Consider the following 72,089-nt stretch of genomic DNA (forward strand, 5'->3'; position numbering starts at 1 on the left):
AGGCTAGTTGGCTTTGATCCAATTAAGACACAAGCATGCACCATAGACACAGACATTACTACAAGTCCAATTTAAAACTAATTTCCAATCACATTATATACATTAATATCTTCATGACACAGTTAACATTCACATCACATAAGTGGCAGGCAATTACCATCCCCAACAGGAGAGAATCTAACCATCGCCCCTTGACATTCAATGGCCTTACCATCACTGATTTCCCCCACCATCAACATCCTGGGAGTTACCATTGACCTGAAACTGAACTGGACTAGCCATATAAAGGCTGTGGTTACAAAAGCAGGTCAGAGGCTAGAAATCCTGCAGTGAGTAACTCACCTCCAGACTTCCCAAAGCCTGAACAACACCTACAAGGCACAAGTCAGGAGTATAATGGAATACTTTCCACTTGCCTGAATGAGTGTATCTCCAACTACACTCAAGAAGCTTGACACCGTCCAGGACAAAGCAGCCCGCTTGACTGACACCCCATCCACAAACATTCATGACCACCTTCTCAAGGACGATTAGGGATGGGCAGTAAATCCTGGCTTAGCCAGCGACGCTCACATCCCATGAAATGAATATGAAAAAAAAAAAATGACGGCAATGGCTACACGTCAAAAAGCACTTCATTGGCTTTGATGTGACTTGGAACATGCTGGGGTCACGAACGGTGCTATAGAAATGCATTTTATTACTTTTCTTTTCAAGGAAACTTGCACATTGGTAGCCCATATGAAAGAATTGTGGGTGCATTGCCCACAATTTTCTGAGAAGTGTAGATCTTCTCCATCTAATGAAAGCTCATCCCCTCCCACACGCTCCCGCAGTCTAATAGTGATTTAAATTGCCAAATGATTTCTCACCTCTGACAGTGCAGCACTCCTTCAGTACTGCAGTGAAGACTCAATAATGGGCTTAAATCCATAACTTTCTGACTCAGAGATGAACTGGGAGAATCACCTTCAACATCTACAGCATGCTCTCTGTTTCCTGTTTTATTAGCAAAGGTTGTTTTTGTACAATTTTGTACAGAGCTTGTTGTTAACTGTAGCATGATAATAATTAAAGTGTCGCTTCAGTGTGATATTTAGTTAGCAATGTCAGTCGGTAAGGAAGGAGTCAGCAGAATGGGGTAAGGTTCAACCTCTGCCCTGGCCTATCTGTATATAATTCAGTATTCAGTGATAAGACAGTGTAATTAAGACATCGCCGAGTTCTTGTTCATATGCATAGAAATCTATTCCTGCGCTATTAAGGTTTGTGACACTGGTGAACAAATGCTTTCGGAGACAGAAATTTTGTTTGCAATTGTCTAATTTGTCACCTCCTTTTACATCCTCTCTATCTATCTAAGGCTTTCTTTATTTCCTGAAAAGTTCGAAGTTGATTTGCCTTTTTGGAGAGAGTAAACTCTATTTATAATGTGGTGAATCGTTACCTTCACAGGCTGGGTGAGTATCTGGGGAGGGCGAGCCTCTCTCTCAAGCCCCCACTGTGGCGTTTTATGACAATTTGCTCAAGGAGCCTGAGTGGCTGTGGCAACATGCACTTTTTACATGCATGTTGTAGCCTGGGGCGATGGATAGAATTGGCAGAGGCTCCAGCTTGCTTTACATTACATGGCTGACCAAGGATCCGTCTCATTCTTACTGCCTAACATTGGCATATGTTGTAAGGATTTACAGGTTGACACTCAACCTTTCTGGCTGTGTTATGAACCTACTTGACCATCAAGTCCTGGAGTGGCACTTGAAGCCATGGCTTCTGGCTTAGAAACAGGGACGCTACCTACTGCATCACAAGGCCTCCTTGGTGTTGTGGTACTCTCCCCTTGTTACCCCCACTTACAAAGAGTGGGCAATCCACTTCACAGATTGCAGCACTGAATGAGGATAGAAATTTGCCCCAGTGTCTCCGTTGGGAAGTGTAGACATTGAATCTCACTTATCCTGGGTGGATCAGATGGATTTTTCTAGAACTTGTCACCTTCAGAGCCGCCCAAAAAGAAAAAGGAGAAAAGTTGCAAAACTTTAAAAAAAAGTTTACGACAACAGCCCAGGTCTTCTGTTCCCCAGAAGCCCCCAGTCAAGGACTGCAAGGGAATTGCCGGGAAACTTCCATTGGATAATTCCCCTGGGCAGAATGGGAAGTTCAGGAGTGGGCGCTTGGAGGAGCGCCACCATTTTACGTGGGCGGGCCAATGAATGCCCGCCCAGCGTGACGTCCGCAAGGAAGGGCTATGCGCGAGTGGGGCGGGGGGGGGGGGGATCCCCTGAGCTGAGAGTGCGCTCTTTTGTGCATGCGCATGAAAGAGCGACTCATCTCCCTGAGTCTAAGTGCTGCCTGAAGGAGATCGGCTCCACATTAAAGAATGTTAAAAACCAAAAATAAAAAATTCCCTGACATGTCCATCATTTTCAGTGACACTTTTATTAAATTTTAAAAAACCTACATGAAACCCCATCTCGCCCGTGGATGAGGTTTCTTGCTACTTCTAACACCCGCTAAAACTCCCGGCCTGCCCCCCAACCTTAAGGTTGGACGGGAGTTTCCACTAATTACATCAATTACTTTGTCCATGGCCTCAACTGGCCATTGACAGATCAGCGGGTGCACAGATGATTCTGCTGAGCCCCCGCCTTCCTGAAAATTGGAATGAGGCGGGGTGACTTTGGGAGTTCTGCCCAATGTTATCCCGCGTCATTTTATGCGTTGGTGAGCGGGCCCCGCTCCTCGCTCGCCGACCAGGAAATCCTGTGTCTGGAACCCTCCAAAATTCCGATTTAAAGTTGGAGACTTCAGATGGTTCCAACTCCCTTGGCAGAATAGTTACCTAGGAAATGTTAGAAAGATTAAAACCAGTTTTAACTCCTGGCTAACTATATTACTGGATCCCCCAACTCCCCACTGTACTACCCACCTCCCACTCCACCCCATCCCTTGACCCACCCAACTTATCTGTCCCCCGGCTAAACCCTTGACCCCGCCTATCATCTGACTACCCCCACCCACAAGAACACTCGATTGCCCCCCGTCTGACCACTCGGCTACCACCTTAATCCTGATTATTCACCCATCCCTCCTGACCAACCGAACCCCCACCCCCCTACTACCCCTCATTCCCCGGCTAACCCCCATTCCCCACCCAGACCAACCGACCACACCCCCCCAACCTAAACTACACCCCCATCCCACTCACATCCCCTGTTGACCCAAACACCCTACCCCTTGACCTCTTGACCCCCTGGTTACCCCTACCCACCGACTACCCGAATGCCCAATCCCCACACAACTACCACAACCCCAGACCACCCGACACCCCCCAAGCCCCTGACTACCCCCCAAACTCCCCCCGACCACCAACCCTCCCTCTGACCCATTCTACCCACTTACCTTACACATCTGACTTCTCCCCTATCAAAGTGGTTGCATCTTTAAACTCATCAGTTTATGACAGCTATTGCTGTAAAAATGGGAGCCTGGCTTTACTACCCTCGACGATCCTGCATTGCACTGAAGGGACCCCAGGAGCAGCTTTGCTGCCCATTTCTCAGCTTGCTCGTGTTGTTAATTGCCACTCTACAAAAGATTCGGCCCCACAATTCATAGGCGGAAGGGATGAGACTTCACATTTTAATTGCTCTCTTTCAGAGACAAAGAAGCTGATTGGCATTGCATTAGCAATTACCACATTGCAAAAAGGATACTTATGCTATTAATTACTGGAGTTTAATGAGCAATTAATGGCAAATTGCAGTCGATCCACAAATCTGAGGGAAAAGTTGAGAATGAGTTGCTGGTTTTGTGAAGCAAACGACACAAAGTGGAATGGCACAAATCATCAGCAGCATTCGGGGAGTCAGCGGGGGTGGGGTGTGCTGGACAAACTGTGAGACTCGGGGGTGGGGGGAGGGGTGTTCCGAGTGCTGACAAATCTCAGCAGATGTCATCTGCTGCTGAAATCCTCATTCATACCTTTTTCACCTCTAGACTTGACTATTTCAATGCCTTCCTCACTGCCCTCCCATACTCTTCTCTGCAGTAAACTCGAGGTCATCCACAGCTCTGCTGCCCATGTCTTTTCCTGTAACAACCCATGTTCACCGACCACGTCCGCACTCGCTGAACCGCACTCGCTCCCAGTCAATGTTCACCTCAATTTTAAAATCCCCACCTTTTGCCTTCAAATCTCTCTGTGGCAGGGGGAATAAAATAAGGGACACTTTGGCATCCGAGCAGTGGTGAGCCAGCGACTGTGAGAGTCGGTGGGTGTGGTGTGCTGGTGAAACTGTGAAAGTGGGGTGGGGGTGGCGGGTGGGGGGTTCTGAGTGCAGGCAAACCTGTGGTGGGGAGTGGGGGCGGCGCTGGCAGAGCTGTGTGAAAGTGAAGTATTCTGGTTTAACTATGAGAGAGGCTGGTGGTACTGGCAAACCTCTGAGAGCAGGCATGGCTGCAGCGCCACTGGCTTAACTGTACAGGCAGGGGTGCTGAAAACCAACTCTGCATACGCCGATTTCCAAAATCGCAAATACAGGGCATGGAGGCTGAATAATACAGTCACGGGCTGAGGGCAGGCTCTATACCTGGAATTTGGCAGCATTCCAGCTTCCAGGCTTGCCATTGGTGCAGTAATACTGTGTTATTGCTATAATGCAGTAATTGCTGTGAATTAGAGGTAAGGGTGACTTACAGGCCGTCATCCCACCCAATGAATCCTAGAGGGCGGGATGTCCGATCTCTGATGCTGCAGGCCGAGATCTGGAACAAGATAACGCCAGCTCTGTAAAGGGCCCCCTGGCATGCGAAGGTGTCAAGTGACCCATCAGATGATCAATCAAGTACATCCACAAATAGGTAGTGAATGATCTAGATCTTGGTACGCAGGGCACAATTTCAAAGTTTGCGGATGACATGGAGATTGAGAGTGTTGTGAACTGCGAGGAGGTCGGTGTGGGACTTCAAGCGGACATTAGCAAATTGGTGGCATGGGCAGATAGGCGGCAGATGAAATTCAATGTGGAGAAGTGCTGGGTGATGCATTTTGGTAGGAAGGACATGGACAGGCAATATAAAATAAGGGGTGAAATTCTGAGGGGGCTGCAGGAGCAGAAATATTTGGGTGTATGTGTGCATAGATCATTGAAGATGGCAGGACAGGTGGAGAGAGCAGTTAATAAAGTATATTAACTGGGCTTTATTCATAGGGGCAGAGCACAAGAGCAGGGAGGTTATGCTGAATTTATATACGACATTTGTTAGACCTCAGCTGAAATATTCTGTACAGTTCTGGTGTACACACTATAGGAAGAATGTGAACACATTGGAGACAGTGCAGAAGAGGTTTACAAGAATGGTCCAGGGATGAGAAACTTCAGCTATGAGGGTAGATCGGAGAGGTTGGGACTGTTCTCCTTGGAGAGAAGAAGGCTAAGAGGAGATTTGGTAGAGATGTTCAAAATCATGAGGGGGCTGGACAGAGTAGATAGGGAGAAACTGTTCCCACTTGTAAAAGGATCAAGAACAAGAGGGCACAGATTTAAAGTGATTTGCAAAAGAAGCAAATGTGACATGAGAAAAAACTTTTTCACACAACGACTGGTTCAGGCCTGGAAGGTGCTGCCTGGAAGTCTGGTGGAGGCAGGTTCATTCGAGGCATTCAAGAGGGCATTGGATGATTATTTGAATAGAAACAATGTGCGGGGGTATGGAGAAAAGGCAGGGCAATGGCACGAGGTCATAATGTTCATTTGGAGATCCGGTGCAGGTAAGCTGAGCCGAATGACCTCCTTCTGTGCCGGTAAAATTCTGCGATTCTGTGATTTTTGCATTTTCCATTCTGGCCAGGTAGGTCAATTTAAATTTTAGCTAATCTCTGTCAACCATGTCAATCTTCATAGATGGCAGAAATTTTAAAATTCTGCAAGTCTCCTGCCTTTTGGCATTGAGGAGTTTGTACATTTATTATATATTTCCATGCATAGACGTCTGTATCATCAGAGCAAGGGGAGAGACGTTCTAGAAGGGGAAAAGCTGCTCCCATAATTCAGTGAAGCCGCCCTTAGCACCCACCCTCGTGCAGCATCTGATCTACGTGACTAGCTCATGCCGAGTGCTGGCAAAGGGAGGACCAAGAGTTCACCAAATCGCCTCTGTAGCAGTGGTAAGACATATTGTAGAAACCTTTGCCATATTAAGGCACCCCTGATGTCATAGCCAGCCACTTAACTATGGCCAGGGCCATCAGCAGGAGCAATGCCGTGGCCCCCTCAACTCAGCATCACCTTGCCTCTAGATAATTGGCTGGCATCTGGCATGTCATCATCCTCCAGGACATCTCCTCTTTGGATGGCGATGTTATGGAGAGCACTGTAAACCACGACCATCAGGGACACAGGTGAGGGGGAGATTCAGTCCAGGCACAGGAATCATATTTTTAGAAGACCGATGGTCTGCTCCGCTATGGCCCTGGTGCTGGTGTGCCTCTTGTTGTTTCTCCTCTCTGCATCAGGTCTGGGTACCCCCACAGATGTCACTTGCCATCTTTTCAGTGGATAACCCTTATCATCTAGTAGCCAAGGAATGTGTGCCAGTGAAAAGGTCTGGAACGTGTGAACTCCTAAGGATGTATGAGTTGTGGTGTTTGTTGCCTATGTATCTGGCACACACTCGCATGACCCTCCGTTAATGGCCACACACCAGCTACACCTTGATCGAGTGGAAACCCTTTCTGTTTATGAATGTCCATGGCTGTCCAGCAGGAGCTCTAGTGGTTACGTGTGTGCAGTCAATGGCTCCTCCTTCCCGGGAAAATGTGCAAAGCTGCAAATCTTGGGCTCTATTTATTCAACTGTGGACATGCTGCAGGAAGTATATCCAATTCCCAGCCCTTCAGAACATTGCATGTGTGAACCCTTTGATGCAATGGTGTACAGCAGGCTGTGTTCTCCTGCTGCGGACTCCAGAGGCTGCCTGGAATGAGCCTGTAACAAAGGAGTAAAGCACCACTGTCACCTTCAATGTGACAGGCACTGGGTGACTCCCAAGGCAGCTGGAAGAGATCTCTCCTGTGAACATCTCACATAGTGACATCACAGTCACTCTCGAAAGCCCGAGTCTTCTTCTGCACTGAGTCTACTCATTTACAGGTAGCTGAATCGCTGCCCGTACACCCTTGGGGTGGCATAAGCTCGTTTACTTGATCCGATGCAGGTTCCTGGACTCCTCCTGACCATTGGGGTCTGGTGCGGCTTTGTCTCCTTCCTGAGGAACAACTGCCTCCTGAGCCTCTCTGTGTTCCCTTCTTCCTCTCACCCTTCTCCTCTTCCTCCTCCTAATCCTTCTCTCCTCCTGACTGGAGGTTGTGTCTCCAACTGAGACCACAATCCCCAATCTGTCTCAGACACATTTCGCCCTTCACCCCTGGAAAATATTCCACCAGAAGGGCCCTCTGCGCAGGAGGAGAGTCCTCCTCATGAAAAGATATCCAAAAGGATCCTCTGTCCATCCAAATGAGCAGACCCTGCAGTTTATAGAGTTTGACCAGCAAAGCTGAGGCTCTGGTCTCAGCTGCAGTTTGAAAACCTGCCCAAACAAGTTTGCCCTTAAAAAAATTGGTTTCCCCACCTGTTGTAACTCTCACCTTTAAGGTGTATCCTTGCTTTCTGACCGGATTATTGCAGTGAGCTGGGTAGTTAATTAGCCAAACTGCTTTTCAAATTGATATTTAAATAACGTGGGCGTGTTCCTGACTTTTTGACTCGCCACGTGCCGTATTATTGGAAACCAGTGTGATGACATCATAAACGGCGCCTGATGTCATCACGTCCCATAATACGCGTCACAAAGCAAGAAACTTTCCTGATCTTGGAGTGTAAAATTCAGCCCAAATGCAGGATGGTCCCAGAAAATCTGGGATGGTTAGTCACCCTCCCCTATGGCCTCACAGCCCCTTGTCTCTGTAATACCTTCCAGCCCCACCACCCTCCAAGATATATTTTCCTCATCTAGTTCTAACCTCTTGAGCATCTCTCATTTTAATCGCTCCACCATTGGTGGCCGTGCTTTCAACTGCCTAAGCCCTAAGCTCTGCAATACACTACCTACACATCTGTGACTCTCACCTTCTCCTTCTTCCTTTGAGATGCTCCTTAAGACCTACCTCTTTGATCAAGCGTTCAGCTATCTGTCCTAACAGCTCCTCATGTGGTTCAGTATCAAATTTTGTTTCATCATTCTACTGTGAGGCATCTTCAGATGTTTCCTTGTGTTGAAGTCACTATATAAATACAAGTTGTTGCTGTTGTTGCCAAAGCTTGTTTGCTGATTTGTACACTAATTCAGACACCTTTTTTTTCATGAAAATTCCAACCCGTTGCAGCTTGTGGTGTTAATTTTCAAGTGTTTACAGTGTGCATACAAAATCCTGCCAACTGCTATGATAACACAGGGCTTCAACTGTTTAATTTGAGCTGGACGATCCTGGATTTTCTGACATGATTTTACAGATTTTGTATCAGGCAATCTTAATACTGTGCAAATGAATTCCATTTACTTTAGCAGGAAGATATGGAAATATGATTCTGACGTTCTGTACAGAGTGTGGACTGTCACAGATTCAGCTGGGTGCATGGTTTACTATTGAGTAACTCTCAATGTGCCTTGCTGTCATGCCATGCTCTAGCCAGTGAATGTTAACATGTTCCACATCCCTTATACTTTTATCAATAAGCCAGGGAAGGTGAAGACAATTCAGTCTGCCACCAGTCTTCTGCATCATTCAGTTTCATCTGTTTACCACTGGTGCAGAATGGGAAGAAAGGTATTTTTCATTTGCTCAAGTAGCTCAGTTTCTGGTGGTTAGGACAGTAATTTACAGAGAGGAATTCTAATCCTGCAGGTTTCTGCAGGTTGGGTATCTTTCCTACTAACAGAGATTCTACGTTGTCACGTTGGATAAGTTGCATAAGCTTGCATTGTAGTCCCTTGAGTTGAGAAGGTTGAGGGGTGATCTCATCTCCATATTTGAAATGATTATGGGATTCAACACTCGGAATCTATTTCCCCTGGTGGAGAAACCTGGAAATTAAAGGTAAATGCTAAAATTATAGCTAGGTCATTTAGGACTGAAATCAGAAAGCAGGTATGTTTTCTTACAAAAAGTGGTGGAAATTTGAAACTCACTATCATGGGATGCTGTGTTTAATTGAACCTTTTGAGACTGAGAGCTATAGTTTTTTGGAGCAGGCTTGGGGGTGGGAGGCGGTGTTGGAGAGTGGGGAGGCAGTGCAGGGGTGTGGTGAATGGTCCACTCCTGCTCTGACTTCTTACCTCTATATTTGCACGTTTTTAACAAATAATCATATCGGGGATATGGAGCAAAATGGGTCGCTGAGGCTAAAACACAGATCAGCCATGGTCGAATTGAATGATGGAAAAGTCTCAAAGGGTTCAATAACCCACTTTGGCCACTATGTTCCAATGGGTGTGGGGCAGGTCAAATATTTTCTCGAACGTTTAAGATATCTGCTGAGAGTGCCTAACTGACTGCAACCTGGATAATAACTATTTTAGGACTCTGCGGCAAGTTCCGGCTTGGGAGCCTTGGAGGGATTTAACCTGGGTTTATGAAATACCAAGAGATTAACAATAGTGCACTTTGAATGCTCATGGCATCAGCTTATTGTATTGCTATTACAGTCTAATTGAAATGACTCTAGCACTGGAAAAAACCCATTTGATGAAAATGCAATGAACTATAATTTGGAAGCTCATCATCAATCTATCAATAAAAGCCAGCAGAGGAAATTATGCAGTGTTATGCTACATTGTCAATTATGTCTGGTTGCAACAATAGGAACAAAAACAAAAGTAATAATTCATTAATCATTCAGTTGCCAGGTAGATAATGAATCAAACCTTAGTTTTGTTGAAATACGCTTGACAAAAAGTAACCTTCTGTGAAATATTAATAACTGTAATTTTGCACTCACTGTCTTAATCAGATGTAGCACAGTGTTATGCACAGTGGCTATATCTGTAATTTAAGTGACCAATTTTAGTGTTTTAATTATGGTGTAACTAAAGAAGTGTCATTAAGCTCACATTGTACCCAATGATTAGTGTCGCTGGTGAGGCTGTTATGGCCCCTTTTCAACTGTGGAATATTAAGATTTATTTGCTTATGGTCATGTTGCTTTCTGTTTAAATGAGCTACTTCACACCTATCACATTCACCAACCTCCTTTAAAAGGGGGGCTTGTCTATCTGAATTTTATGCATTACAGCCTTATCCTTGTCTCTTTATATCAATGGAACTGAAATGATTCTATAGCATCTTTATGCTTTATTTTCATTTCACCTGCCTTGACATTACTGTAACCCAGGATTTAATATTTGCTACTGGTTCACTGTCATTGATGTCAGTGTACACACTGTATTTAAAAATAGACACAACAATAAATTAATTATATTAATTCATGCTCAATGCAATTTGATTCTATGGACGTTTTCATAGTAGCCCCTGGCACATGAATTGATAGCGGGGGTACATGCAGGCAGAAGGTCAATGACAGAGTGGATTGGTAGCTTGACAGACATTGCATTGTACAAGTTCCATCCTCACTGTCAAAGATGATTCCAGTTCTAGATCCTGAGAGTTACCCACATGGTACGTTCAGGAGATTCTCAAAGCATTTCAGCAAAAATATATTACACGAGGCACCATTATATTAGTTTACTTTAATTATGCCCCACAGCCTTTCATTGTGTGTCAAATAATGCATACATTTTCCAAAAGATTAAGAGGGAAAGCATCTGACCCCTGAGATGTCATCGGAGATGCTTCAAACGATCCTGAGGGATCAAGATTGAGGACAGCGTTAACCTTCATGGCCACTGGTATTTGCTTAGTAGATGATTGATTTTACCGACAGGTCGTTAAGGATGAGATGGCAGATCTCAGTCACAGCCTCCCTGCTTTTATTCAACAAAAATCATTCATGGAATGTGTACATTGTTGGCTGGGCCAGCATTTGGTGCCCATCCCTAATGGGTGGTAGTGAGCTGCCTTCTTGAACCGTTACAGTCCATGTGGTGTTGTGAAGGGAGTTCCAGGACTTTGACTCAGTAACAGTTTTAAGGAACATATCTTTTTATTTCTGTTGGACTGTTGAAAAGAACATTTATTTTTGTTTTCTGGTGGACCGTGGATTGGGATTGTAGTGGCTGCAGCTTGAAAGACATGTCCACTAGAACAGGATGAGAGATACATACAATGTTGCAGTCTTGGAAGATCAGTCTTGCCACAAAAGACAGGATGGTGCCGGAAAGGAATCCTGGGCCAAGGGAACTGCCTGGCACTTCTGAAGAAGAGTCATACGGATTTGAAACGTTAACTCTGTCTTTCTCTCCGCAGATGCTCAGCTCAGACCCACTGAGTTTTTCCAGCAATTTTTGTTTTTGTGCCTGGCAGAAGTGTTTTAATTGGCTCCTGACCAGGTGACCAAGATTTGTGTGAGAAGCAATGCAGTGGAATAGCTTCTAGCCTGAAAGGAACAAGACCTAAAACCTCTTTCTCCTACGTGTGGAAGATTCCAGTAATTCCACAAAAAGAGCTGGCTGGCTGAAGGCAAAATACTGCGGATGCTGGAAATCTGGAACTAAAACTCTTTGTCTTTGACTCTTCTTCAGTGCTAAACGGAAGTAAAAATGTGCTGAAATATATACTGTTTAAAGGGAGGTAGGACAGGTGAAGCTGGATAGAAGGCAGCGAGGGTGGAGGCAAAGGAGAGATTGCAAAAGATGTCATAAACAAAAGGTCAGAGTGTTGTTAATAGTGGCGGTACTGGCTAAAGGAGGTGCTAATGTTGACATTAGAAAGCAGAATGTACAATGGCAGGACCAAGGTACGCACTCTGGAAAGTGACAGATGGCCATAGTGGGGGTGGGGTGGGGGGAGGGGATAGTGGGAAAAAAGATCGAAGAGGCTAAAAGCTGGGGATAAATCAATGAACAAAAATAGAAATGCATTTTAAAAATAATAATAATGAAAGTAAGTGGGAAAAATAAATAAATGTTTAAAAATAAAAATGAATAGAGAAAAAAAGGGGGGGATCAAAAAGTGGTGAGGATGGAGGAGAGAGTTCATGGTCTGAAGTTGTTGAACTCGTTGTTAAGTCCGGAAGGCTGTAAAGTGCCTAGTCGGAAGATGAGATGCTGTTCCTCCAGTTTGCGTTGAGCTTCACTGGAACAATGCAGCAGGCCAAGGACGGACATGTGGGAATGAGATCAGGGTGGTGTGTTGAAATGGCAAGCAACAGGAAGGCCTGGGCCATGCTTGTGGACAGACCAAATGTGTTCCAGTCTGTGTTTGGTCTCTCCAATGTAGAGGAGACCACATTGGGAGCAGCGAATGCAGTAGACCAAATTGAGGGAAGTGCAAGTGAAGTGCTGCTTTACTTAAAAGGAGTATTTGAGCCCTTGGATGGTGAGGAGGGGGGAAGTAAAGCTAGCTGTTTTTTTCTTCTCATATCTCTATGCTTTCTCTCTCTGGAAACCCCTGTCAAGAGGCAAAGAGGAAAATCACTGTTAGAGACATTGAAAGCCAAGCACTCAACCAGTGAACTATAGATTGAAAATGCTGGAAGTCTACCTCGTGTCATCAAATTGGAACTAGAGGCAGCAGGAAAGGAAAGAGAAAGAGCATTCCAAAGGAGTTAGAAATGGTGAAGTTAGAAAAGGAAGAAAGAGAAAAAGAGAGATAACTCCAGCTTAAAATGCTGACAGATAAAAAAGACACATAGTAGGTGAGGGTGAACTTATTTCCAGATCAGAACCCATGGGGCAGATGTTTAAATTTGCACAAGCTCTTCCAAAATTTGAGGAAAGGGATGTTGAAGCATTCTTTATTTCATTTGAGAACTTATCACATTTGTTGCGACTCGGGGAGCCGTGGTTTGTTATTGCTTCGCACTATCCCCAGTGGGTCGTGACACAGTGAAGGAATGGCGATATAGTTCCAAGTCAGAGAGGTTGCTTGGAGGGGAAGTTGCAGGTGGTGATGATGTTCCCATATTATTCTAGGTGGTAGAGATTGCGTGGTTGGAAGATGCTGTCAAAGGAGTCTTAGGAAGTTGCTGCAGTGCATCTTGTAGATTTTCTACAGTGCTGCCACTGTGAGTTGGTGGTGAAGGGAGTGAATATTGAAGGTGGTGGATGAGGTGCTAAGCATCCCTTTGCTTTGTTCAGGATGGTATCAAACTTCTTGAGCATTGTTGGAGCTGCACTCATCCAGACAAGTGAAGGGTATTGCATCACACGCTTAACTTGTGCCTTGTCTGTGATGGAAAGGCTCTTGGAAGTGAGCAGGTGAGTTACTCACCTTAGAATTCCCAGCCTCTGACCTGCTTTTGAAGCATAGCATTTATGTATCAGACCCGGTTAAATTTCTGGTCAATGTACCCCTACAAACGCACCCCCCACCACCCCAACTTCCCAGGATGTTGGATAAATGTTTAGGATATTTCTTTTTGGAGATGGTCATTGCCTGGCACTTCTATGACATTAATGCTGCTTGCTACTTGTAAGCCCGAGACTGAACATTACCCATTGCTGTAGGAGAGCACAGATTGCTTCATTTTCTGAAGAACTGCAAATGGAACTGAACACCCCCACTTCTGACCTTATAATAGAGGGAAGATCATTGATGAAGCAGCTGAGATGGTTGGCCCTAGGACACTACCCTGAGGAGCTCCTGCAGTGATGTCCTGGAGCTGAACTGATTGACCTCCAACAACCACAACCATCTTCCTTTGTGCTGGGTATGACTTAAACCAGCAGAGAGTTTTACTCCTAATCCCTACTGAGTTCAGTTTTGCCAGGGCTCCTTGATGCCATGTTCAGTCAAAAGCTGCCTGGATGCCAAGAACAGAGACTCTTAACTTATCTTTGGAATCAAGCTCTTTTTTCCATGTTTAGATCAGGGCTCTAATAAAGTTTGGAGCCAAGTAATTCTGGTAAAACCCAAACAGAGCATTGGTGAGCAGGTTATTGCTGACTGAGTGCTGCTTCACAGCACTGTCAGCAACACCTTCCATCACTTTGTCGATGATTAAGAGTAGACTGATGGGGCTGTAATTGGCCAAATTAGATTAATCCTGCTTTTTGGGGTAGGAAATACCTGGAAAAGTTTCCATTTTTTGGATTGATGCCCATGTTGTAGCTGCGCTAGAACAACTTGGCTAAGGGTGCAGCTAGTTCTGGAGCATAAGCCTTCAGTATTACAGCTGGGATGTCATCAGGGCCCATAGCCTTTGTTATATCCAATGTGTTTTGCCATTTCTTGGTGTCATGTAGGGTGAATCAAACTGGCTGAAGACTGTGGTGGTGGAGATCTCAGGAGGATGCCGAGCTGGATTGTGTACTCGGCAATTCTGGCTGAAGATGGTTGTAAGTGCTTCAGGCTTGCTCTTTGCACTGATATACTGGTCTTGCCATTATTAAGGGTGGGGATGTTTTTTGGAGTTGCCTCCTTCAGTTAGATCTTTTTAATTGACCACCACCATTTATGATTTGATGCGGCAAGATTGCAGATCGTTGATGTGATCCTTTGGTTGTGGGATTGCTTAGCTCTGCCTATCGCATGCTGCTTCCGCTGGTCAGCATGCACACAGTCCTGTGTTGTAGTTTCACCAGGTTGGCACCTCATTTTTAGATATACCTGATGCTGTCCTTGCACTTCTCATTGAACCAGAGATGATCCCCTGGCTTTACAGTAATGGTAGAGTGGGGGATATGCTGGGCCAACAGGTTACAGATCGTGATGGAATACAGTTCTGTTGTTACCGATGGCCCACACAGCCTCATGGGTGCCCGGTTTGGAGTTGCTAGATAAAAAAAGGAAAGACTTGCATTCATATCACTCATTTCATGATCTTAGGATATCCAAAAACACTTTAAAGCCAATGAAGTACTTCAGAAGTGTAGACACTGTAGAAATGTTGGAAATTGTTCTGATTATTTAACATGGTGTTAGCGCCAGGCAACATGCTGGACAGGGTTCTCAGTGTGAAGATGGGTCCTCAAGGAGCATGCGCTGAACAATACTGTCATGGACAGATGTATCTGCAGCAGGCAGATTGGTGAAAGTAAGGTCATGTAAGTTTCTTGTATTCCTGCCCCTCAGTACTCACAGCTCGGTCAGCGGTGGCGCTACCGAGCCGCTCTTGGTGATGGGCAGAAAAGTTCCTACCTGAGTACCTTCTGTGTCCTTGCTCTTGCTCGGTGCTTCTTTGAAGCAGTGTTCAACATGGAGTAGCACTGGAAGAGTTGCCTCCGTTCCAGTTGTCTAGCTCTATGCCACCACCTCTGATGGGTCTACCCTGTCAGTGAATCCAATCACCCTCAAAACATGATGATGGAGGAGTCTGAGGCATTGGCTGAAAGGCATGATTCTTTGTGCATGACTATGTCAGTTTGTTGTTTGAATTGTCTGTGACACAGCTGTCCCAGTTCTGGCATAAATACCCAGATGTTAATGAGGAGGACTTTACAGGGTTGATTGGGCAGTGTGTGTCTTTATCAATCTGTATCTAATGCTGGGTGATCTGTCCGGTTTTATCCTTATTATACTTCTTTGTGTCAGCTTTATACAGCTGAGTGGCATCTTAGACCATTTCAAAGGACTGTTCACAGTCAACCACATTACTGTGGTTTGGAGTTGCATATAGGCCAGACCAGATAAGAATGACTGACGATTTTACTGAAAGGACATCACTGAATTAATTGAGCTTTTAACTACAATCTTAAAGCTTCATGGTCACTTTTGCTGTTATCAGCTTTTAGGTGTCATGCCAACCAGCGTGACTAAACCAGATGATCTGGCCGTTGTTACATTGCTGTTTGTGGGATCTTGCTGTGCACAAATTTTCCTTCATTACAGCAGTGGCTACATTTCAAAAGTCTTCCTTTGATTTTTCTGTGATTTTCTTTGCCTGAACCAACATTCTCCTGACTCAAGGTGAGAGTATCACTAATGAAGCAGAGTTAATGGTTTGACGAGGATTCAAAGAGCGAGAAAGATGATTTGGAAATTTGAAATGATGAAAATAAATTATGTGAATTTATTTGCATTGGAGAAAAAGTCACGTGGATAAATAATCCATATTTTAGTTACAAGCAGATCATTTAATTTTGATGGCCAGCATAATACTAGATTCTAAAATTAACACTCAAACAGGATTTGAGATTAGGAGGAACATTTCTCTCACAGACTACATCAGACCAGCAGATTCCCAGATAAATTGATAGACCCATGTCAACCAGCACATTTAAAAAGAGATGGATAGATAGCTGGATACGGCCAGGATGGAGGGTTATAAGGATAGAGGATTATGAAAATAGCTGTAACTAATTCCGTACAGAAGAAAATGATTTCTGAGTTGTTGTAACCATGGAGATTTCAAGGAAAGGAGAACAAATGGTTTAAAGGAGCAATCACTCTGCAAGTGGAGCTTGTACAAAGTGGTTTCACTCCCAGTCATGGTGTAAATTCAGCCAGTCAGGACTCCATTTGTAGAGAGAGTCTCTCTGCAGGTCACTTCATAGTCAATTTGGGTATGAGCACCTGATTTATACTATAGAAACTGGAGGAGAAACTGTTTTGCACTAATGCTTAAGCTGTAACCTAAATGCACTTCAAAAATGCTGATTTAGCAATACAAGGTTATCTCAACTCTGTCCTAGTTTGGGAATTCCAAAGCCTCTTCCTTAGAAAGATGAAAGCTCTCTGTTACCGTTGTAAGGTTGTTTGGTGTCTCACTATGAGGTCTGAAGGCTTGTATGGTTGAACATAGGCTGTTTATTGGTAACCCATAAATATGTACATATCCAAAGTGCAGCCCTGCATGGGTGCTGTCTCCATTCTGGCTCCTTCCAGACTCTAACTACACAGGTCTACTGTCATGTGACTCTCTACATCACTATGTGGGTGGTACTGTTCCCCAGTCCCACATTACCCTTGCTCTGCCTGAACACCCTTATACCATAATTACATCCCTGATGTTAAAACAACAAGAGCATAGGTTGACTTGGTCATCCTTCTGTTTGGTCCTAACAAAGATTTCTCTTTCTGCTCCTTCTTCCTCAGTCATTAAGAATGTGATTGCATTGGAGGGGCTGCAGAGGAGATTCACCAAGATGTTGCCTGGGATGAAACATTTAAGTTATGAAGAGAGGTTGGATAGACTTGGGTTCTTTTCGTTGGAGCAGAAAAGACTGAGGGGCGACCTGATTGAGGTGTACAAGATTATGAGGGGCATGGACTGGGTGGATAGAGAGCAGCTGTTCCCTTTAGTTGAAGGGTCAGTCACGAGGGGGCATAAGTTCAAGGTGAGGGGTAGGAGGTTTAGGGGGGGATTTGAGGAAAAACTTTTTTACCCAGAGGGTGGTGATGGTCTGGAATGTGCTGCCTGGGAGGGTGGTGGAGGCGGGTTGCCTCACATCCTTTAAAAAGTACCTAGGTGAGCACTTGGCACATCATAACATTCAAGGCTATGGGCCAAGTGCTGGTAAATGGGATTAGGTCGGTAGGTCAGGTGTTTCTCACGTGTCGGTGCAGACTCGATGGGCTGAAGGGCCTCTTCTGCATTGTGAATCTGATTCTGATTCTGCTGTGCACTTTGAATATTACCAAATGATAACTCATTGTGCTGCACTTTACAGACGGGTGTACTGCACATTGCCCTCCCCCACTCTGAAGGAAACCCAACCAACTTTACAAAAGGCTGCCCTGCAGTGATAACACCGTCTTAACAAGGAGGGGGTTGAACTTCTGCCCCTCAGTGGAAGAGAGTCATGCCCTTGACTGCTGCCAGCCAATCAGGTTGGCTGGCAGCTCTTGCACTTCCAGCAATGCCAGAATTCAGTAGTGGGTGTTGCTGGGGCTGCAAGGAGGCCCATGAAGAAATGTCATGGATGCCTGAGACAGGTAAGCCCTGGATCTTTTGGACTGGGAGGGATTGGGCGCCCTAGACAGCATGGCGAGGGGGTGAGTTTGGGTTTTGAAGGTCATGGGGGGGGGAGGCATAAACTGGGAGGTGGGGGGGGGGGATGATCTTTTATTTTGGAGGGGGGGGGGGTGCCCTGTGAACACAGAACACCCCACAAAGGATGGATTCCTCCTTCCTTCCTGCCTTTACGCCAACTTGGGTGAAAATCTGCCTTCCAACTCTCTCCTACCTCCGCTGCCCAGCGTAGTATGACAATGGAGGTGGATTGAAGGCCTTAAAATATACAATAATTGTCCTATTAGAGGGTTCCTTAGGCCTAAGGGCAGGTGGGCTAGTGGGCTAGAGAGCAGAAGGCTAGTAGCCCAACATATTTTACGTGCCCCCTACCCCCACTCCCCCCAACAGCCTCGCTGAAAACATGCCTGGCGGGGGTCCACAAGATTCAGCCCATTGTCACCCTGAGGCTTCATCTTTAGACCTGAGTTTAATGGTACATATGTGGACTTTCAAATGGTGTTTGACAAAATACCAAATAATAATAGGCTCGTTAAGCAAAGCTGAAACCAATGTCATTAAAAGGACAGCGGCACTATGGGAACAAAATTTACTAAGGGGCAGAAAACAGAGAGCAGTCATGAATTATTGTTTTTTCGGACTGGATTGGGGTATACAGTGGTATTCTCAGGGACAGTTTTGGGACCAGTGCTTTTTTCGAGATATATTAATAACCTGAACTTGGATGCATAGAGCATAGTTTCCATAGTTTGCAGATGATACAAAACTCAGGAATGTAATAAACATTGAGGAGGGTAGTAACAGACTTCAGGAATTCATAGATTGATGATGCGGACAGGCATGTGGCTGATAACATTTATTACAGAGAAGTATGAAATGATTCACTTTGGCGAGAAGAACGAGAGGCAATATGTGCATGAACAAAGGTCTGCAATTTATGTAAACCTTTGAAGGTAGGAAGACAGGTTGAGAATGCTATTAAAAAGAAATACGGGACACTTGGATTTATAGAAGTGTTGAACACAAAAGCAAAAAAGTTACAAACCTGTATAGACTAGTGGTTCCACAATTGCAAGATATTGTAATCGATTCTGGTCACCACACTTTGGAAAGAATGTGAAGTCCTTGGAGAGGAGATTTGCTGGAATGGTAGCAGGGATATGAGACTTCATTTATATGGAGAGATGAGAAAAACTGGGTTTGGCCTCCTTTGAACATGTTCAAAATCACGAAGGGTCTTGATAGAATAAATAAGGAGAAGCTGCTTCCAGTGGCAGAAGGGTCAGTAAGCAGATGGCCATCAGGGCAATTAGAAATGGGCAACAATTGCTGACCTAGCTAGAAAAGCCCACATCCTAATAAAGGATATATGTAAAAAAACACAGATTTAAGGTAATATGGAAAAGAACCAGACGCAAGATAAGGAAACATTTTTTTGATGTAGCAAGTTGTTATGATCTGCAATACATTGTCTGAATGGATGGTAGAAGCAAAATCAGTAGCAACTTTCAAAAAGGAATTGGATAAATACTTGTGAAGGAAAACTTTGCAGGGCTATGGGGAAAGATGAGGGGAGTAGAGGAACTGAGATGAATTAGATAGTGCTTTCAAAGTACTGGCATAGACACATTGGGCCAAATGGCCTCCTTCTATACTAGAAAAAAACAGAAATGACATGAGGTAAATGTTTTTACCCATTAAGTTGTTGTCATCTGAGGTTTGCTGCATGAAAGGATAGTGGGAGCAAAGTCAATTTATCTTATGTGTATTGACATTTGGTGAGTATTATGTAACAATTTGTGAGTTTCTTTATGTAGAGAGGCACCTAATACCCTTTGTTCGCTGTCACCATAGCCTTAGTGGGACTGTTGGTATAATCTTTCTTTTTCTATATCTTTCTTCAAGCCTCCCTCAGTTCACATCTCCATGTTATCCACCAATCGGATTTTTCTTTCTGTTTTTACCCTCAATTTCTCCTTCAATTATTGCTAGGACATGACTATTGGGTCTTCATTTCCAAACTCCAGACTTGGCTAGCCTTCTCTCTCTGTTTAATATACAGCTGTATGAAACATGAAGTAAAGCATTGAGTAGAGTTTTATATGTTTATATCAGCACCTCAACTCTTACAGCTTTCTAGCCTCAGATCATAGCCACTTCTACTTTCTTAGACTGCAGTTGCTGGTCATGGTTCTTCTGTAATAACTTACATCTCTTCTAGACCTAGCTTTTTACTTAACTGCCCAATTATGATCCTTTTTGTCTTGCATCAACATCCCTTTTGACATTTATTTTCTCCTGCTGTCCATTTTATCCCAGACCTTTCCTTTTATTCCACACTTGCCCTCCACCACCCACCATCCCCCTTTCACGGACTCTGCTCTTGCTTAAAAGCTATTAAATCTCTAACTTTTTTCCATTTCTAGTGAAAGGTCATTGACCTGAAATGTTAACTCTGTTTCTTTCTCCAGAGATCTTTCCAGATCTACAGCATCAGCATTAGTTGCTTTGTCTTAGTGCAAGCTTGGACTTTGCCAGATCCAGACTTTGCCACTATCATTACAGCTAATACAGCAATTGTACATCTCTATGCAGTTACTGACTCACTCACTTTTCCAGAACCGTTTCATCCAGTTCAGGGTCATGGGGAGTTGGCGCCTATCCCAACAGGCGATGGGCACTAGGCAGGGAACACCCAGGGCAGGGCACCAGTCCATCACAGGGCACACACTAACAGGCACATGCACTGGGAGACAATTTACTGTAGCTAACTTGGATGGTGGGAGGAAACCGGAGCACCTGACAGAAAGGGGAGGTGATGACGTAGCAGTATTGTCATTGGTAATCCAGAGACCCATGGTGATGCTTTAGGGAACCTGGGTTCGAATCCCATCATAGCAGGTGGTGGAATTTGAATTCAATAAAAAAAATCTTCAATTAAAAAAGTCTAATGATGACTATGAAACCATTGCCGATAGTCATAAAAAACCCATCTGGTTCACTAATGTCCTTTAGGGAAGGAAATCTGCTAACCTTACCTGGTCTGGCCTACATGTGACTCTAGACTCACATCAATGTGGTTGATTCTTAGAATGTCCTCTGAATAAGGGCAATTAGAGATGGACGTAATAAATGCCAGCCTAGCCAGTGACGCCCACATCCCATGGTCAAATAAAAAAAACACGCAGACAGGGGGACAATGTGTAACCTCCACATAGACAGATACCCAATATAAGGATCAAACCCAGGTCCCTGGAGCTTTGAGGCACTAATCAGTTACTGTTTTCAAAAAAAATTGAAGATAAATTTCAACAGCTCTTTTTTCAGGTAATGCTTTGTGTTTATTTCAAGGATAGGCACGTGTTTGTGTGAGAGATAAAAAGCAGAACACAAACTGTTTACACTGTTGTAGACTTTGTTTTGTGCTTTGTAAACTTCCAAAATTGTGGTAAGCTGAGGGAGGAACAAAGAGAAATGTTGGGTTCAAAGAGAAATGTGTTGGTTGGGTGAGAGAGAAAGAGAGTATCTTTCCTCATGCTAAAACGAGAATCAAAATTTGCAGTCAGCTATTTATTTAACCTTTCTTTCATTGACAGGAAAGGTATTGCTAACTGCTAATACTTGTAAAATAGAAATTTTAATTTGCAGTACATGAAATAGAGAAAGAAAGCATGAGAGTGAGTCAGGTAGAGAAAGAGGTAAGGAGGCTGACAGCAGACTAAAGATGCCTTTATTCATTTTAATCTGATTTCTTAAGAAAAATGTAAGTTGAACTTTGAAATCACATGCTGGGCCAACAGGTTACAGATCGTGATGGAATACAGTTCTGTTGTTACCGATGGCCCACACAGCCTCATGGGTGCCCAGTTTGGAGTTGCTAGATAAAAAAAGGAAAGACTTGCATTCATATCACACATTTCATGATCTTAGGATATCCAAAAACACCTTAAAGCCAATGGAGTACTTCTGAAGTGTAGACACTGTAGAAATGTTGGAAATTGTTCTGATTATTTAACATGGTGTTAGCGCCAGGCAACATGCTGGACAGGGTTCTCAGTGTGAAGATGGGGCCTCAAGGACCATGCGCTGAACAATACTGTCATGGATAGATGTATCTGCAGCAGGCAGATTGGTAAAAACAAGGTCATGTAAGTTTCTTGTATTCCTGCCCCTCAGTACTCACAGCTCGGACAGCAGTGGTACTCCCGAGTCACTCTTGGTGATGGGCAGAGAAGTTCCCACCTGAGTACCTTCTGTGTCCTTGCTCTTGCTCAGTACTTCTTTAAAGTGGTGTTCAACATGGAGTTGTGACAAAGAACAACAGATGGATGAGAGAAAGAAACAGTTTGCATTTCTATAGTGTCTTTCATGACCTCCAGACATCCAAAACTACTTTTCAACCAATAAGGTGCTTTCTGAAGTGTAATCACTGCCATAATTGTAAGCAAAAGAATGGACTGCAGGAAGGGAAGAGTGAAGTAGTTTATGGGTGAATAGGCTTTTGGCCTGATCCCTCTTGGGGGAAACAGGTAAGTGAGGAAATAGACAAAGAGATGGAGAGTTAAGGATGAGGTCTGTAACAACATGGCCATGGGGGGAGAGAGGCGTTAGGATTAAGAGGAAGAGGTATGGCTATTGATAAAAGAAAGGGCATGGTATAAATGGGAACAGATAATAGAAAAGTGAAGTGTTAAATGATAGGATCGTTGACAAAGGCAATGCATGAGGGTTTGAGAAGGGGCAAGGAAAAATAGCCAATGGAAGCTGCACATTCCCCTTAACTGCAGCCATTGGTAGCCAGGCACCACTCAATAGCATCCAGTACCTCTCAATTACAACAAAGAAGGAAAGACTGACAAAGGAGAACATGGAGAAAAACAATCAAAAAAGAATGAAGACACCCCTTAAGGGAAGAGAGCTAGAGAACTTGAAAAGAGGAATCATTGGGAAACAGTGACAGGAAGTCAGCCAAACAGGTGAAGGAGAGAATTGTTATTTAATTTATCATTTGCAATGTCACACAAAATTGTCTGAAACGTATCAATCTTTTCCAACCTTATGTTTCCATCATGGATCTTTGTACACTGGAGCATGAAGTTGTAAACCTAGCTCTTAACATGAGATCAATGGGTACCTTTTTAGGCACAAGTTAATGTGTACAACAAGTGCAATGACGGCTTACAATTAATCTTGTACAAAATTGCTGATTGAAAACTCTGAATGGGTGGAAAATATTTGGCTAAAGGTGGTCAGTTTCCTGAGATGAATTTCTCAGGACAGCCAAACTGTGGAAATCCCCTCCATTGACACTCAGCTGCCAAATCTTCACATAACAAGATAAAAAATTAACCAATATTTTATATTTTTGATAAGGATTCTCTATTGGTTTTGTTTAAAATTTCTGCTGAATAATCTAATGGCATATTTATATTTTGGAATTTTTTTGTCTGTGATTTTATGAATATTCTAATCTGATTGATCTCCCCTCCCACCAAAGGCAACACCAGTGGGGATTTTTGCTGATGACTGTACAACATTCAGTTCCTTTTGCAACCCCTCAGATACTGAAATGGTCTGTGCCCATATGCAGCATGATCTGGACAATACTTGGGCTTAGGCTGACAATTAACAAGTAACAATTGTGCCATAAAAGTGGCAGGTGATGACCATGTCGAACAAGAGAGAACCCAACCATCTCCCCATTGACATTAAATGGCATTTTCATCACTGAATCCTCCACCAGCTACATCCTGGGGGTAACTGTTGACAGTATTTTAACTGGATCAACCATATAAATATTATGGTTATAAGAGCCGCTTAAATACTTGGAATTCAATGCATGTAACTCACCTCCTGACCTTTGCTGTTTATAGTATACATAAATGATTTGGAGGAAAATGTGACTGGGCTAATTAGTAAGTTTGCAGACGACACTAAGGTTGGAGGAGTTGCAGATAGTGAAGAGGATTGTCAAACGATACAACGGGATATAGATCGGTTGGAGACTTGGGCAGAGAAATGGCAGATGGAGTTTAATCCAGACAAATGTGAGGTAATGCATTTTGGAAGGTCTAATACAAACAAGAATTATACAGTAAATGGCAGAACCCTTAAGTGCATCGACGAGCAGAGGGATCTGGGTATACAGGTCCACAGGTCACTGAAAGTGGCAACGCAGGTGGATAAGGTAGTCAGGAAGGCATATGGCATGCTTGCCTTCATTGGCAGGGGTATTGAGTATAAAAGCTGGGAAGTCATGCTGCAGTTGTATAGAACCTTGGTTAGGCCACACTTGGAATATTGCGCTCAATTCTGGTCGCCACATTACCAGAAGGCTATGGAAGCACTGGAGAGGGTGCAGAGGAGGTTTACCAGGATGCTGCCTGGTCTGGAGTTTATTAGCTATGAGGAGAGGTTGGAGAAACTTGGATTGTTCTCACTAGAGCGACAAAGATTGAGGGACTTGATAGAAGTTTACAGAATTATGAGTGGCATGGACAGAGTAGATAGTCAGAAGCTTTATCCCAGGGTGGAAGAGTCAATTACTAGGGGACATATATTTAAGGTGAGAGGAGAAAACTATAGAGGAGATGTGCGGGGCAAGTTTTTTACACAGAAGGTAGTGAGTGTCTGAAATTCGCTGCCAGAGGAGGTGGTGGAAGCAGGTACGATAGTGGTGTTTAAGAGGCAGCTTGACAAATACATGAAGAGGATGGGAATAGAAGGATACGGACCCCGGAAGTGCAAAATGTTTAGTTGATGGGTAATATGATCGGCGCAGGCTTGGAGGGCCGAAGGGCCTGTTCCTGTGCTGTACTTTTCTTTGTTCTTTGTTTTTTGTTCAAAGCCAGTCCACCATCTACAAGACACAAGTCAGGAGTGCAATGGAATACTCTCTACCTGCCTGACTGAGTGCAGCTGCAACAAGTTTCACAAGGCTCAACACCATCCAGGACAAAGCAGCCCACTTCACAGGCACCCCATCCACCAACTTAACATTAACTCCACCACTGGGTGCACAGTGGCTGAAGTGTGTACCACGTACAAGATGTACTGCAATAACTCACCAAGGCTTTTTCAACAGCACCTTACAAACCTAAGCCTCCACTACCTAGAAGAACAAGGGGTGCATGGGAACATCACCTGCAAGTTCCCAGGAGCGGCTGAAAAATCACGGTCATGTGATCGGGAAGGAATGGAAATTGGTTTGCTGTTTCCATCGTCAAATGTTGAAGAGAACTCTAGCGTTGGTGCCTAGATGTGACCGCTGGTCATTGCTAACATTCATCATGGAGGGCCTTCTGGGGCCTGTGTGAAGATTCTCTATTTTGTGTCCTAACACCTAGCCCTTGCTGAGGCATTGATTGCCTTTACACTGACTGCCAGATTCACTCTTTCCCCACCAGAAAGGAGGTGCTCTGGTTGTAAAAGCAAAATACCGCAGATGCTGGAAATCCGAAATAAAAACAGAAAGTGTTGGAAAAACACAGCAGCTCTGGCAGCATCTGCGGAGAGAGAAACAGAGTTAACGTTTCAAGTCCAATCTGACTCCTTTCAGGAGCCAGTTTCCATTTCAGGTGAACCAGAGTTGACGTTTCGAGTCCTCATGACCCTTCATGAGGACTCGAAACGTCAACTCTTTTCTTCTCCGCCGATGCTGCCAGACCTGCTGAGTTTTTCCAGGTAATTCTGTTTTTGTTTTGGATTTCCAGCATCCGCAGTTTTTTTGTTTTTATCCATTTCAGGTGGTCTTGTTGTCTTTCCTTTTATCCCTTAACTTACCAATCACGCAGGTAAACCATATCGTAAGTTCTTTATTCAAAGATTTGAGTCGTATATATGTGTTGCTGGATGGCTCTTATTAATATGTTTTGCTTGGTCAACTAGTTGGAGTATTGTCACTGGACTAATAATCTTGAGACCCAGGGTGTTGCTCTGGGGACCCAGGTTCGAATCCCACCATGGCAGATGGTGAAATTTGAATCCAATAAAAATATGGAATTAAAAATCTGATAATGACCACAAGGTCATTGCCAATTGTCGTAAAAATCTACTTGGTTCATTAATGCTGTCCTTACCTGATCTGGCCTACACGTGACTCCAAGGGCAATTAGAGATGGACAATAAATGCTGGCCTAGCCAGTGATGCCCACATCCCATGAATGAATAAATTAAAAAATAACATTCCAACCCGTTGGCATGCCGACACCATCACCTCAGTCTGAAGGCAGACGGACTCCTCCATCGTGCCTTGCAATCTGAGGAGTGCAGCGGACATCCCTTCCTAAGTTTCCCGAGCTTGCATTTGCAGCTCCAGCAACTGTGACGTGACCGAGTCCAGAGGCTCGTCTTCTGACTTGGACTCAGCAAATTTCTGGCCTCCAGCAGTCGCCCGAGTGCCAGGGACCTGGGAAATCCCTGCTGCCGTCTGCTGCAGATCGGACAGTGTGACGTGCTCACCAGATTGTGATCCCGAGGCTACTCTATAGCTAGGTCTCCCCTGAGGTGTGTGTCTCTGTGCTGGTGGAGGATGTGGTTGAGCGCTGTGACGGGACTTAAAGGAAGTTTCTTTGGGCTTGATTGGAGGCTCTGGGTCGTGGACTCCATCGGCTATTTTCCAGATGTGTCTGCGGAAGCAAGGGGAGATAATTAATGCACGGCAGTGGCCTGTGAAAGAGGACACATCACTCACAACATGGTTGTCTGATGGATGTTGCATTGTTGGATCCTCACTTGGTAGAGCAGCGCTGACCTCACCGTCAGCACAGGACCAGTCCAAATCCTCACCGGCTCTGATTTCAAAGTCCGTGAGGACTTTGATTTGATGCATTCCTCCACCAGTCTGTGACCTCTCTCTCTTGTTGTGTGCCAGCTTGTCCTGCATGAATAGAGATGGAGAGAGTGTGAGCAGATGGTAAGTATGCCTGGCATGTGTGGATGGTGAGTGGTCCCATGGAAAGGATGAGGTCAATGAAGGTGTGTGTGAGAGAGTGAATGGTGATGTGCCTTGAACTGGCAGAGAGTGAGCGCACTGTGGATGTGTGATGGGTTTGTGAGTATGTGAGTTTAGAGTGATGAGAAGAGTGAATTACCCTGGTGGAACGGAGGGGATTGTTCGTCCTCTTGCAGCACTGGATGACTGTCCTCTTTTGAAGGGCGTTGGCATTGACCACTGCTGACCATCTCTTCCACCGCCTGCCAAGCTTGGTTGGTCATGCCACTGCAAATCCAGCTGCCAGAGCGGGGGTAGAGGACATCGCGACGGGATCCACTGCATCCAAAATGTGTTCCGGTGACGCGTCATTAAACCCGGGAGCTACAGTCTTTTTGTTTCTTGTAGGCATCTTCCCTGCAGCAGCCGTGGGCTGAGAGGTGTACGTGTGGCTGAGCTTTAAATATGGTGCCCAGCGTGACGAAGCGGTGAGGTGATGAAGTGGCGAGCGAATGAGAGCCTGCCCACCACGGAGACCGGGTGTTTCCAGGGAATGCATAGCTAACCCAGCGGATTTGGCACGATACAGCGTGAAAATCCGTCATTGCAGCCTGCCTGTAAGACGTCGTTTTACCTGCCCGCTATAGCGCTTAGTGCAAAGCTGGGACAATTCCGCCCATACTTATCCCTTAAATGCATCTATGCTGTTCACCTGAGCTAGTTCCTGTGGTAGCAAGTTCGACGTTCTATCCACTCTCTGGTGTAAATGAAAGAACTTCTCAATTCCCTGTTGGATTTGTTAATGACTATCATATATTTGTGACCCTTAGTTTTGACCTCACAGACAACTGGAAACATCCTTTCTGTGTCTACCCTCGCAAACCCTTTCACCATTTTAAAGACACATCTCTATTCGTCCATCTCTCAGTCTTTCCTTTTCTGCTTCCTAGACAAAAGTGCCCCAGCCTATTAAACTTGCCTGATTGTCATAACTCATCAGTTCTGATGTCAGCCTCCTAAATCACTTTTGCACCTTATCCAGTGTATCTATATCCTTCGGATGATATGGAGGCCAGAACCATACACAGTGCTCTAATCTACTTAAATAAAGGTCACTGCTTGCCTGGAATAAAACACTTTCAAAATTTGTGCTCCAATTTTTTTCAAACTCTTTTGGAAAAAAATGCGAAAGAAAGATGCTCTCAAATCCCCTCACAGGATGAGGTATTACACCTGTCAACATTTGTTCATGTACATCTTGCTTGTTGAAAGACTAAATGCTCAGGTTCACAATGCACTGCTGATATTGAAAGCTCATTCTCGCTATTGTGAGGGGAAATTTTACAGATAAGATGCTCAGGCTTTGGAAATAGGTTGCGGCCTTGAAATAACGTCTTTGGTGAAAATATTGAAAGTCGAAAAAGCTATTGGCTCGATGGATATTGGATCATATTATTCTATTGCATGAATGTTATATTTTTAAAAAATAATAATCCCTTTCTTGAGACATTAGGAGCTCCACTTACTAAGGAAAAGATGCCAGTTTTTTTTTTGATATTTGATACTTGTCATCATTTTGATATTTAAATATTCATTCCCAGGTTGTGGGCAGCACTGGGAAGGGCGGCAGTCATTGTCACTGTCTGCCCTGTGTGATAGTGGTGAGCTGCCTTCTTTAAACACCGCAACCACTGTGATGCAATTGAGTGCCTTTCTAGGCGACACGACAGGACAGTTAAGAACCTGCTGGGAGGTTGAAGTCTCATTTTGGCCTAGACTGAGTAAAGACAGTAGGTATTCTTCCCTGAACGACATAAACATCATAACCACAAAGAAGGAGGCCATTCAGCCCTCAAAGACCAGCTGGCTCTCTCTGTAGAGAAATCCAGTCAGTCTAATTCTGCTACCCTATCCTCTGTACTCCTGCAGTCTTATTTCCCTCCCAAGCCCAATCTTTTGAAATCATTGATCATCTTTTCTTCCACCACCAGTGTAGATAGCAAGGGCAGAATTTTACACTGGTGGGGTTTTACAGTCCTGCTGAAGACAATGGGCTGAATTTTACACTGATCGGGTGGGTGTGCACCTGACGCAATCGAGTGTGAAATCGCACAAGATGACATCAGGTGGATGTCCTGGTTTCATCCTGCACCCACGCGAAATTTCAGTCAGCAGGAGGGTGCAACTATTTAAGGCCATTAAAAAGGCAATTGACCAAGATATCACATTGTGCGATTTCACACTTGTCGCACAGGCACAATGGGCTGGTGGGCAGCCGGACATTTTGAAAAATCTCATCCAAGTGCAGGATAAAAAGGGTCAGCAACATTGCCACTGTGGGTAGTGACGAGTTTTGGAGATAGTTTGCTGCAGCTTCATCTCTGTTCGGAGATTCATTGTGACCAACCCCAGGCTTCATTTCAGGACTCATTGGTGTCTCCAAGGCCCCCAGAGGATTTTGACCAGGCAGGCCCTTGTAGGTATCAGACAGCCTTCTGTTACCCTGGTAATGGGGATTGTGCTCTCTGCTGGTAGCACCTCCTCTGAGGAGGAAGAGAGGGGCAGAAGAGAGAGGAGGCCACATGTCCCAATGCAGTTTTCAGGGGAGCAACCTGTGGAGGAGAGGTGCAGGCACAAGGGGCGCAGGGCCAGCAGGTAGTGCAGGGCATTAAGAGCCGCAGAAGATGCCGCTATCCTGCTGCCAGGGCTTACAGGCAGTGATGCAACTACATCAAGACATCCGAGGTGCAATGCCGAAGGAAGCTCTGCCTCTCAAGGGAGACTGTGACCTCCATTTGTCATATGATTGGGCCTGAGATCAGCTCCAAATGTGTAAGTGGACACCCCATGCCCGTGATTCTGAAGGTCACAATGGGTCTCAACTTCTAGGCCTCCGGCTCTTTCCAGGGCTCGGGAGGATCTTGGTGGAGTCTCCCAATCAGCTGTCCACAGTTGTGTCAAACTGGTGACAGAAGCTCTGTTCAGGCGGGTATTGATTTCCCTTCATTTCCATATGGACAAGGCCAGCCAGGCTGAGCGAGCCAGAGGCTTCGCAGCGATTGCTGGGTTCCCCCACATCCAGGGTGCAATGAACTGCAGACATGTGGCCACCAAAGTGCCAGTGGGTCAAGCGGCTGCCTTTGTCAACAGGAAGGGATTCCACTCCATGAACATGCAGATGCAGATGATTGAACATGTGACTACAGGATGAAGATTCTGCAAGTCTGTGCAAGGTACCCTGGCAGCTCCCATGATGCTTAAATCCTGGGACACTCCCAGGCGCTGAGGCTGTTTACTGTTCTAGTCTGACTGGATGAATGGCTGCTGGATGACAAGGGCTATCAGTTGAAAAGGTAGCTTATGATGCCTCTACACCACCCAAGAACAGAGGCAGAGTAGCGTTACAACAGGAGTCATGCATCTACAAGGGCAGTGATAGAGAGAACCATAGGTCTTCTGAAGATGCGCTTCCGATACCTGGACCTTTCAGGGGGAGCACTGCAATACCCTCCAGAGTGGGTGTCACTGATGGTTGTTGCAAGCTGCACTCTCCACAATCTGGCACTGGCAAGGGGGGACCTACTGGAGGAAGAGGATCTTGAGGCAGCTGCCCAGGCCACAGAGGATGAATCCAGTAGTGAGTCAGAAGAGGAACATGGTGAGGAGAATGCTGAGGGCATGGAGGCAGACCTCTGTAACCTTCAGGGAGGCAGAGACACCAGGGATGCCTTGATCCAAAGTTCCTTCAGCTAGGCTGCCAAAGATACACTCCCACCTCATGCCAGGGCTGCTGCCTCTATCTCAAATGTCCAAAATGCCCCTTTCATGAGAACCAAAGTCCACTCAGTGCCCGTGCAATAAAGTTTAGAGTCATTCATGTCCAGCATTACTCACCAGCGTACCCTGCACCAAAAATAAAAGGTGAAGCCTACTCAGGCCATCGCAAAAAAAGCAAATTTAATGTTATTGTCACATTCAAATCACATTGACGTGACCATTACTGGTTTTGATGTACACAACAGTAGACATATTAACTAAACATAACTGAACAGAAGATCACCTTTGACCTGTCCCTCTTGTGCCCATGGTGCCTTAAATTCACATTTGCAAGTGTTACATCTTGGTGTGCTCCCACCTACCTCAGCAGCATTGGAGACTGCCCACTGACTCTGCTGTCTTGTTGGCCTTGATGACCTTGGTGGTTGTCCTCTGGCCGGTGGAGCCTGTGCTGACCCCGCCTAGGAGGGAGATGCCAGTGCCATGGCTGACATCTCCCCAGTCTCCGCAGCCTCATCAAATGCCACGGTCACTGGCAGAGGGGGGGAGGAACTGCTGCCAACATTCAGAGTGCCCTGAGAGGACCCTGCATAGACGACAATCAGGTCGTGCACCAATGGGAGGTCGTTCTGGACCTTCCTGCTTGCCATTCATGGACAGACACCTAGCTGGGATACTGGGAGCCTCAACCATCTCCCATACTGGCACTGGCCACCTGAGGTCATTGCCTGTTTGAGGGCTTGCAGGTTCGAGTGCAACCACAGAAACCCCTGATTCTGTTCCTGGAGTTGCCTCTCCATGAGAGTCGCCACTCTCTCAACTGAGGAGGCAGTGCGCTCAACCTTGGGGGTCAACGCAATGCTTATGTTCTGCATGGTCTCCTCAACAACATAAATCATGGCACGCATACCCTCATGGACCTCCGACAGATCCTCCCACACATCCCGCTGGACATCCGGCATCTGCCGCCCAGTGGATAACTCTAGCAGCTCGTCATCTGACTATGACCCAGCATCATCCTGGTCTCCAGAAGTCCTCTGACTGCCTGTGCCATGGGCGAGTGTGAAGTGCCCTCACCATTGTGCACCAACAATGTAGCCAATGACCCAACAGCTACTGGCGCACTGGTGCCTGGTTCAGAGCATGGGTGTGACGCAGGTGCAGATGAAGGCTGGGGGTCCTCTGATGTCAGTGGTGGCCCTTCTGGGTCTTGAGAATTAGTGCGTGCTGGTGAATCTAAGGGGGGACTAGGACATGTCATTAGTTAAAGTCATCACTCTGTCTCTGTGCACGCCACTTAAGGACAGTCTCATGCCCAGCCTCATTTTTTAAGCTGGTGGGAGGTTTTACCTGGCATGGGGGAAGCCTGAAATAAGAACTGGCTTAGATCTCAGGTGAGAAGCGGGGAGGGGCAACTCGGCCATAAGCCCCCTTCTGACTGAAGGCGCCCCACGTCCCCTCACCCCCACCCGGTCTTAAGGTCCGGTGGCCGCTGGAGTTTCCTCACCCCCAGACCCGAGGCATTTTCCTCGATACCCCGATCGCCCCCCCACCCCAGGCCATCCCTAGCCTCCCTGCCCCGGGACTCCTTAAACTTACCTTATCCTCCGTTCCCGGGATTTAGGCTCTGGCATGTTGAAGCATTTTCTCTTCTGTCCACTGCAGAGCCATTGCTGCAGGGACTGGGGAACTGCCAGCCAATCGATTAGCCAGCAACTCTCATAGGCAGGGCTTCCTCACGAGTGGGGGGGGGGTGGGGGGTGGGGGAAGTCACTTTGCGCTCATTGGGGCATGAAATAGCTGGAGTACATCGGAGTTGGCGAGGGTGTGTTCCCGCCAACAGTTCAGATGGCAGACCCACCATCTGAAAAATTCAAGCCCATGAGCAGGATTTTCCTGTCGGCGAGCAGGGGGGGTGGGGCCCACTCGCCGACGCGTAAACTGACGCGGGATGATGTCAGGCGGAACTTCCGATGTCACCGTGCCCCGTTTAAATGTTCAGGAAGGCGGGGGCTCAGCAGAATCAGCTGTGCGCCTGCCGACCAGTCAATGGCCAATTGAGGCCATTGACAGTCACTTAAGTAGTTAAAGGACCTGTCCGTCCAGCCTTAAGGTCGGTGGGGAGGCCGGGAGCCCTGGTGGGCATTAGAAAAAGCATCAAACCTCATCCACGGGAGGGATGTGGTTTCATGTTGGTTTTTAAAAATTTAACTAAAGTTTTTTTTTAAAAGTTACGGACATGTCCCAACCAGTGTGACAGTGACACATGAGGGGAAATGTCAGGGATTTTTTTTTCTATTTTTAATAATTTGTACAATGAAGACCATCCCCCTGAGGCAGCACTTAGCCTCAGGGAGGTGAGTGCGCTGTTGCGTGCGCATGTGCAACAGAGCGCTCTCTCGGGTTTAGGGATTCCCCCTCCACTCACACAGGGAGCGCATAGCGCTTCCGTGCAGACATCACGCTGGGCGGGCCTTGATTGGCCCAACCACGTAAAATGGTGCCATGCCTCTGATCGGGGCGTGCCTCTGCACATCCACTCTTCAACATCCCCCCTCCCCCCCCCACACCCCGCGTCGGGGGGGAAATCCTGCCCCATGTCTCTGGAATGGGTGATGAACCCACAAACCTTTTGATTCAGAAGCAAGAGTGCTCCCCGCTGAACCAGTTGGGGTTTACTGACAATCCAACAGTCTCAGGTCACTTTAACCGAGACCAGCTTTAGAATTTACAGATTTTTTTTAAAAAACTGATTTCAAATTTACAACGGGCATGGTGAGATTTGAACATATATTCACTGTATTATTACTCCAGGCTCATCCAATAACATAACCACATTACCAGAGCTGTGATTGATTGATTTGCCGGGAACAGACAATGCAAGACCACCAGGTGGCATGACTTGGACTAGTTACAGGATCAGTATAACTGTTTATTGACCTCTCTGTATTGGAATTCCCAATGGATATGCTGGCATAGCAGATCCAATGGAGTCGCACCTTACAAAATAATACAGCATATGCAGACTTATACGAAATAGTGCGCTCACTACTGAGGATATAAATATCAACATTATAGCTTCCTGTCTTGTCAGGTTCCACCTCAATTTCTCTATGATCAACCCATACTTAAGCCCAGTTAGCTTCCTCGATAAGCACCAAGATATTTCAAGTTCTTGTAGTTTGAATCTAAAGAGTATAGGACTGACTTAAAGCTATATCTTCGAGACAGAAAGCCAGCATTTCCTTAACCTCCCTGAAACCTGCTCAAAACATTCATTAAAACAAAATACAGCTTTCTGTGTAAGCCATTGATCTTTTCAACAATCCCTCATAGACATTCTGTGCTCAGAGATTCTAGTCAGACTTTGTACTATATTCTTTATTAATATGTTTGTGTAACTGAGAGACCTCATACATTAATGATCCGAGTTTTCCACTGGATAACAGTCCATCTTTCCACAGTTTTTAAATAATCTCTCCTGAGATGATGGGTGTTCAAATTCTGCCTGTGCCCAAGGCAGGCAACAACTCAGCAAAGCTGATAGGGGGAGATGGTGACATGAAAGGGGGCTTGTCTGAAGTATAGGCTAATTGGGCTGAATTAACTTTCTCTGTGTTATAAATCCAATGTAATCTCAGTCTCTGCCGGACTGACGCTTGAGCCATATTCAGCAAGAGGTTTCAATGAAATGGGAATGGCACACTGCCATGGCTGACCATGTCCCAGCCCAGTGCAGCTCATTGCTCCAAGCCCTGACATGTTCTGGTTGGTCACCAAACCAGGCAGCGGGTAGGTCCTATGGTGGGAGCAGGGTGAGAGGGCAAGGGGGAAGGAGGCAAAGCCAAGAGGGGCAGTGGGGTCAAGCCTGAACTGGCATTAGTTTTGTGGAAGCAGAATGTGCACTCGTAATCCATCTGCACATAAAAACGATGGTGCAAGAAGACTTTGAGATTTTTTTTATTGCCCACCATCTGTCCCTTAAATGGCATAAGGACCCGGATTTGCACAACAAGACAGGTTTTTTGCCAGCTTTGGGCTGGGGGTGCTGCTTGCCAATTTACAGGCCCACCCGAACGTGTTGGCTCATTGGGTAGCGTTCATGCTTCTAAATCTGAAGGTAGTGGCTTCATATATCCACAGCAGTGAGCTGAGCGCAAAAATCTCGGCCGACACTCCCAGTGCAGTACGGAGGGAGCGCTGCACTGTCAGAGGTGCTTTCTTTTAGATGAGGCGCTATTTCGAAGAAGAGCTGGGGAGTTCTTTCCTGTGTCCTGGCCAATATTTGACATTCGATTGGCATCTATAAAAACATTACCTGGTCATGATCAGATTGCTCTGTGTAGGATCTTGCTGTGTAGAAATTATCAGCTGCTATTTCTACATTAAAAAAATGACTACACTTCAAAAAGTGCTTAAATAGCAGAGGAACTAAACAAACACATTGGGAAGAACTTTCTTACAGGAGTTCAGGAGTGGATGCACGCGGGTGAGAGAGCGCACTCATCTCCCTGAGATTACCAAAGATGTCATAGACAAAAGGTCAAAGGGGTGTTGACCGTAGTGATATTAGCTAAAGGATGTGCTAATGGACTTGAAATGTTAACCCTGTCTTCTTTGCCACAGAGGCTGTCAGACCTGCTGAGTTTTTCCAGCTATTTTTGTTTTTGTTTCAGATTTCCAGCATCCGCAGTATTTTGCTTTTATCTGTTTATTTCATGTCTGTCTTTGCATCCACAAAGAGGATTTTAAAAAATGTTTGTTCTTAGCGTGTAGGCGACTCCACTGAAGCCAGATTTATCTTTAGATGAAAGCAAAATCAATCAAGCAAAAGCAAAAAATAAAAGCAAAAGCAGAATATTGTGGATGTTGGAAATCTGAAACAAAAACAGGAAATACCGGAGCTCTGAAGAAGGGCCATACGGACTTGAAACATGTTCTCTCTGCTTCTCTCTCCACAGATGCTGCTAGAAGTGCTGAGTTTTTTCAGCATTTTCTGCTTTTGTTCCAGATTTATCTCTCATCCTTTGTTGCCCTGAAAAGGAGATGCTGGGCGCCTCCTTCTTGAACTGCTGATGTTGTTCTGCAGGTGATGCTCCAAAATTGGTGGTGGGGAGGCAGATCCCAGAATACTGACCCAAAATAAATTTGATTCAGGGCAGGGTGCGACTGCATCGTGGATTTTCAATTTCTACGCTCGGAATGTCGTCAACAATACGAGCATAAATGAGGAGACATTTCTTTACTTAGACGGTGGTTAGAATGTGGAACTTGCAGCCCGAGGAAGTGGTTGAGGTAAATAGCTTCAATTCTTTCAAAGGGAAACGAGACAAGTACATAAGAGAGAAGGGACTAGGAAGGTATGCTGAATGGCTAAGATAAGGTCGATGGAATGGGAGGAGACTCTTGAGGGATAGTTGGGCTCAATGGCCTGTTTTTGTCCTGCATATTCTATGATGTTCTATGTAAATTTTCACCCAAAAATACAAAAGTAATAAAGGACAAATCAGAGAGCAGCTATGCATATGCTCTATGAAAATTATTAAAGTTTTTAAGGCTCTCAGTTCTCCCAATCTCTTATCAGGGTTATGACTTAGTCAGGTCTATTTCCAGAAAGTCCCCCTCTATGATTTATTTTTAAAATATTCCAATTCAATTATTGCCATTGCTTCCATAGATTAATTATGGTAGGTAGCAAGTAATTATTAGTCATAGAAAAGAAATACTCGCATTTACATAGCACCGTTCACAACCTCAGCATATTCCACAAAGGTGTAATCACTGATATAATGTAGGAAACACAGAAATCGATGTGTGAACAGCAAGCTGCTATGAATAGCAATGCGGTAGTGACCAGAACATCTGTTTATTTGTACAGCTGGTTGAGGGGTAAATATTGGCCAGGGCACCAGAATATTTGAGAAACTGTCTATGTTTTATTCATGTCTTTCACAAGGGATTCATCATCAATGAATCAAAGTTCCCAAAGTTGTTCTGCCCTTTAATCACATTTAATAGCTGGCAATTCCTGCTGAAAGTCATGACACAAAGATTGAAAATATTTCAAGTTTATGTATAATTCTGACCAAGGTGTGACCAAGCTATTCCTCCAATTGACTAAATTATTACAGTTAATCATTTTAAACTGAATGTGTTGCATTAATATATAGAATGGCTTTCACTCCAAACATATTTGCTGAATACAAGCAATGTATCATTAAGAAATATGGTGCAATACATATACTTTCTATATAAGACCCTACTTCCTGTTGTATTATTGTTGGTAACACTTTTTAATGTCAATGTTGCCAATTGTTGTGTCAATATTTCCTCTGTAATTTTGTTATGTCAACAATCATAATGTAGTTTCAGGCGCTGGGCACCAAAGGACACCACGGAAAAAGTTTTCTGAAGTCTTTCTGCCAAGAGACTTTGGCCAAGACCAGAGGTAATTGACTAAATTTTTCAAATTATACCAGGAACTAATAATTTATTTCAATCTTGGTCATCTTCAATCGGAACAATCATTAGATCTAGAATAGCTTGCGGGCCAATTTTACTCTCATTCTTGTGCCAGCGAATATAACTGCCTTTCCAGTCTTGCAAAAACATAGAAGAGCATTTTGGTCCCATCGCAACAGTTTGTGTTGGGTTTCATAGGCTCCATTTGCCAAAGCATTAAGAATTATAATGTCCCAAAGGGAACTGCTGATTTAAAATGGTCAACTTTAATTCTGGGTGGAAGAAATAGTTTTGAAGCAACATGGCAGTGTTATTTCTCACCAAGAACATCAGTTTCAAAGAGACTCAGGTTCCAATTTCCCTTGAGGATGTACCTACATTCCCAACACAACCCTGTTCGTACAGATAACTATAATTAGATGGTATAGTCAGCCTATCACAAATAGTGATAATACATCCATCCATGTTAAATTAAATGGTGAATGGATGGGGAACACCATAATTACAAGTAACATAAATACATTATGTCTGTGGGCTGTACATTTGAAAGGAAAAAGGCCACATTTGTATGTAAAAAGGTAGACCATTGAACATCCAGACTGCTAGGGTCAACTGATAAATGTTAGGAGAACATTAGGATAGAATTATATAATTATTTTGTTTTTGATCTGATGCCAAGCAACATTCTGAACAAATATATACACCTAATCTCATTGGAACTTCAACCCTTGGGGACAGGTAACCCACTTCTGAAACTAAAGCTTTCTCCAGTTGTGTTAAGCCAATTGGCGGTCAGTATTAGGCCAACTATGGACACTGAAATGAAAGCACAACACTGCAGATGCTGGAAATCTGAAATTTGAAAAAAAAATGAAGTGTTGGAAAAACTCAGCACGTCCAGTAGCATTTGTGGAGAGAGAAACTGGGTTAAAGTTTTGAGTTATATGTGACTCTTCCTCGAAACCAGAAGTTCTGAAGAAGAGCCATATTCAACTCGAAACGTTTGCTCTGTTTCTCTATCCACAAATACTGCCAGACCTGCTTTCTTTCCCTCACTTTATTTCTCCTTTCATGTCTGATTTGAGGTTAAATTCATCCACTCTACCCTTCCTTCTCCACCCTTGTGCTGGTTATTTTACAATCCTTCAAGCTAAATGCTTAAGGAGGTACACCTGTTGGTTACCCTCTTCACTCATCTTCCAGATGCCTGGGACGTTACACTTTCAGCAACCAGCCAAGCAACAAGTAAAAAACTAAACATACAAGGGCAGGTCCAACGAAGGAAAAAAGCCATTAAGATTCATTCCTGCAGTAAATGTTTAATGTATTCACCTTCTGCTGCATATTGGCAAAATTAGAACTCATCTTGATTTCCATAATGGGGCCATTTTCTTTAGCAGATACGACTCCTCGGACTATAGTTCACTTTTACAACAAGCGATTTATAGTCAGTTAGGTACTTTCAAAATGTAGTCGTTGTTGTAATCTTGTAGGTGTGTACAGACGCCCAAGAACAGCAATCTGATAATGTCCAGATAATTTTTTTAAAAAACAATACATCCAAACAATGGATTCTCTATTGGCGCGGAGTCACAAATAGATTAAAAACAGAACCTGTGGATGTGGCTGGCGAGTCAATCAGCAGCTAAAAGTACAAAAGACCTGTAATATTTTTGGCACCAGGGGCAGGGTTTTGCTGCTGCCGTAAAATGACGCACGATGACGTCGGGCGTGTGTCCCAGCATCACCGCGCGCCATCGCGATACATCGTAGGGCGGGCCCGCTTTGACATTCGAGGCGTGCCCACCATTAATTAACGGGCCGCGTAAGGCCCTTGAGGCAGCAATACACAGCGATTTTTCACAATCCGTGCGATTTTCAGGATGTGGCACGGGTGCAACGGGCAGGCGGGTAGGACACACTTCTAAAAGCCTCATCCACGGGTGGGATAAGAGGGGTGAGTGGGCTCGCGCGGGTGAGTTGTTTGTAATTTGCTTTACAAACTTACTGTTTGTTGCTTGTGTGAACAGGAGGACTTCAAACCTCTTCAGAGCTGCTTTGACAGGAATAACAAGCTTCAGGTCAGGACTCTGGAGTAAACATAACTCTTGGGGCCTTGCAGGTTTCACTCAGCCATTAGGGTCATTGCATTGCCCATGCTCCACATGGACTGCTCCATCACGGAGATGATGGCACGCATTCCCTCATGTATCTCCGCTAGATCCTCCTGCACATCCTGCTGGACTTCCAGCATCTGCTGCCTCAGGGATGACTCCAGAAGCTCATCTTCAGCCACCAACTGAGCGTGTTCCTGGTCCCTGCAGTCCCATGGCTGCCAACATCATGGGCATTCTCTGTCTCCGCCTGCACCTGAAGCGAGTGTGAAGTGCCCTCACCAGTGCGCCCTGGGACACTAGTTGACGATCTTATCCCCACCGAGGTGCTGGTATCTGCGCTGGTGCCTGCCTGGTTGAGAGGGTGTGACACTGGTGCATTTATATCTTCTGGGCCCTCAGGGGTCAGTGGCAGTCCCTCTGCCTCCTGAGTCTGGGCGTGCTCTGGAGAGGCTGAAAGGAAGAACAAGGACATTTGATTAGATGAAGTTGTTACACTGTTAATGTGAATGCCTGGCACCCAGATCAGGATGTGCTCCTCCTTCCATAATCAATGGAAATCCCATGCTGGAGGCTGACATCAATATACAGTCAACAGTGGAATGTTTGCACTGACAGACATTGTGGACTCAGTGCACGGCACTCTTACCTCCCACTGGCATCCCAACCTCACCACCGCTGGCAGACCTGGGCGCATGGCACCTCTCCAGCTCCAGTGCCTCCTGCTCGTACCTGGTCAGCATGAGTAGGTGGGCCTGCTCTCCGCCAGTTCGCATCCGTTCGGCATTATTGTGTGTGTGGTCTTCTCCTGAAAGGAGGGAGGAGCATCAGTTAGTCCACCCTGTACCTGCATCGCCATTGCAGCCCTGCCATTGGACCTCACGGTCACTGGGCTCCTGCCACCGCCCGCCCCTTCCCGCTGTTCTCGGGATCTGCGATTCACGCAGGGTGGGTTTTAAATGGCCCGCACGCATAAAATGGCGGCATAGAGCCGTTTGCAGGCAGCGATCAACTCTGCGCCCACTCCCGACCAGCCCACTCCTGAGCAGCCCCCCAGCCATTGGATAAATTCACCCCCAGATCATTATCAGGAGTTGGATCCATGCTGTACTGCTTTACTGGTGCAGAGCTGATACCTCAGGGTGCAATATGACAGTCAGTGTGCACATGCTCATTTCACCCATTGTACTGGTTAGGGCCCCTCCATAGATGTCAGAGGCACATGTTAGATGCTAACTTATGTCTTTTGCATATGCAAACTGGAGGCTTAGTGTTTATTTCAAAACGCGGTTGACAATGGTCACAGCATCGGCCGAGCTCACCACCATCAGGAATGCCCTGAGAGAGGCCTACCGAAGCAGAGGTTTGCTGTTCCATTTCCCTGCAGGCACACTTGTACCTTCCTGTTGATCTGAGAATGATGAGGACCTAGCGGAGACTGCAGATGCCTCGTCCTCCTTTCAGTTCTCACTGCTGCATCGAGCTCGTGGAAAAGCTGACAGAATGAAGGTCTGCTCACATCTCCGGCATCCAGTGGCTGGTCCGCTGGATGAGGCTGTCTATGAGGGCTGCCAATCTCTCCATGAAGTAAGCCTTGCACGTATATGCCTGAGACAAGGTGGAATTCTTGACTTGGATAGATTCCTGCATCGTGTGTACATGGCTGTGCATAGCCTCTGGCAGCTCCTCTGAAGCTACAACAGTTACCATATTGCCAATGCCTCCCAAGGCACATTATCAGCCTGGGGATCAACATGGGCCTGGCCTCCCACAGTCCTCCAACTGTCAATGGCCTTAGCTGTCACAGCCTCCATCAGTTACCTGGGCACGTTTGTGCTGTGCTCACTAAATTGTGACCCTGAATTTAATCGTGAACACATATCCACCAATCTGACAGCATCTGTATTGGTGGAGGGTGTGGGGAATGATGTAACACTGTACCGTCTCAGGGTGCCTACTCCTCCTCAGAGGTGGCCGGTTTGTCGCTGGTCTCTCCAGTTTCACTTCCTTTGGCTTGACCTGGGCCTATATAAGAGAAAGAAACATTTAGGGGTTGAAGAATTCCCATTTCCTCATCCCAACCGTGCTTGCTGTAGAGCTCCACGTGTGTAGCAACATCTATTATTATCGTTGTGGATCTTAGACAAGGTTGTACTTGGTCTGGACTTAGAAATAATGCTGGAAGCAAGGCTATTGGTAAACTTTACTTTTTATTGAACATTATATTAATTATGTACAGTACAGACTTAGCATGAGGTTCTACATAGAACAATCCCCCCAAGTCTCTGACTCATATAAATACATTTATATTATCCTACATCTTCCCCTGAAGTGTTTGCCTTCATCTTTCGTTCACGGAGATAAGCATTGTGGTGGTTTCATCAATCTCCCTGAATTTGTTCTCAGCTTTCTCTCAGAGGTTCCATGGTATTCAAGTTCACCATGTTGCCTCTCAAGCTCTGTCAAGTAGTGTGTGAATCTTGAGAGACTATTGGTTTTCTGTTCAAGTTCTCTTCCTGATCATATGGATAGTTAGTCGATTTTATTGATGGCCTTTTTCTTGTAGAGATAATCGTACTTCTGTTTCTTCTCACTGTCCCATTTTCGGTCTCTACAAGATAAGATCTCGGGTTTTGTGTCTTTTCCAGTACTTGGCCTTCTCGATTCTGATCTTTAACACAGACCGAGGGACCTGGTCAGGTATTGGTTAATCATGCACTCCATGGTGGTGGTTGCAGTTTCTGTTTTGATTTGCACGATGCTCATCCTCCTTCTCCCTTATTTTCTCTACATCTGTTGCTCTTAAACATGGAATGAGTGCATGTGGAAGAACAGGAAGTTGACTCCATAGTTTTCTTCCCATCAGCAGTTCTGACGGAGCCAAACCATTCTGAAGTGAATTGGACAAGTAGCTCAACGGTGCTAAGTTGATATCATAATTTTCTTTCCAACAAAGCTTTTGCCATTCTTAATCCTCTTTCAGCCTTTCCATTTGCCTGTGGGTACCCGAGTGAACTAACTGTGTGGACAAATCCATAGTCTCCTGTAAATTTCTTGAATCCTTCGTTTGCAAACTGTGGACCATTGTCTGAAATGGCAGGATCTGGAATGCCATGTGTGGCAAAAATACCTTTTAGTGAATTAATGACTATATGATGTTGCTCCATGAAGACGTGTAACATCAGTCCATCTGGAGTAATAGTCAACAGCTATGAGGAATGTCTTTCTCTTGAGCTCAAAATGGTCCATTCCAAGACATTCCCATGGGCTGGATAGAAATTAGGATACTATCAGCAGCTCTCTTTGTTCTTGGCGATGGACTGCACAGGTAATGCAGCTCGAAATCATTTCCTCTAGTGATTTTGAGATTTCTGGCCGCCAAACTCAATTTCACGCTCTAGCACAACACTTCATAATGCCTAATGTATGCTGAGAAGGAACTCAAGTCTGAGGGCTCTTGGGATGACCAGCCACACATCATAAATTAATAAATTATCCACAACACTGAGATGTCTTCGTTGCTGCAAGTATTATTTAAGGATGAGATTGTTCGGAACATATTCTGGCCAACCATTTTTGTAGAATTCCCTAATTTCAGCACATTCTTCATCTGTTTTTTTGTGCTTGTTGGATTCCATTCAGTCGCTGTTGTTGCCGGTAGGGATTCCATGATCAATGAGGTATATGACTCTACATCCTCAACAAAATGTATGTCCTCCTGTTCAGGCTTCTCAAGAGGAATGTGTGGCAATGCATTTGCTGTTATTTGTCGTTTGCCTTGGCCATATTCAGCCATGGCATCAAACCTCATGAGTCTCTACCAGAATCCCTGGACTCTTGGTTGCATCTTTGCTAGTTCTTTGGTATTTAATAAGGTGACGAATGGCTTGTGGTCCTTCTTGAGGTAAACGGTAGGCCTAAGACATAGTTGGCAAACTTTTCACAGGTCCATGTGGTTGCTAATGCCTCTTTTTCAATTACAGTGTGTCTTTGTTCCATTTCAGTCAATGGTCGAGATGCAAAATACACTGGTCTGTGTGTTCCATCTTTCTGTATTCGAAAAAATCGTGCTCCTAGTCCAGTCACTGATTCATCCACAGCAACTGCTGTGGCAGGTCTGGGTCATAGTGCACCAATATATCTGGTGAAATGAGCATCTCTTTTATCTTTTGGAGCGAGATTGGTTGATGTTCTCCCCAATACAATGCTTGTCTTACCTAAGCAATTGTCAGCGTGATTCGATCACATGTGCCCGATTAGGATTGACCATCCCCAAGAGGCATTGAAGCTCCATAACGTTGTGGGGTGGTGGGAAATCTTTGATTGCCTTGGTCTTTTGGGGATCAGCCCCTAATGCCTGATGAGTGAACAATGTGCCCCATAAATTTAATGGTCGGTCACACTTATTGTTGAGAGTTAGCCCTGCTTCTTACAAGCATTGCAACCCTGCTCTGACTCTTGTATCATACTCCATTGTAGGGGACCCATGGATCAAGATGTCATCCATGCGGTAATCCCTCTAAAATGCCTGTCATTGTTCCCTGAAACATTTCTGGTGCTGATTTGATTCCAAAGGGTAGGCAATTAAAGGAATGTCTCCCAAATGGTTTGATAAATGCAGTCAGTAGTTTGGATTCCTCATCCAAGATAGTTGCCAGAAGCTGTTTGCTTCCAATTTTGTAAAAAAATGTACTTATGCTAGCTTTGCCAGACTTTCATCCACAGACACCAATGGGTGGATCTCCTTTTGCATTGCTTTGTTTAATTATGTGAGGTCAACATAGATTCATAATGAGAGGGTCATAAAGACTTGGAACGTTAACTCTGTTTCTCTCTCCACTGATGCTTCCTAGACCTGCTGAGTTTTTCCAGAGGTTTCTGTTTTTGTTTCGGATTTCCAGTATCCACAGTGTTTTGCTTTTATTTCATAATGAGCCATTTGGTTTCAGTACTGGAACCTTGCCTGAACACCAGCTTGGGGGCTCGGTTACAGGTGAGGTGACTCCCTGATGCAGCATTGAATGAATTTCTTATTTCACCTTCTATAAAAGTGGGTGTGGAACCTTCCTTGAGGTGAACAATGCACACTGCTTTTGTAACTTGCCTCAGTGTGATATGATAGTCTGTCTTCAGCTTCCCCAGACCTCTGAATAGTTTTGGAAATTCTGTTCTGAATTGTGTTAATTTTTCCAATTCATCTATTTTATAGATGAGCCTTAGATCTGTGCAAGTTTTTCAACTTAACTGTGAACACCCTGTGTTTTGGATCACATACAAAGTTTCTGTGATTCCTCTTCCTTTGTACTGGGGGTTTAGCAGTCAACTGTCCTTGACATTCAGTAGATTATCCCCTGGACCGTGGAGTCATATAGTTGATAGCTGGATGGAGTCTTGTTTTAACCATTGATCTGTGTCTGAAAGAATTGAAACTCTTGCTCCATGGGCTAAGTTGAAGTTTACAAATAGTCGTTTGGTAGTACAGAACTAAAAGTATTGCTTAAAAAATATACTTTGTTGAAGCTTTTTGTCTTGCACTCATCAGGACAATTGCAAGAATACCAATGTCAGGGAAAGCAACAACTTTATACTGTGTGAGAAGAGAGTGCTGATTGGTTACCATGGTCTACTGCAAGCCTACCTTCACTGGTCAATATGTGCATTGGGATTCTGACAGTTCCACGCACTATAAGACTGGTCTTATCGGCAACCTTGTAAATAGGTTCCAAGCCTTTTGCCCACCATGCAAGCTTGATCTTGAAATAGGGCACATCAAAGGCAGGATAATGGCTGCCCTGATCAGATCATTTTGTGCTGTATGTCACGCAAACTCATGAGCAGGCCTAAGGCCGTCACTTTCAGCCCTGAAAAGTGCCCGGTCTATCTCAGGTTATCCTGGAAGAGCAAGATCTCTTAAAAATTTGAGCAACAGGTGAAGCTAGCTGTTTCATGCTGCCACTATGCAGTAGAAACATGAGTGGTATTCACCAACAACAGGATGCTGCCGTCAAGCCAAATAGACGTTCTGCCTATCACACAAATGAGTAATGTGGTATATGAATTTCAGTGCCAGTGTGATGCTAGGTATGTGGGCTGTACACCCCACAGACTGGCGGATCATATCAACAGCTTGTTCCTTCCGCTGTTCACAATGGGCAAGGTACGGACTGTACCCGATAAGCCCATGCTTGCAAAACTGAAAACACAGTGTCCAACATTAGGTACGATTCCACGGTTGGACAATATTTGCTAAATAATCCTTAGTGTGCTAAGAATTACGCTGACAACTAATTTGAGATTGTCAGTCAGACTCTCAGTGTGGCATATTGGCTTGTACAGGAAGCTACATATATTAATACACAGGGCCCTGTTCTTTGCAGACAGAAAGAGCCTGTTTCAGCTAAGCAAAATAATTGATAGCCATTCGCTGGTTCATTATTCAGGGCAATGCCTTAACCAATCAGGGTCAAGCTGCCTGGTTTAAAATTTCAAACAATGCTTGGCAGTTAGCTGTCAATCACCATTAACTGGTGCATTCTCCATGACAAAGTTTCTACCAATCAGAGTCCACTTGCCAACCAGTCAGCACTCTCTTCTCATACAGCATAGAGTTATTTCTTCTCCTGATGTTAGCATTCTTGTGATTGTTCGGATAAGTGCAAGATAAAAAGCTTCAACAAAATACATTTTTTCAGCAATACTCAAATTTGACATTTATTTTATGTCCATTGGCCATAATGTCTTCATTCTGATAGTTACAATCCTGTAATTTCTCTCTAGAATAGTACTTCATTGTCTTCTACTTCTTGAATACCTTCAACTTCATGAATTCTAGATGATCTTTGTTGTTTCTTCTTTAGCATCTGTGTCAGGACCTTTTTGCTGTGGAATACAGATTTAAAATGTCCTGTGCTCTTACACAAATGGTGCGCCACGTTTTTTGGGGGTCTTCTTTGTGCTGGTGCAGCCGTTTCCTACCTCAGCGAGAACACCAAACAAGGCAGTTACCACACCTTCTTCACTCTTTCCCTGTTTTGGATTAGCTGCACTAATGTGTCCTACAAGCTGCACTGCATTAGCCATTTGCTTTTCTCCATGAGGTTCCTTTATCAACTCGAATAAAAATTTAGTTTTGCTTTCTCATTTCTGCCCGCCTTGTTAACTGCACAGCCTTTGATAGGGGAATAGAGGAAGAATTTTGTCACCCAGAGGGTGGTGGGAACCTGGAACTCACTGCCTGAAAGGGTGGTAAAGATAGGAACCCTCATAACATTTAAGAAGTGTTTGGATGTGCACTTGCGATGCCATGACATACAAGGCTATGGGCCTAGTGCTGGAAAATGGGGTTAGAATAGTTAGGTACTTGTTTGACCAGTGCAGACTCAATGGGCCAAAGGGCCTTTTTCTGTGCTGTAGACCTCTACGACTCTATGACTCTATAAACCTTCCCTTGACTGCAGAAAATCTGATAAAGTCTCCGCTAAGACTCCTACAAGAATACAATCCTGAATGAATTTGTCTTTCAAGGTTCCATATTCACAATTCTCTGCTAATCAACATAAATTATTAATGAAGGAATCTACGCACTCTCCCAGTCTTTGGGTCCGCCCGTTGAAATTCGTCCTCTCCGTAATGTTGACTAAAATAAGTATTAAGGGCTTTGAAAACCTCTTTATATGTTACCGTGTCTTCAATTATGCTCTGTCGGACCATTACTTTATCTGCATTATGCCCCTGGTGTAAAGAAAGGTACTGACCTCTCCCTTGCTAAAGGCTAGCTAGTCCTGAAACTGTTCTGTATTGGGTAAACTTACGTCACCAGTACTGGTGCTTCTCAGATTGATCTGGTCCTTCTACATAGTTGGAGCACTCTGATAATGGTAAGATTTTCTTCATGGCTTCCCTTCACTGTAGCCTTTTCAGGAGTTTGGTTGAAGATTTTCCCACACTGCCCTTATCCTGCAGTTAATTCTCTCACTGTTTCCTCTAGCTGGGCTCATCACTTGTTGCTTCCTTCATCATGTTTTCTGACTGTTACCATTGTTGTGGGACTTAGATGAGGTTCTTCATGATCTGGACCTTAGAGATAGTACTGAATACAAGACTGTTGGTAAATTTTATCTTTTATTGAGCATTAGGCTAACTATGTACAATAAAGACTCAGCACAAGGCTCTACATAGAATTATCTCTCTCTACACTCTATTCTTATGTAATCTTGCATCACTGATGATGTAGATGATATATTTACATATGTAATATTAGCCATTTATACTATACTGGTGGCAGCCCGGCTGTCGACAATGGGGGCTGCATTGCACCTGTAAGTGGCCAATCTCGAGAGACCTTATGGGGATCAGCAAAGGTAGTCAAGAACCTCTTGCTGAGGTGAAGTCATGCCTGTGACAGGAGTTGCTGCTTCCTGACTTCCTTTCCACTGACTGGGGGGTGGTCACACACTCCCTCTCCACCGAGCACATCCGCTTGTGTTAACACATGCAAGACCCAAAGGGAAAAGAGGTTATGGTGAACTCACCTTGAAGGAACAGTGAAGGTCACTGATGCACTTGTGACACTGGAAACAGGTTCTGGGGTGACCCCGTGGACGCTGACACCCGCAGCAATCTCTCTCCGGGTTTGCTTGGTTAGGCAGTGCTGTCTCCTCCTCCTGTCTCTTGGGGAGGGAAATCCCTTCTTGCCCTTACAGCCCAGAGGAAAACTTACAGGGAGGATTCGCAGAACTATAGGGCCAGACAGGGCCTTCCTTCTGTCATCCCTGCTGCAGCCTTCTGGTCAGCTGATTGAAGACCATAGTCAGGGAGGAGCAGCAACAGCGGAATAGATGCTGACAGTGGACAAGGAAAGGACTGCACTGTGCAGGTAGCAGCCCTTTTAATATGGCACCAGAACTTGCCACGGCATCAGCTGACCCTGACTTTATTGCCTGCATTCCCACCTCCAGTCCGCGCCTTATGTGACTTAATTGTCCAACCGCCACGGGATCATGTGTGGCCATCTACTGGATAACCAAGCAGAAATAGCACCCACTTCCTGTGCTGCTGCTAGTATCCATGGTGGGGCTGAATGGCCTATTCCTGCTCTGGGTTCGTATGTGTGCATGTTGCCTTGCCATGAAATCCAGCCCAATGTTTCTACAGCAAAAAAAAAATCAATGATCATCACCCTGGCTTCAAAAGTAAATACAAACAACATTATCATTGCCAAACGTCTCAATCATTTTGTTAACATTCCCTGTGCAGGAATGCTTCTGCAATTACTTTTTCCTATGCCAATACGTTTTGGTAACTGTCTATGGATAGGCCGCAATTATTTCATATCTGCCGTGTGCATATTTTCCAAATTCAAGTCCTTTGGCTTAAGAACCCCCAGTGCACTCTAACAATCCCCTCACTGCAATCGATAATCCATTGCCTCTTAAACACCTTAATCAAACTGCTCCCATTCTGTCATAGCCAGCATTAACTACGGCATATGCATCTGGAGGAAGCTGCAACGTCCCTACTTAATCAGTGAAAAGTATTCCAATATGCAGCTTACATGAAAAGTGAGAGGAAAAATAGCCCAACTGAATCAATCTCCTGCACAATTGAATCTACACTGGGTCAGGGTTTGCTGGAGCAAGGCACCTTGTGGTTACTTAGGCATGTTGGCACACATTCAGATTTTAAAATGTTTTGTTCACAAAGTTGCTGGGAATGTGAGCTGTTAATAGTGTGGCTAGGGCAACAGGACATCCAGGACCTTGGTGAGTGACGGGACTAACAATCTAGTTCCTTAACTAATCCATTTAAAGGATTGAGAAATAAACAAAAGGACTATGAAAGGGGGCAAATTCAATGTCAAGGACAGAAAGAGAAATAAAGAGAGGGAAAGAAAATGAAGAGAAATTTTTTTTAAAAAAAACGCTTAAAGGAAATGTAAGAGTTGTTTTTGACACTTTTATTATCCCCTAAAACAATTTGTAACCTGAAGGAATGAATGTACACGCATTTAACTGCTTATTCGCTAGATCAGCGAGTTTGATCTGGCAGTCATTAACAGTTATCACAGTATTCATCCAGTAGTACAGAACTTGAATATTGCTGAGAAAGAGACATTTTTGTCAAAGCTTTTCACATTGCACTCATCAGGACAATTTGCAAGAAAATACCAAGGTCAGGGGAAACAATAGATACCGATGAGAAGAGAGCGCTGATTGGTTGGCAGGTGGACTCTGATTGGTAGAGGCATTGCCGCGGAGCAGTGAATGGTGACTGACAGTTGGCTGCCAAGCATTTTTTGAAGTTTAAACTAGGCAGCTTGACTTTGATTGGTTAAGACATCGCCCTGGGGAATGAGCCGGTGAATGGCTGTTACTTATTTTGTTTAGATGAAACAGGTGCAATGCGTGTGCAATTCTTGCAAATTGTCCTGACGAGTGCAAGATGAAAACCTTCAACAAAAAATGTCTCCTTTTTCAGCAACACTCAAATAGTCACAGTATTAAAAGGGCATTTAATGCTGTTAACTAATAGAGTTAAATTTCCATGGTGGATTGATTAATTTGAAAACGGAACAACTTCATTAAACTCATGGTGGGGTTAAGCTATTGGTGGAACAGAGCAAGTTGCCCATCAACTTGTGGCAATTCACAATTCACAGGGTTTCTCTTCACAGGTTGATGGCTGATTTGTGCATTAATGATGGTGTGCATATACCATTATTTTATCAAAAAATTCTGTGCCTTAAAGTTCTTCATGATACTGCATTTATTTATTGGGCACTCACCTTAGTTGGTTCGGTAAATTATTCTACTTTATTCCTATGCATACTGAAAATATTATCATTATTTCTTTATGCCAAACATCAATATCAGTGTTATTTTTTACGTGATTTCCAGAGTAATGATGATATGTGAAAACACTTGTTTTGCGCAGTGTTCTGCTTTCTTAACATACAGCCTGCCAAGCTTTCCTGCCGGAGTAAAAATCTATTTCTCACCTTGCACTGGGGCAACAGGAAACACGCATCACATTAAAGACAGGGGTTTTCCTTCCTTGCTACTCTTATAAACCGGAGGCAGACTGGCTCTGAAAAGAAGGAAGAATGGGGAATATTGCCTTCCTAAAACATGCTGTCCTCCACTGCTTTTGGAATCTAAACATTGTTGCAATTTAGGAAATACACCAGCCAATTTGCACACAGCAAAGCTCCCACAAACTGCAATGGCAAGTACATCTGTGGCAGTGATATTAGTTGAGCGATACCAGGGGGGAACTCCCTTGCTCTTCCAGGAGCAGCGCCACTTGGTCTTTTGCATCCACCTGAACGGAGCCTCAGTCTAAGATCTCACTTGAAAGGCAGCACCTCCTGACAGGCCAGCAGTGCAGCAGTCCCTCAGCACTGCACTGAGTTTGTCAGCCTATGTTTTGTGCTAAGTCTCTGGAATGGAACTTAAACCCACAGCCTCCTGCTTAAGAAGGAAGAAGTCCCACACTCCCCATCACCACAGCACCCCCCCCCCACCAACCCAATTTCCACTGAGTGGATAGGATTAACATCACTCCTTGTGTTTTGTCTGATTTACCATCAGCAAGGTGATGGAAATCCCATAGTAAAATTTGAAAATTTCACATATAGAGCCAACTTCCATGAATATCACACTTATTCCCTGTAACACAATCTCCCATCATACTTCTGTTAATCACATCTGCATTATTATAAAATAGTAGAGCATCAAACTGAACAATGTCAGGGGAGATCTGTTTTGACACATAACTTGTCTCTATGTCCAATGCTCAGAATTTATCTGAGTCGATTATCTGATTCTTTCTTCAGGCACGTAAGTATCTGGAAGTGTTTAGTGCCAAGATTAACAAAGCTACTGAGTCCTCTGGTGAACTGATTAAGGGCTCTAGATAATACAGATTCGTTAGCACAAAGACGCTTGTCCAAAATCTGCCAAGCTTTCATCTACACTCAGTGACCAATTGATCAACTGAATTAACTCTGTCAATGAATGAGTACAATTGCCTAAAGCCTTTCCTACAGCTGCACTGTGCCGTACATTTAATGAATAGGTTGTTCTAATGTAATTCATTCCTTTATAGAATGCAAAACTGGTAAAGACATGTGAGATTCAAGTCTAGTTTCAAACAGAACCCTATAGCTTTCACATGCAATTGTCAGAGCAAAACTATAAATATGACTTTCTTTTTATGCATGTTTGGATCAATTTTTATCAAGCTCCACTAGGTGTAACATTGGGTCACTGATACTGCTGTACCGATGAGACCTCAATTCTGCTACTTTTGCTCAAGAGACTGTGTTGGCAGAGAAGCCTGATGCAATTTCCCCTCAGCAAGTACCACTGCTTATTAGAAAGGTATAAGAGTGAATGCCTGATACGAATAAATAGCATATCCATTTGAAATGCACATTGAAAAATATGAACAGGAGTGGGCTATTCAGCCCTGGACGACACACTGCCATTCAGTTAGATCATGGTTGATGCATCAACTCAGTTTAGCCACCTTCGCTCCATCTTCCTCAATAACTTACCCAACAAAAATCTGTCCCGACCTCCTCTACCAGCATATATTCCACCTCATTTCTATATTTCCTCAGGTCTGATGAAGAGTCATTCGGACTTGAATCGTTAACTGTATTCCTCTTCGCTGAACATCAGACCTGCTGAGTTTTTCCAGCTATTTTTATTTTTGTCTAAAATCTGTCAATCCTAGCCTTGAAAACTCCAATTGACCCCAGCCTCCACAGCCTTTCAGAGGGTGAGAGTTCCAGGTTTCCATCACCTTTTGTGAGAAATCCTGCTTCCTGACTCCAGCTAGGTCTGACTGGAATTTTAAGTTTATGTCCCTTTGTCTTTGGACTCACCCGCCAGGGGAAATAGTTCTCCTGTTTATTCCCTATCAAATTCCTTCATCATTTCAACTAAAAAAGGACTTGCATTTCTATAGCGCCTTTCACAACGTCATGACATTCCAAAGTGCTTTACAGTCAAAGAAGTGCTTTAGAAGTGCAGTTATTGTTGTAATGTAGGATTTCAAAGGCTAATTCGTGTACAGCAAACTTCCGAAATGAGCAATGAGGATGATGGCCAGATAATCGGTTCTAGAAATATTGGCCAGAATTTTCCAGCACCCCCCCACCCCACCCCCCACCCCCCACCGTGGCAGGTTCCCCCATAGCAGGGGCCAGTAAGCCATTGAAATCTCTGTTCACAGTGGCAGGACTGGGCGTTTCCCTCAGCTTGAGAGGCTGGAAAATTCCAGCCATTGGTTGGGGGATAGATTTTGATGAGGACATTAGAGATAAATCCCCAAGTTATGTCATTGGGTCTGTGACATCCAGCTGAGGGAGCAGACCTCAGTTTAACATCTTAGCTGAAAGAGAGTGTGCTGAATTTCACCGGGGGGGTGGGGGTGGGGGGGGGGGAGGGGGTGGGGTGGGGGGGGAACAGGAACCGGGACTGTTTCTGGGTCAGAAACCTGCCTCCCATGGGGAACTGATTTAAGTTAAAACTTTGGCATGGCTAGACCCTCAAGTCATACCTAGACATCAAGCCGGTTGGGGGCAAGGACAGAATTGGGTTAAAATCAGGACTGGGACTCATTTGGACGCCCATGGCAGCTGTTACTGAGGCTGCTGACTGTCTTGGAGTGATCTGAAGTTTGTGCTAAAGCCTTCCACAGTACCAGAGGGAAGTGTGATGTCATTGGGGAGTCAGAGGCTGGCATCAAGGTGCACGGCAAACCCTCACTGCATGCATCAACACTGATCTGGATCTAATGCTGGAGGCTATGTGGGTGGTCCTCTTCCCAGAGGGTATTTTTTTTCATGGGAAGTGGGTGCTGCTGGCAAGGCCAGCATTTGTTGTCCTTCCCTAATTGCCCTTGAACTGAGTGACTTGTTAGGCCATTTCAGAGGGCAATTAAGAGGCAACCACATTAGTGTGGTCACTGGAGTCACATGCAGGCCAGACCAGGTAAGGATGGCAGATTTCCTTCCTTAAAAGGCATTAGTGAACCAGATGGGTTTTTCATAACAATCAACGATAGTTTCATGGTTACCATTACTGCGATTAGCTTTATATTCCAGATTTCTGAATTGAATTTAAATGTCACCAGCTACGATGGTGGGATTTGAACTCATGTCCCCATGGCATTAGCCTGGGCCTCTGTCCAGTGACATTACCATGACAGTACCGTCTCTCACACAGGTGGCAGGAGGAGGTCATCTCGTCATGCAGCACGAGTACCTCCCTGTTCAATGCCATCTTCCTCCACCTCCAACTTCCTCCTCCTTCCTTACCTTCTGTCCCTGCTCCTTCTCTGGTGAGCCTTCCAGGACCTTTACCATCCTCAAAGCCCACACCTCTCAGAGGTATAGCAATGATGGGCTGTTTCTGTGCTGTCAGCTTCTATAGGAGTTTTTTTAAAAAGCAGTAGACTCTGCTGGACCAGGCGAAGAGAAGATTTAATAGTGATTTTTAAAACGATAAATAAGTTTGATGGGATGACTAAAAAAAACTGCTGACTCATACGTGCACAGCTAGTGATGAAGGAACTTCAATTTTAAGCAGTTGCTAAAAGAGAGTTAGCAGAGATTTCTTTATGTCGACAGTTGCTTGAATATGGAATATTGTGCTGCAAGGGGCATTGAGGCAGAGGCCAATGCATAATATTAAGGAAAGATTGGATAAACATTGGAAGCCGGAGATGTTGTAAGATTACAGGGAGGAGTGTAATCTTGTCCGTTCGTTTCTCATTGGGGTCGATTGGTAAATTTGGTTCTTTTGACTTGTTGGTCTCCATGGGGAGTGAATGGCTGTGGGATTAGTTTCATGCCAGTTTAGCAAAGAGCTAACACAGATACTATAGGCCAAATGGTCTCTTACTGTCCTATAACTTCTAATATGCTATGTTTGAATAAGATACTCAAAACTTTAGGCAATAAACTTTGGTAATAAATCTAGTTAGTCAATAAACTTTGAATAACAAAGAAATGCTTTCCTCGAACACAAAGCCTCTTCACAAAGTGATATTAATATGGGGTCTAATATAATTAAAGGTATAATAACTTATTAATGAAAAAGGCTAATTAGACATAAATAAGCCATGATGGTCTTATATTTATGCAATTGGGAAAATACAAATCTTATTTATCATGGACAATATATGACAGAATCATACTAATTGGATATACTTTACACATACAGACTAAAATTATGCAAATCTTAATTTCAAAAACTCATTCATTTCCTTATGCCATGGGGTGTGTTGAATTCCAAACAAGGACTTCTGTGGCTAAACAGAGACAGAGATTTTGCTACAATCCCTGTGGAGACCAACAAGCCAAAATAACTGAATTTACAGAATGACTGCAACGAGAAAACCAATGGACAAGATTTCACTGCTTTAACTTTACCTTAACAATCAAACCAAAATCAACATAAATTAAAAATGAATTAACAGGAAAATCACAGTCAATATAAACTATAAATTGCACATTAAACAGCACACACAGCAAAGACAGATCTGCTGGATTTATAGAGCAGTCCACTCCACATAGAAGGCAGCGATTTCTGCCACAAAGTCCTTGATAGCTCTAAACTTCCTCAGGCAGAACGAAGGAATGTTGTGGCATAAAACACCTCACATTTCTACCTTACTTTACTTCTGAAGAAGAGTCATATTCGACTTGAACGATTAACTCTTTCTCTCTTCACAGATGCTGGGGATCTGCTGAGTATTTCCAGCACTTTCTGTTGCTCTCCAAGTATTTGCTATGATTGTGTGATGCAGCAATCCTCATAGAGTGGATGTAATTCAAACAAATTCATTTTCTACATTCTCATCTCCGAGAGGAATACAACATAGAAGGAGGCCATTTGGTCCATCGTGCCTGCACTGTTTTTATGAAGGAGCTATCCAAATGCTCACCCTCTCCTGCTCTTTCTCCATAGCCCTGTAAATTTTTTCCTCTTCAACTATTTATCCAATTCCCTTTTGAGTTGAATCTGTATCAACCACCTTTTCAAGCAGCCTATTCATAACAACTCATGATGAAAACAAATTCTCCTCATCACCCAGAATCACAGAATTACAGAATTTTAATGGCACAGAAAGAGGCAATTCAGCCCATTGTGTCTGCAGCAGCTCTCCAAATGAGCACTATGACCTAGTGCCATTGCCCTGCCTTTTCCCCATACCCCCTGACATTGTTTCTATTAAATTAATTATCTAAGGTCCTCTTGGATGTCTCGATTGAACCTACCTCCACCACACTTCCAGGCCGAAAGTTCCAGACCTGAACCCACTCGTTGTGTGAAAAAGTTTTTTCTCATGTCATATTTGCTTCTTTTGCAAATCACTTTAAATCTGTGCCCTCTCGTTCTTGATCCTTTTATGAGTGGGAACAACTTCTCCCTATCTACTCAGTCCAGCCCCTTCATGATTTTGAACATCTCTATCAAATCTCCTCTTAGCCTTCTTCTCTCCAAGGAGAACAGTCCTAAACTCTCCAAACTATCCTCATAACTGAAGTTTCTTATCCTGGGAACCATTCTTGCAAACTTCTTCTGCTCTTTCCAATGTGTTCACATCCTCCATATGATGTGTCACCCAGAACTGTACACAATATTCCAGCTGAAGTCTAATGAGTGTCTTATATAAATTCAACATATCCTCCCTGCTCTTGTACTCTATGCCCCTATTAATAAAGCCCAGGATACTATATGCTTTATTAACTGCTCTCGTCACCTGTCCTGCCACCTTCAATGATCTATGCATATATATACCCCAGTCTTTATGTTCCTGCACCACATTCAAAATTTCACCCCTTATTTTATATTGTCTGTCCATGTTCTTCCTACCAAAATGATTCACCTCACATTTCTCTGCATTGAACTTCATCTGCCACGTATCTGCCCACTTCACAAACTTGTCTATGTCCTCTTGAAGTCCCATACTATCCTCCTCGCAGTTCTCAATACCCCCAACTTTCGTATTGTCCGCAAACTTTGAATTTGTGTCATGCACACCAAGATTTAGATCATTAATAGATGTCAGGAAAAACAAGGTTCCCAATACTGACCCCTGGGAAACTCCACTACAAACCTTCCTCCTGCCTGAATAATACCTCTTGACCATTACTCTCTGCTTCCTATTTTTCAGCCAATTTTGTATCCATGTTGCTACTGTTCCTTTTATTCCATGAGCAATAACTTTTCTCACAAGTCTGTTGTGTGGCACTGTGTCAAATGCCTTTTGAAAGTCCATGTACACCACATCAACAGCATTACCCTCATCGACCTTTTCTGTTACCTCTGTTACCTCTAGAAAGTCAGTTAAACATGATTTCCCATTTAGAAATCCATGCTGGCTCTTCCTTATCAACCCATATTTTTCCATGTGACTACTAATTCTATCCCGAATAATTGTTTCTAGAAACTTACCCACCGCTGAAGTTAAACTGAGTGGTCTGTAATTGATGAGCTTATCCTTACAACCTTTTTTGAACAAGGGCATAATGTTTGCAATTCTCCAGTCCTCTGGCACCATGCCTGAGTCAAGGAAAGACTGAAGGATTATGGCCAGTGCCCCTGCAATTTCTACTCTCACTTCCTTCAATATCCTTGGACGCATCTCATCCGGTACCAGTGCCTTGTTAACTTTAATTACCGACAGTCTATTCAACACTTCCTCCTTATCAATTTTGAACCCTTCTAGTGACAGAGCTTCCTCATCTGTCACCATGCCCTGGGTAGCACCTACCTCCTTGGTAAAGACAGATGCAAAATATTCATTTAAAACCTCAACCATGGCCCCTTCGTCCATGTGTAAATTCCCTTTTAGATCCCTATTTGGCCCTAATCCTCCTTTTACCACCCTTTTATTATTCATACATCTATAGAAGACTTTGGGATTCCCCTTTACGTTTTCTACCTGACACCAGTCTTTTCTCATAATCCCTCTCCACTTCTCTAGCATGCTTTTTCACCTCCCCTCTGAATCTTCTGCATTCCTCTTTGTTCTCAATTCTATTTTCTATGTGACACTTGTCATGAGCACACTTTTTCTTCTTTACCTTAATTTCAATCTCCTTTTTCATCCAGGCCGCTCTCGATCTGTATGCCCTATTCCCTTTCAATGGAATGTACCTTGACTGTGCCCAAACCAATTCTTTTTTGAAGATAGCCCATTGTTCAGCTACAGCTTTTCCTGCCAATCTTTCATTTAACTGGCCTATCTCTGTTCTTGCCCCATCAAAGCCAGCTCTTGCCCAGTTAATTATTCTCACTCTGGATTGCCTATCGTCCTTTCTATCATCATCCTAAAATGTGCAATACAATGATCACTGTCTCTGAAATGTTCCCCCACTGACACTTAATCTAATTGGCCCATCTCATTTCCAAGAACCAGGTCTTTTCTTGTTGGATTGGACACATACTGCTGTAGAGAATTCTCCTGAACACAATCTAGGAACTTTTTCCCCTCTCCGCCCTTTATGCTACAACTGTCCCAAGTCTACATTTGAGTAATTAAAGTCCCCCATTATAACTACTCTATAATGCTTGCATATTTCTGTAATTTCCCTACAGATTTGTTCCTCTATGTCCTTGTCACATTTGGCAATGTAATTGCACCCTTTTTGTTCCCCAGCTCTAGCCAAACTGATTCTGTCCTTGAACCCCCAGGACATCCTCTTTCTCCAGCACTGCAATGCTCTCCTCAACCAATAATACTACCCCTCCTACTTTCCTTCCTTTACTATCTTTTCTGAACACCTTGCACCCGGGAATATTTAACACCCAGTTCTGTCCTTCCATGAGCCAGGTCTCTGATATCGCCACAACATCATATTTCCATATGGCAATCTGTGCCTGTAACTCCCCAGCTTTATTTACTAAACCCCATACATTCACTTACATGCATAGTAACCCTGATTTAGATTTTGTTACTTTCTCCCTTGCACCGACTTTACTATTAACTGACTATTCTCTATACCAGTGCTGTCTGTCCCTCCCAGTACTTGATGCATCCTGGTTTTCCTCTCTAATATTTTCTCTTGGTTCCCACAGCCCTGCCGAGTTATTTAATGCCCTCCCAACAGCACTAGCAAAATGCTCCGCAAGGAACTCAGTGCCAGCTGTGTTCAGGTGGAACCTGTCCAGCTTGTACATGTGGCCAGGAATCTAAAGCCCTCCCCCTTGCACCATCTTTCCAGCCACATGTTCATCTGCCTCATCCTCCTATTTCTGCCATCCTTAAAGCTGTGCTGCCTTGTTACTGACCCTCCTTCCAAGGGAGAGAATAGAGACATGGGGCAAGATTTTTCAGTTGGCGTATGGGGTCGGGCCCAACACGCCAACATGTAAAATGACGCGCGATGACGTGGGGTGTGTGCTCAACATCATCGCGCAGTCCCGCGATATTTCGTTCGGCGGGCGCACCCCGGTGTCGGCTGCGCACCCGCTGATATTTAAACGGCCTATTGAGGCCATTAAGGAACCGATTAAGGTCATTCTTAGGGCTGCCGGTCCAACCTTAAGGTTGGCGGGCAGGTGAAAAGGGCAAGCGGCCTTCGAGTTTTTTGGGAAACCTCATCCACGAGTGGGATGAGGTTTCCTAAAGCTTTTATGAATTAAATTAAAAAAAACTTTTATAAGTATAAAAACATGTCCCATCTCATGTGACTCAGTCACATGAGGGGACATGTTTAAATAAATTTTTAAACATTTTGTTTGTTCTTTACAATAGTGATTCAATCTCCCTGAGGCAGCTCCATGCCTTGGGGATTGAAGTGCTCTTTCATGCACATGCCTGAAAGAGCACTGACTCTGATTCTCCCTCCTTCCCCAGCCCACACAGGTAGCGCTGAGCACTACTGCTCGTGTGGTTACGCTGGCCCGCCTGTGTAAAATGGCGGCTCCGCGACAACCCCCACCAGCTCCCGCCGAGTCCCCCCCGCCACCTCCACCTGAAAAATTCAGGCCATGGATTCTTACAAGACAGGACAGGATTGAGATACAAATGACGTGTCTGCTCACACAAAGAAATTGGAACACCAAGGGTGTTCTCGACAAGCTGATCTAACATTAATAACTCAACATTTCAAACCTAGTAAAGCACAGCAAATAGACCTCTTGTAACAAGATAAAACAAATCACAAGGATTAAGGTGCCTTCATGCCCTCCTTAAAATATAATTTCGATTGTATACATACGTAGGATGATTGTAGCAATTTAAATACAAAACATCTCTTATCTTAACCTTCCAGGCTTTTATCATTCTCTTCTAGGTTATCTGCCTGCTGCAGTTCATTGCAGTCACTACTATTTTATACATGGTTCTAATATGAATAGAGATGATTAGTTAGATATGGCTATTTAACACAACACTTGTTACTAGATTCTATTAATAAATCGGCATGCAATTCAACATATATTGAAATTCTAAATCATGCAGAATGAATTATATGATGCTTATCACTGAAAAAAAATCTACTCAGGTTAATGATATATTTGATTACAATTTCTTCCAAAAGAGAGAAAGGTAACTTCAGATTATTTCCATTTAGTAGAATATCAACAAAAAGGCACACAATAGCAAACTGTCTCTCGCTGATTATTTATCATAGTTCTCAAATGATAAAGTACACACAGTTCCACTTTCCGGAATGTGCTTTATTAATAACAAACCCATTTATCACTCACTGCAACACTGAATAAGAGACCTTCAGAAAATGTGAAGAGTGTACAGAGTGAATACTGCCACAGCATTTTAATTGTTAATGGAACTTATGGCACACCTAAGTGACAATTCAGTGTTAATGCGGAATCATTTCTGTCAAGTGCCAACTGCATTGAAGAACTTACTTGGCCCTATAGATTTATTCACATACACCTCCACAATCGAAATATGTATTTATGTACGATGCAACTGATGTTAGAGAATAGTAGCATAGTGGCCATGTTACTGGCCCAATAATCCAGAGATTTGACCTAATGTACTTTAAATCAGACCACAGGAGTTAGTTAATTAAATAAACCTGGAATAGAAAACTGGGACCAGTTGATGACCAGGGATGTTATGAAAACCCAACTGGTTCACTAACGCCCTTTAGGGAATGATACCTGCTGTCCTTATCCAGTCTAGACTACATACAACTACAGAGCCACAGCAACGTGGCTGACACTCCACTTCTCTCTGAAATTACCTAGCCATGCACTCAGCTAAGGGCAGTTGGGAATCGACAATAAACACTTGCATGCCAGTGACACCCTCACATTGAGTAGACAAACCAGTTACCCTTACAGGAACAGTCAAAAATTGGCCAAAAAAATCTGAGGTTTTGTTTTTGTGGGTTGTACGAGTTTGGGAATTTTGAGGGAACTCACCTCCTGACTTCTATCTACAAGGCACTAGTCAGGATGGAACACTCAACGCTTGTCTGAGTAAGTACACCTGCAACAATACTCAGGAAGTTTGGCATCATCTAGGACAAAGCAGCCCGCTTGATTGGCACCCCATTCACCACCTGAAACAGTAACTCCCTCCACTGCCAATGCACAGTGGCAGAAGGGCAAACCACCTACATGATACACTGCAGCAACTCATCAAAGGTCCTTTGACAGAACCTTCCAATCCAGCTACCTCTGTCACCCAGAAGGGAAAGGGTAACAGATGCATGGGAACACCTATGTCTACATCCCATGAATGGATAAATAAAAGACAGGCATTCCCTGGGATCACCTTCCCTCAACACTCCCAACCCTGCTGCTGACCTGTTCTCTAAGCTGCTTCCCCGTTCTCCCATGACCCATGACCCACTTTAGCATAAAAATATAAGGACTAGGAGCAGGAATAGGTCATTCAGTCCATTGAACCTGCTGCACCATTCAACAAAATCTTGGCTGATTATTTACTTCTACTTCACTTTGTTTTGCTTTTCCCAAATATGTTTATTTATACCTAAAAATCTATTGCCCTCTGAAATTTAAATAAAAGCAAAATACTGCGGATGCTGGAAATCTGAAATAAAAACAAAAAATGCTGGAAAAGCTCAGCAAGTCTGACAGTATCTTTGGAGAGGGAAACAGAGTTAACATTTCAAGTCCATATGACTCTGCTTCAGAACTAAAGAGAAGTAGAAATGTGATGAACATTACACTGTTTAAGGGGGGGATGGAGCAGGTGAAGCTGGATAGAAGGCCAGTGATAGTTGAGGGCTAAGGAGAGATAGACAAAGAGGTCATGGACAAAAAACAAAGGGAGTGTTAAAAGTGGAGGTAAGGGCTAAAAAAGGTGCTGGTCGTGGCATAAAGGTAAGAAAGCAGAACATGTGACTAGCAGAACAAGGGTCAGCACAGTGTGAAAGAACAACATGGAGCAAGTAACAGATGGTCCTTATTGGGGATGAGGGGAGGGAGCAGTGGTTGGGGGAAAATGATAGAAAAAGTGACAAAAAGGGAGATAAAAAAGGGGATAAAACAATGAATAAATGAATAAAAATAAAAATAAATAAAAATAAAAAGATTTTAATAAGGGATTAAAAAGGGGTGAAGATGGAGGAGAGAGTTAACTTTCTGAAGTTGTTGAACTCAATGTTATGTCCGGAAGGCTGTAAAGTGCCTAATCGGAAGATGAGGTGCTGTTCCTCCAGTTTGCCCTGCTTCACCTGAAAGGAGTGTTTGGGCCCTTGGATGGTGAGGAGGGAGGAGGTAAAGGGGCAGGTGTTGCACCTTCTGCGATTGAATGGGAAGGTGCCTTGGGAAGAGGAGGAGTGAACCAGGTTATCTCAGAGGGAATGGTCCCTTGGAATGCTGACATGGGGGTTGAGGGGGACATGTGTTTGGTGTTAGTATCATGCTTGAGTTAGCAGAAATGGTGGAGGATGATCATTTGAATGTGGAGGCTGGTGGGGTGAAAAGCGAGGTTAAGGGGGATCCTATCATGGTTCTGGAAGGGAAGGGAAGGTGTTAAGGCAGAGATACAGGAGATGGGTCGGATGTGGTTGAGGGCCCTGTCAATCACAGTGGTTGGGAAACCTTGATGAAGGAAGAAGGATGACATGTCAGAAGTGTCATTTTGGAAAGTGGTATCATCGGAACAGATGCAATGGAGATGAAGGAACTGAGAGAATGGGAGAGAGTCCTTACCGGAGGCAGGGTGTGAGGAGATGTAGTCGAGGTAGCTATGGGAGTCAGTAGGCTTGTAATGTATATTGGTGGACAGCCAATCACCAGAAATGGAGACAGAGAATTCAAGGAAGGGAAGGGAGATGTTGGAGATGGACCATGTGAAGTGTTAGAGGGGTGGAAATTGGAAGCAAAATTGATAAAGCTTTTCAGGTCCAGGCGAGAGCATGAAGCAGCACCAAAACAGTCATCAGTGGTTGGGAGCGAGTTTAAGGAGAAATTGTTCAGTGAGAGAACAATTCAGCCAGACAGAGGAGAATAGTGGTGGATGTGGGTTGTTCGGGCCTCAGACCATCCTGGTGGAAGATGGAGGTGTAGAGGAAGGTCCAATCCCTCTATTTCTCCTTAAAGGTTTCTGACTTCCTCCAAGTAAAAGGTGTGGCTATGGGTACCCACATGGGTCCCAGTTATGCCTGTCTTTTTATGGGGTATGTGGAACATTTCTTGTTCCAGTCCTACTCAGGCCCCCTCCCACAACTCTCTCTCCGGTACATCGATGACTGTTTCGGTGCTGCTTCAAGCTCTCGTCTAGACCTGGAAAAATGTATCAAACTTGCTTCCAATTTCCACCCCTCCATCACCATCACATGGCCCACCTCCAACACTTCCCTTCTCTTCCTTGACCTCTCTGTCTCCATTTCTGGTGATAGACTATCCACCACCAATATTTATTACAAGCCCACCAACTCCCACAACTACCTCGACTACAGCTCCTCACAACCTGCCTCCATTCCCTCAGTTCCTTCACCTCCGTCTCATCTGTTCCAATGTTGTCACTTTCCAAAACAATGCTTCTGACGTCTTCCTTCTTCCTTAACCGAGGTTTCCCCCCCGACAGTGGTTGACAGGACCCTCAACCGTGTCCAACCCATCTCCCCCCACTCCACTCTCACACCTTCCCCTGCCTCCCAGAACCAAGATAGGGTCCCCTTTGTCTTCACTTTTCACCTCACTAGCCTCCTCATTCAAAAGATCATCCTCCATCATTTCCATTGACTCCAACATGATGCCACCACCAAATACACCTTCCCCTCACCCCACCTGTCAGCATTCCATAAGGACCGCTACCTCCAGGACATCCTGGTCCACTCCTCCATCACCCCCTACAGCTTAACCCCCTCCCACCGCACCTTCCCATGCAAACGCAGAAGGTGCAATACTTGCCCCTTTACTGTCTCCCTCTTCACTGTCCAAGGGCCCAAACACTCATTTCAGGTGAAGCAGCGCTTCACTTGTACATCCTTCAATTTCATCTGCTGCATTCACTGCTCCCAATGTGGTCTCCTCTATATTGGAGAGACCAAATGCAGACTGGGTGACCACATTGTGGAACACCTTAGGTCTATCCGCAAGCATGACCCAGACCTCCCTGTCGCTTGCCATTTCAACACAACACCCTGCTCTCATGCCCACATGTCCACCCTTGGCCTGCTGAATTGTCCCAGTGAAGGCCAACACAAACTGGAGGAACAGCACCTCATCTTCCGACGAGGCACTTTACAGCCTTCCGGACTTGACACTGAGTTCAACAACTTCAGACCATGAACTCCATCCTCCATCCTCACCCCTTTTTAAATTATTTTTATTTTTATTTATTTTTATTAATTTATTCATTGTTTAATCCCCATTTTTATCCCCCCTTTTTATCTCTTTTTTCTATCCTTTTTTACCCAACCACCTCCCCTCCCCCCAGCCCACCACCACAAGACCATTTGTTACTTGTTATAGACTCATAGACACATAGCTGTCTACAGCACAGAAGGAGGCCATTCAGCCCATCGTGTCTGCCTCGGTCAACCCAGATCTGACTACACTAATCCCATTTTCCAACACTTGGCCCATAGCCCTGGAGGCTATGGCAACGCAAGTTAATATCTAAATACTTCTTAAATGTTACAAGTTTCTGACTCAACCACCCTTTCAGGCAGTGAGTTCCAGACTTCCACCACCCTCTGGGTGAAAAACATTCCCCTCAACTCCTCTCTTTGCTTTCTACCTTTTCCCTTAAATCTATGGCCCCTGGTTATTGACACCACCCCCAGCTAATGGAAAAAGTGCCTTCCTATCCACCCTATCTATGCCCCTCATAATCTTACACACCTCTATCAGGTCCCCTCTCAACCTTCGTTACTCCAAGGAAAACAACCCCAGCCTATCCAACCTTTCCTCCGATCTCAGACCCTCCAGCCCAGGCAGCATCCTGGTAAATCTCCTCTACACCCTTTCCAGTGCAATCACACCCTTCCTATAATGTGGTGACCAGAACTGCATGCAGTACTCCAGCTGTGGCCTAACCAGCATTGTTCCATGTTCCACGCTGTTCTTTCAGAGTGCTGAGCCTTGTTTTGCTATTCACACATTCTGCTTTCTCACCTTTATGCCACTATTAGCACCTTCTTTAGACCTTAGCACCACCATTACCACTTCCTTTTTGCCCATGACATCTTTGTCAATCTCTCTTTAGCCCTGATCTATCCTTGGCCTTCTATCCAGCTTCAACTGCTCGGCTCTCATGCCCCCCCCCCTTAAACAGTATACATTTCACCACATCCCTATTTCTCTTTAGCTCTGAGGAAGGGTCATACAGACTCGAAACATTGGCCAGAGTATTGCTGTAGGTGTGCAAGGTCGGGCCTGACACACCGACGCGTAAAATGACGCAAGATGACATCGGGCATGTGTCCCGACGCCATCGCAGGCTATTTTGATATTGCGCTCGGCGGGCACATGCCAGAGGTGGCTGCATGCCTGCCAAACTGTCAAAGGCCTATTAAGACCAATAAGAAAGTAGTTTAGCTCATTAACAACGCTGCCCGTCCAAGTTTAAGGTTGGTGGGCAGGCAAAGAGCCCAGGTGGCCTTCGCGTTTTCCAGGAAACCTCAACCATGGCCAGGATGAGGTTTCCTGAATGTTTAATAAAATAATTAAATAGATGTTGCTAAATGCACAAACATGTCCGAGTTCATGTAACACTGTCACATGAGGGGACATGCTTAAATAATTTTTTAGGTCATTTATTGAGAAGCTTCATTGTCAACTTAATCCCCCTGAGGCAGCTCCGTGCCTCTCTTGCACACGTGAGTGAAAGAGCCCAGGCCCTGGCTCTCCCCCCATCTCCCCCCACCACCCCCCCCACCCCCTCCACCTGCACAGGTAGCACTGAGTGCTGCCAGCTGCGTACTTAGCTGGGTGGGCCTTAATTGGCCTGCCCACGTAAAATGGCGGCATTCAGCCGATCACGGGCGGCAATCGGCTCCACGCCTGCCTCCACCTGCTCCCGCCCAGCCCACTTGACATGGGTAACGTTCAGCCCATTTAACCACAGATGCTGTTGGACATGCTGAGTTTTTCCAGCATTTTCTGAACTTTAAATGATTGGCATCTGAATGAGGCCTGAGCCCAAACTTGGCACGGGTGCTCAAACCGGTGCAAATTACTTGGGCGTTGCCAAAGTTACATCCATTTCATTTTCCCAGCCTCGTTCAGCAAAGGACAATAGATGGGGATTTGGGTCCAGATCTTGGAGCTATTTAAGGGGTAAGAGAGCTAAGAGGCTTTGGTACAGAATGCTAAGCATTAACATTTGGTTAGATAAGAGCAAATATTTTTCTTCACAGAGAGACATTGACTCTAGGACTGATTAACAAGTCACACAATCAGCACAGATTTGCTGCAGCCCTCCAGAGCTCTTCAGCTGACAGTTCATGAGTGTGGGGGATATAGAAATGTAGAATAATACAGCACAGAAGGCAGTCATTTGGCTCATTGAGTCGGTATTGACTCTATGGCAGGGTTTTCCAATTAGTCCCACTTTTGCTTTCTCCCCATGGCCTTGCAAATCTCCCCTTTACAATCACTTATCCAATTCTTTTGTGGAAGTCACTATCGAATCTGATTCTACCCTTTCAAGCAGAACACTGCAATTCACAACAATTTGCTTTTAACCTTTTTTTTCCTTATCTCCCCCAGGTTTTTGCCAAAAATGTGTCTCAGTCTTAATGGACGGAATCCAAACGAAAGAGGTGTGGCCACAATTATTGCTATGAGTTTCTGCATTCCTCTGTAGTTTGTTTGGATGTCTTCAGGAGTCTGAGTGGGATTTTTTGAGAGTTTCTTTCTCGCTGAAATGGCCTCAGGTATTTTTTTTTCCCCCCTCTTCCAGGAGATTGTATGACATGGTAGGGAGAGGGTTGCTGAAGAGGGGAACGTAGATTAATGTCACGTGTAGGCTGTATCATGCATGGATGATTTGGTGAGGCTGGGTAGGCTGTTGATCAAAGAAAGAGTGCGGAGATACGAAATAAGAAAGCACGTTCCTTTTTTTGGTCCATCATTTCCACCCCACAAATCCAGTGCTTTTTGCTGTGCATTTCACAAACTGCCAAACCTCTCATTGTATCTAGTCCTGAAAAAGCTACTAAGTTGAAGCAATCATTAAAGACTAACTCTTTTCTGATTGTTTTCTACGTGGTTATTCTCTACCCTGTTAATGACGGCCCTTGATGATAGTTTTGGCTCGAAAGCTGATTGTTATTCAATTGAAAGCAAAGGTCTTGGAATCAATCAGGTTCAGGAGTATTGGTTTGCTGACCAAATTAGTTTCTTCCATGCTCACATTCACTGCAATATATTCTAATAAGCTGCTTCTGTGTTTGCAATCTGCTTATAACAATCCTATAGTGCAATGTAAGAACTTACTGCAGTGTTACTGTGGCAGCATACTGTACAATGTCCTGCTTTTTTTTTATCACTCATGCCCTTACTGACCTACATTGGCTCTCAATGTCCCAATACCTCCTATTTATAAATTTCATTCTTCCTGACCTCCCTATCTCTGCAACCTCTTCCCAGCCCTACTATTCTCACCCTGAACGATATATTCCTCTGACTCTGGCCTCTTGTGCATCCCCCATTTTATTCACCCCATCATTAGCAGCTATTCCTTTATTCCCTAGGCTCCATGCCCGCACCCATCTAAATTCCTCGCTTCCTCCTTTCTCAAACACCTCCCTCTCCTCCTTTCAGCCTTTTTTTTAAAAGCCTGCCCCTTTGACCAAACTTTCATTATCTCATCTAAGATGTCTTTCCATTACCTCAGCATCATGTTTTGTTTGGTCACATCTCTATGAAGCACCCTGAGACATTTTTCTACACCAAAGATGCCTGGTGAATGCAAATTGTTGTTAATGGTCACTGGTTAAAGCTGATTCAAAAAATCTAATTCACTGTTTAATATAAAGGATCCAAACAGGTTTTTTTGGTTCATGAATTTACATCTGGTGATTCCATTAGACCATAAGACATAGAAGCAGAAATTAGGCCAATCGGCCCATCAAGTCTGCTCTGCCATTCAATCATGGCTGATAAGTTTTTCAACCCCATTCTCCCGCCTTCTCCCCATAACCTTTGATCCCCTTACCAATCAAGAACAATCAAAGTTATTCCAGTGCTAAAAAAACATTGAACTATCTAATAATTTGAATTAGGGAGTGTAAATAACACAACAAAGTGAGGATTTCTTCATAAAAATTACAATGATCAGATAATTGAAATAAGTAACTTTTAATTAGCATGTGCAGCATGGGTTAAAAATTGGATAGCCCCTTGAAAGCAAGCAATGCGCGATTAATCTGCGTCTGTTCGTTGTGATGCAGTGCCCAAACTCCATGCTGCCTGTTAATTTAAATGATAGAGGTGTGCAGCCCATAATTAAATGCTTCAGTAGGGAACTCAAGGTTGCGCAAAAAAATGGCACCATTTAAAACCAAATGCCATCTCTTGAAGACAAGGTCCACCCGGCTGCAGTGGCATAATGCCAGGGGCAATGGTGACATTTAGCACACCTAAATGCCAGAAATGTTCCTGTGTTTTGAGGACACCGTTTTGGTGGATGTTACCAATGGACTGAAACAGGACATAGAAAAGTTAGCAGAATAGTCAGAGCAATTGTAAGTGGAATTTAATATAGAGAAGCGTGAGGTGATGAATTTTAGCAGGAGGAATATGGCGAGGCAATCTGGACCAAATGGCACAATTCAGGGACAGAGGAACCTGTGGGTTCATCTGCACAGATCTTTGAAGGTGGGAGAATTTATTGAGAGTAGTTAGCATATGGGCTTTAGGCCTTCATAAATGGGGGCACTGCGTACAAAAGCAGGGAAGCCAAGCTGAACTTTTCTAAAGCTCTGTTTAGGCCACAACCAGGATATTCCATTCAGTTCTCGTCACCATATTTTAGGTAGGATATGGGGGTCCTTGAGATGGTGCAATGGAGATTTACCAGAATGGTTCCAGCGATGGCAGATTTTAGCGACAAGTTTAGGTTGGAGAAGTTGAGGTGGTGATTTGGTACTTGGGCCCCAACTATTTACAATCTACCTTAATGACTGGGATTCAGGGATATAAGGTACTATAGCTAAATTTGCAGATGACACCAAAATAGGTGGGAAAGTAAGTTGCAATGAACAAATAAGAAATTTACAAATGGATATGGACAGGTTAGATGAATGGGCCAAAATTTGGCAGATGGAGTTTAACGTGGATAAGTATGAGGTTATCCATTTTGGTCAGAAGAATAAAAAGGCAACTTATTATTTAAATGGAGAGAAACTTCAGAATGCTTCAGTGCAGAGGGATCTGGGTGTTCTCGTGCATGAATCGCTGAAAGCTAGTATGCAGATACAGCAGATAATAAGGACGGCAAATGGAATTTTGGCATTTATTGCTAAAGGAATAGAGTATAAAAATAGGGAAGTGTTGTTGCAACTGTACAAGGCATTGGTGAGACTGCACCTTGAGTGCTGTGCACAGTTTTGGTCCCCTTACTTGAGGAAGGATGTAGTTGCATTGGAGGCAGTTCAGAGGAGGTTCACTTGAATGATTCCAGAAATGCGGGGCTTGTTTTATGAGGAGAGATTGAGCAGTTTAGGCCTAAACTCGCTAGCGTTTAGAAGGATGAGAGGAGATCTAATTAAGGTCTATAAGATGCTAAAGGGGATAGACAAAGTAGACATGGAGCGGATGCTTCCCCTTGTGGGGCATTCTAGAATGAGAGGCCATAGTTTTAGGCTAAGGGGTAGTAGATTTAAATCAGAGATGAGGAGGAATTACTTTTCTCAAAGGGTCGTGAATCTGTGGAATTCACAACCTCAGAGTGCAGTGGATGCCGGGATGCTGAATAAATTTAAGGAGGAGGTAGACAGGTATTTAACTAGTAACGGGCTGAAAGATTATGGGGAGAGGGCGGGAAATTGGAGTTGAGGCTGAAATGAGATCAGCCATGATCGTATTGAATGGCTGGGCAGGCTCGAGGGGCTGAATTGCCTATTCCTGCTCATAGTTCTTATGTTCTTAGGTTCTGTGTTCTCCTTGGAGCAAAAGAGATTGAGGAGACATTTGATAGAATTGGTGGAGCTATAGTCTTTTCAGAGGCACTTGCAAAGGTTTATGAAATTGTACATTTAGGGTCTCTTTTCTAACTTAAACTGGTCTGCTTTTGTTCCTAAGAGTTAAGAATATATCCTCATGAACTTGATTCCAATCGTTCGAACTCAGTTTTCCAATTACTGGCATTAGATCCATAAAAGCAAAACACTGTGGATACTGAAAATTTGAACCAAGAGCAGAAAGTGCGGGAAATACTCAGCAGGTCTGGCAGCACCTGAGGAGAGAGAAACAGAGTTAACATTTCAAGTTGAATATGACTCTCTTTCAGAACTGAAGGAGGGTAGAAATGTCATGAGTTATAAACAGTCAAAGGGGGAAGGGGGGGTGAAGCAAAAAAAGGGAAGGTCTGGGATAGGTTAGAGGGCAGGAGAGATTAAATAACAAAGATGTCATGGAACGAAAGGCAAAGGGAGTGGTAATGGTTTTCGTAAAGGAACAGACCATTGGTCCAAAGCAGAAAAATGAACAGCTCTGTCTGAATGCAAAACATGGAAAGAAAAGATTCAAACCAACCCATGGCAAAAAAACAAAATCGAAACAGGAGTACAGAGGTCATGGTGCTAAATTGTTGAACTCAATGTTGAATCCAAAAGGCAGTAAAGTGCCTAATCGGAAGATAAGGTACTGCCTCTCAAGCTTGCGTTGAGCTTCACTGGAACATTGCAGCAGGCTAAGGGCAGAAATGTGACCATGAGACCAAGATGGTGAATTAAAATGACAAGCGACCAGAAGCTCTGGGTCATGCTTGTGAACCGAGTAGAAGTGTTTGGCATTGTGCTAGACCCAAGAGCTGATAGGATCAATGGCCTTATTGATTCGCAAGCTCCCCATGAAAGTGCAACTAAACTGTTAAAGAAGCAGCAACAGTTTAATGGCACAGTTGACTGTCAGAATTTGAAATGATCGACCACACATGTAAAGATTGAAAGGGAGTCCTGAGCCTTTTATATCCTGCAGTGCCTTATCATAAATAGGGCAGGGACTTGCCTTCAATTTCAGTATTTCAAACATAGTTCCTGTGTAGTGGATTGATTTTCATTCCTTTCCATTTCCTGAGAGACAGCAGCTTTTCTAGGACAGCAGGTGTTTTTGTGGTGAATATGTCTTTACAAGGGCAGCCAGTTGTTTTGACCTATTTGCGCAGGGCAGCAAACCTGTCGCCCATTAGTTTAAACTGTCAGGCTACGTTTGACTCAAGGCACTTTCATTATAAGCAGCTCCCAGTGTGAGCCGCAACCTTTACTTGTTCTCTCATCAGACACCCATAGGAAAATAGGAACAGGAGTAGGCCATTTGCCTCCAGTTCTGCCATTCAATGAGGTTACAGTTGAACTCCAACAATATTCTACATTCCCATAAGACCACAAGACCATAAGGTACAGGAGCAGAAGTAGGCCATTCGGCCCATCGAGTCTGCTCCGCCATTCAGTGAGAAACGTGGGGGAGGAATCTTCCCTCGTTGGTGGGGTGAGCGGGGTCGTTCGGGAAGCCGAGCGCCACCCGTGTTCGGGGCCGGGCAGCGATTTCATACCGGCCGGCCAATTATGGCCTGTCCAGCGTGAGTCGCGCGCGGCAGCGCTCAGCAGCGCTGGTCGTGTGGGGGTGCGGGGTGCGGGGGAGGGGGGGGTGGTCGCAGACAAGAGTGCAGGTTCACTTCTGCGCAGCATCGGGTGCGCAATGAGAAAGCTCCCTGAGAGCTGCCTCAGGGAGAAAAAGAGATTAAAACATTAAAAATTAAGGTTTTAAAAACATTATGAAACATGTCCCCTCATGTGATTCAGTCACACGAGCATGGAAATGTTGTAAATGAAACGCTAAAATGTTTATTTCATTTTTATTTGCTTTAGGAAACCTCATCCCGCCCGTGGACGATGTTTCCTAAAAAATGCAAAGGCCGCTTGGCCTCTTCGCCTGCCCCCCCTACCCCCCCTATCCCCCCTCCAAACCCCCACCCCCCCCCTCGCCCACCAGACGGGCAGCAAAACTGTTCTTTCAATTATAACTTTAGTGGCTTTAACAGGCCTTTTAATGGTTAGTGAACCCGCTGCCAACTCCAGCTCGTGCCCCCCCCGACTGACATATTGCGCGAGTGCGCGATGATGCCGGGGCGCTC

This window comes from Carcharodon carcharias, chromosome 9, assembly GCF_017639515.1.
Source record: "Carcharodon carcharias isolate sCarCar2 chromosome 9, sCarCar2.pri, whole genome shotgun sequence".
Classification (NCBI taxonomy): Eukaryota; Metazoa; Chordata; class Chondrichthyes; order Lamniformes; family Lamnidae; genus Carcharodon; species Carcharodon carcharias.